This window comes from Urocitellus parryii, chromosome 1 (genome assembly GCF_045843805.1).
Source record: "Urocitellus parryii isolate mUroPar1 chromosome 1, mUroPar1.hap1, whole genome shotgun sequence".
Lineage (NCBI taxonomy): Eukaryota > Metazoa > Chordata > Mammalia > Rodentia > Sciuridae > Urocitellus > Urocitellus parryii.
Genome location: NC_135531.1, coordinates 134937873 through 134998820, shown reverse-complemented (window position 1 = coordinate 134998820; position 60948 = coordinate 134937873). Strand labels below are relative to the sequence as shown.

At 44.7% G+C, this 60948-nt stretch overlaps 1 protein-coding gene and 1 pseudogene across 1 annotated transcript; both read right to left on the bottom strand.

Annotated features, from left to right (window-relative positions):
- Nucleotides 1-654: 654 nt before the first annotated feature.
- Cdkn2aipnl (CDKN2A interacting protein N-terminal like) lies at nt 655-13846 on the bottom strand. The gene is made up of 3 exons (XM_026413107.2): nt 13577-13846; nt 11650-11749; nt 655-6913 (listed from the first exon to the last, which is right to left on the bottom strand). The coding sequence occupies exons 1-3, from the start codon at nt 13813-13815 to the stop codon at nt 6902-6904; spliced, it is 351 nt and encodes a 116-aa protein (XP_026268892.1). The 5' UTR covers nt 13816-13846; the 3' UTR covers nt 655-6901.
- A 45589-nt stretch (nt 13847-59435) lies between these two features.
- Nucleotides 59436-60525, bottom strand: LOC113199912 (glyceraldehyde-3-phosphate dehydrogenase-like; annotated as a pseudogene).
- Between the last annotated feature and the right edge of the window lie 423 nt (nt 60526-60948).

The following is a 60948-nucleotide window of genomic DNA, read 5'->3' as shown; positions in this document are numbered from 1 at the left end:
TGTACTGGGCAATGAATAGGGAGGACCCTAGGGACTAGCCCATGTCACCAACTTTAACCACATGCTTGAAATATCACCTCCAAAGAAAAGCTAAATTATAAGCCTTGCTATGTTGCAGTGGCCTTTGGGTATAGGACTGTTCCCACGTGAAAACAAAGCTGTGATTTCAGGTAGAGACTTACTGGGACATAAAATAGATGGGTGCCTTTAGAATAGGGACAATGCCAGGGATGGGTACAAAGGATCTTCTGCCAGCCAGCAAGAAAAGGGGCAGCACTGAGGCCTGACAGTTGCACCTGGCTTTGATTAGCACTTAAATCACTGGCTTTTTGACAGGGGCTGGTGGTTCTATACAGTGCAGCTTAAGGCCACAATGAGCATGAGGAATCAGATTTTAAGAGAATCCATAATATTACTGGTGGTGCACACCATAATCCCAGCAGAAGGATCACAAGTTTGAAGCCAGCCTGAGCTATTTAGGGAGACTATATCAAAATAAAAAGGGCAGGGATTATAGCCAAGTGCTACAGCACCTGCCTAGAATGCAGGAGACCCTGAGTTCTATCCCCAGTATCTTAAGGGGAAAAAAAAAAAAACAAAGGAACATTGGGAACTGCTTTCCTCATAGCCCATCTGCATGCACAGGCCTGGACTGGAGGCCTAAAGGATAGCAAAGGATCTTCAGGGTCCAAGCTCTGAGCCTTCTAGGGACACTTCTTACATAGCAGATGTGCTTTTTGTTACAAAAATAGGAACAATCATGAAAGATAATTTGGTAAACACAAAATGGTAGAAGGAGACATGAGTCATCTTACAACCTGAGATGTCGCAAACAGCTGGTTTAAGGCGAAACTATTATAGCCAGGATGATGAGTCATAGTTGGTTTTACTGAAAAAAAAAATAGAAGAGCTCCTGTCACACAGCCATCATTGGAACATGGGCCATCTTTGCAGTGAAAGGAACATACCCACAGGTGGCACAGGCCCCAGATCCATAAGTATAGGGATCCTAAGATACATAATGTCTGGGAGTGGAATCTGCAGTGGCCACTTACAAGCTTTGGCAAGATTTGCCATCTGGTGACCCTTTTCCTCCGGTGGTTTTGCTTCTGTCCCCTCCCCAGAGCAGGTTGGTATTTATTACTACATTGCTAATGGCCTACTCCCATTCATCAACTAGCCATGGTCACTTAGTATCTAATGGGTGTCAAGTTGCATGTTTTGCCCTGCTCAACAATTGAAACTGAAAAGATCCACCTTTTGCATCTCTGGAGACAGAACTTGGTTGAGTAGGAGATTGTAGGCACTTGGGTTTTCTTTTGTGTAAATCTAAGTTAGGAAATTTTCCTATCCTCACAGCGGGCCTCAGAGAGAACCCAGGGCAGGAATGAGGCAGTCAGAGCCCATAAAGTGCCAAGCATTTTTTAGTTTTTCCACTGAAGTTTCCAAATAAAACTGGAGGCTCCCCACTTTACAGATTACTATACTGAAATAAAGTAACTCAACAGGAAGAATGTATCTCCCAGCACACACCTACTGTGGATAGGTCAGCATTCTTAGAACATGGTCAAAGGGAAAGGAAAACAACAGCTTTAGGAGGATGAGATTTTTTGATGCCAGCTTCCATAGGGATGCAAGAGCTTTAGTCACCAGGCCCACACAGCTCAAGGTTGATGCCTTTACTGCCAATTGTCCCTTCATTAAACCAGGGGAGGGCCAAGAAGAGCAGGCCCCTAAGTGACATTTGCCAGGGAAAATGAGGTTGGAGTGCCATATTTAAGAATAATTTTTTGACTGACTAGCCTACAAGGCTGGGAAAGTAGAATGGAGGCTGGGACCAGCTGGGCTGTATTCTGAAGAGGCATACATGTCTAACACTGTCAAAGGAAAAAGCTGTGATTCACATGCCAAGTCTAGGTAAAAAATCAGCTCAAATTTATTAGGAGCCAATAGTCTAATTTTTATTTTCAGTTCCTTGATTTCCAAGAGCCTCTGTGTTTAAATGATAATCTCGTTTTGTTTGCAGTACTGGGGATTTAACCTGGTGGTGCTTCACTGGGTAGGAGATTGTAGACACTTGGGTTTTCTTTTGTGTAAATCTAAGTTAGGACATTTTCCTATCCTCACAGTGTGGCCTCAGAGAGAACCCAGGGCAGGAATGAGGGTTGGTAATAGCTACATCCTGAGCCCTTTTTTAAATTTTGTGATGGTCTCACTAAGTTATCCAGAAGGGGCTTGAATTTGCTATCTCCTTCCTAAACCTCCTGAGTTGCTAGGATTACAGGTATGTGCCATAGCTTCTGGCTCAGGTAATGGTCTTTTTTACTCCACCTCTTCAATGGCTCAGGCCCACCTCCATTCCTGACAAGCACATGGGAAAGACTTTGCCCTACTGCTGACACTCAGAGAAAACCTCCCAAACAAAAGTGTAAGAGTCAGTCAGCATGCCACCACACAGCTCCAGGAGTCCTAACTTTCAGAAAGAGCACAGTGAACCTCAAGGAAAAAACAGTGTTGCCTGACTTACTTTTCATTTTATTTATACACATGCAAAATTACGGCAGACTTTTTTTCTTAGCAGTGCACTCAGTAATTGTTAAAGCAATTTTGTTGACTAAATGTCTGTTTTAAGTTCTAAAACTCTTACCTCTGAAGATCTGTACTTATTCTTTCTCCTACAGAACCGAAAGTTATTGCTAAACTAGTCAAGAATAAGAGCCAGGTGAGGTGACTACAACCCCAGCAATTCAAGTTTTGCAAATTCAAGACTAGCCTAGGTGACTTAGCAAGATCCTGTTGCAATTTTTTTTTAAGATGGGGAGGGGAGCTGGGGGTGTACTTCAGTGGTAAGAGTGCCTCTGGGTTCAATCCCCAGTACCTGGGGCGGGCGGGGGAGATGAATGAGAGCCATGATTAGTTAGACATCATAGGTCACAGAGGCCTCAGACATCCAGAAATTGACAGTCTCCTTCCAGACACATTCTGCTGGGCAAGACTCTTTATTGATTGATTGACTGATTTAGGTACTGGAGATCCTAAAATACTTAATCTCTTGTTTTGTTTTGTTTGCAGTACTGGGGATTTAACCCAGTGGTGCTTCATCACCAGTGGCACTTAATCACTGAGCTATTACCAACCCTTTTATTTTTAATTTTGAGACAGAGTCTTGCTAAATTGCTGAGGCTGGTCTCAAACTTGGAATTCTCCTGTCTTACCCTCGTAAGAGACTGGGATTAGAGACATGCACCATTGCACCCAGTTAGCAGAAACCGTTTTGAACTGGAGAAGTGAGTAACACAAGTCACCTGACAGAGTGATAGAAAATTCAAGACGGGACAGTATGCATTTACTACAGATACCAAAGCATCAGAGCACAGGCAATGATTCTTCCCAGTGCCCACAGATAGGTAAGCCGCTGTTCCAAGTGGATCTTGGAAAAGTTCAGAGAGAATCCTTACCGCTGATAAGGTAAAAGAATGATTGGGTGACTCTAAGGAATATTTCTGAAAGCAATTTTGTAGATATAACTTGAATAACATGAGAGAGCATCACTGTTAGCTGAACATCTCAACTGTATAAGTTAGTTCTTCTTTTCATAAAGTCTGAGACGTGTCTTTAACAGAAAACATCCTCTTTTAGTCATTACTTGAAGGTTTATACTTTACTGTGTCCCTTCATATCATTTTACGTATTCTCATCCCAACTCTTGGGCAGAACTGTATATGTAAAGGTCAGAATCTTGCAGCTTGCATGTGGTATGAGCTCCTGTTTCAAAGCCAATCATGGGCCATTTTACCTACACAAGGAATGCTACAACATAAAAATTTAAATTTCTTTGCTATTTTCTTTTCCAGAAATACATGAAGAATGAAAATTTAAAATATTCACTTTATACATGAGGTTACTACCAATTGTAAAAGTAAGATGAGACCAGGCACAGGGGCATACACCTGTAATCCCAGCACCTGGGGGTGCTGACACAGGAGGATTGCAAGTTCAAGGCCAGCCTCAGCAACTCAAGGCCCTAAGAAACTTAGTGAGACCCTGTCTCAAAATAAAAAAGTAAATTTAAAAAAGGGATGGGGATGTGGCTTAGTGGTAAAGCACCTCTGGGTTCAATCCCCAGTACCAAAATAAGTAAATAAATAAAAAGTAAGATGAGAGGTCAGGCTCAGTGGCTCACACCTCCAGCAACTGGAAACTGAAGCAGAAGGACCATATGTTGGAGGCCAGCTTCAGCAACTTAGCAAGACCCTATGTCAAAATAAAGGAGGCTGGGCGGGGGTGTTGTGGCTCAGTGGTAGAGCATTTGCCTCACTCGTATGAGGCTCTGGGTTCGATCCTTAGCACCACATAAAAATAAATAAATAAAAATATTGTGTCCATCTACAACTAAAAAAAAAATTTTTTTTTAATTTTAAGGGCTGGGATTGTGGCTCAGCAGTAGAGTGCTCACCTCCCACATGTGAGACCCTGGGTTCGATCCTCAGCACCACATAAAAATAAATAAGAGAAATAAAAATATTGTGTCCAACTACAATTAAAAAATAAATATTTTTTTAAAATTTTAAATAAAATAAAAAGGGCTAGGGATATAGCTCAGGGTTCATAGTCCCTGGGGTTCAGTCTCCGGTACTACAAATAAATAAATAAATAGGTAGATTTATAGATAAATAATACACTGTAGTTAACTAGAGTGTAGAATTCTTTAAAAATAAACTGAGGGCTGGGGATGTGGCTCAAGTGGTAGCGCGCTCGCCTGGCATGTGTGCGGCCCGGGTTCGATCCTCAGCACCACATACAAACGAAAATGTTGTGTCTGCCAAAAACTTAATAAATAAATAAATATTTAAAAAATAAATAAATAAAAATAAACTGAAAGATAGGGTTGGCTGGGGGTATAACTCAGTGGTAGGGTACTTGCCTCATATGACCCAGGCCTCTGGGTTCAATTTCCAACACCAAAAACTAAATAAACAATCAAACTAAACGAGATTGGGGAAAATCAACTTTTTATGCAAGGAAAGGCTATTTCATTGGAACTTACATATAGAAAATAAAATCCAAGGGCTGGAATGTAGCTTAATTGGTAGAGTACTTATTGCTTTGGGTTCAATCTCCAGCACAAAAAAAAAAAAAAAAGAAAGAAAAATCCATGAGAAATCTATGGGAATTTCATTTTAAAAGTGAATAATCACACAGATGTTTTCCCATTCTGTAATGTAATTTTTTAAATCTCACACAAAGTTGTACAAATAATCAGAATGGAAAAAATCTAGGCTGCATTTGAGGGGAAAAAAGACCAAGTCAAGGAGCACTGTGCTTGGCCTTCAAACTTACTCTCCTGATCCTTGTCATGCTTCTCTGTAGTAGGTATTTCTGTGATCTCCATTATTCAAGCAAGTTTAAGTAAGGAAAGAAGTAGCTTGTCCAAAGTTACAGATCAGAGAGCCTGACTTAACTCAGTCCATCTCATGATCATTAGGGAGACTAGAACTGGGAGCTGCATAGAGATGTGGCCCATACAAGGGAAGATGCTTGGCCTTCATCCAAAAGTATAACTTCTCTGCCCACAGACACCAGCTCTACTTTATTTATTTACCAGCTCTACCTGTTTTCACCAATTAAGTTAAGGCAGGTTTCATAACTATTGCCAGTGCCTATCAATGATGAGTGACTCTTTCTGTGTTAGACTTGCATTGCTACCCTTAAATGAAGCCTCAATCCCACTATGATTTGAGGTACATATGTAATAGTGGGAACTAAATGAAAGGAACAGGAAGAGGGTTCAAAACAGGTACATTAATTAAAGGGAGAATATTAATACCAAAATTTCAAAGCAGAGCAGATTTATACTGTATTTCTTGAGAGACTGTGCAAGACAGTTCCTCAAGTCTAGAAGACCCAAGTTTTACCCAGCAGCCTGGGAGACCTGGACAATCTACAAATCATCTGGCTGGCTGGACAAAGCCAAAGAATCTCCTATGAGTGAATTTTACTTGTTTTTTGAGTTTTTTTGTTTTTGTTTTTTGTCTGCAGTGCTGGGAATGAAACCTAAGGCCCCAAGAATGCTAGATAAGCACTCTACCACTGAGCTACACCCCTGGCCCTCAATGAATTTTAAAATAAGGCCAGATACTATTTTTTTTTTTGTACTAGGTATTGAACTCACAGGTGCTTTACCACTGAGCTAAATCCCTGGCCCTTTATATTTTGAGGGTCCCACTAAGTTGCTTAGGGCCTTGCTAAGTCGCTGAAGCTGGCCTCGAATTTGTCATGTTCCTGCGTCAGCCTCCCCAGCCACTAGGATTATAGGTGCACACCACCGCAGTGGGCAGCCAGATACTTTATTGTAAACTGCCTCTTCCCATGAGCTAGCTAGCTCATGAGTACCTTAGCCCACAATGTGATTCTCATTTCCTACACAAAGATAGGTATATAATGACAGTGAAGAATAGAATGGTATAAATAAGGAATTTCATGTAGAAATAAGGAAATAAAAGATCTGATTTGCCTTAGTCAGAAAAAAAGGCAAAAAAAAAAAAAAAAAAAACCCAACCAGAATCACACTTACAGGTATACTGTTGAAAATCCAAACTATAAAATTCATTACCTGCCACTATTACAACATTTACAAAAAAAGGACATCTTGAACAAAGGCTTATATGATGTTGACGAAATCATCTTGGAGTGCATGATTTATAAATACATAAATATCCATGCATACTTTTACAGTGGTAGCTACTGGAAGAATAATGACTTCTATAAGCCAATCTAGACATTCCTTTTTCATTCCAACTGCCTCTACCAGGAGTCTAGAGCTGCTGTGGTCACTGTCACATTCATTCCAGCCTCCTCTCTAAGCCTGTGGCCCATGATGAAAATGTGATACATCTTCTCCTTAGCTTTGATGCTGAGAGGGAAAAAAAGAAAAGGTTATATAGCCATGCAGTCCAGTGAATCGAATTCATCTTCATAAATTAAAATATAGCAGTGATATAATATTTATGTACTATCCAGATGGTAAGTCTACTCAGAAATTATTAATATTTTACTACATACAGAAATTTTAGCAAAACATTGACCACATCATCCATTTCGAAGCCAGAATCTAATTTTCTTGTCTTGTCTCTTGCAATCTATAAATGTTCACAATTTAAAGCGGTAACGGAAATACTTGAAATGCACCTTCATGCTCTCCAGTGAAGGGTTCTAAAAGCAGAATCACACAAACACTTTTTGGTCTAAATTAAAAGTAGATTCAGGTAGTAATTCACAACATCTCACACTGAGTCAGGGTATTTAGGAGATGTGAAGGTTATATATTTCTGGAGTTCACACTATTACAAACTGTAAAAGCATGTCTTCAAATAGTGGTGAACTGAAGCAGATATATTCTTTCTGGGGACTCTCTAGCACCTTTGGTAAATTTAAACTTGGCTTTAGACAAATTTTAAGCAGGGTGTGTGTGAAGAAATCACTTTGGCTGTCACCTTGTATTTGAGTGGATTTCCTTAACATTTAGCAATGAATCAATCTGAGAGTCTTTTGAGTAATCAGAGATTTCAAGGTATGACCTATTTCTTAGCTAAGCCAGTCTTTTTAAGCGATGATAAAATGAAATTCCTCAACAAAAGCAAAATATAAGAAATCTTTCTCCTTTTGGAAGAATTCAGTTATCACCTAAAAAAACAGTCTAAAGAAGAATAGTCCTCTCAGTTATCTCTCAGATTTCCAACAGGACAGACCCCCAACTACAACAGTACATCAGTTGCCACTGATATAGGTTGCTAAAAGTACAGTGTTTTGATACTAGGGATTGAACCCAGAGCTTTACCGCTGAGCTACATCCCCATCCCTTTTTATTTTCTATTTTAAGACAGTTGCCCAGACTAGCCTCAAACTTGTGATCCTCCTGCCTCAGCCTCTGGAGTTGCTGGTATTACAGGCATGCACCACCATGCCCAGCCACAGTACAGTCTTTTCCACAAGGTACTAGCAATTGATTCAACCATCCTGGGCACTAGATGAAAATATTGGCTTCTTTTGACTTCTAACAGATTAAAAGTAGCTTCACTGAGCATATTTTTTATCTTGAGATGTAAGATCTCCTCTGTATTAATGAGTCTGACAGATTGAATTTGTTTTAGATATTCAGCAATACTTGTCAATACTTAGAACATGGCTACTCTCACCAAAGCATTACCTCAGAGCTTACCAAGACTGGGCATAATGCATAAAAAAAGTGCCTCTTGAAATGTAGGCACACTGGTTTTTCTAACTTTTTTTCCACATTTCATCTATGGTCCCTTTTCATACTGCAGTTTTTCCTCTTGGGAATATACAAATATTCTCAGGAAAAATTGACCAAATAATTAAGTTTGACAACTTGTTTGAGCCAGTAAGGACAGCTTCCTAGTCAATCACTCCTTTCTCCGTTATTAAGACACTATCTTGGAAATATTAACTCTGACAGTCATGGCAATGCCACTCTTCCCTTAGTCAGCTGCTCCTCTTTGTTAATTATCACTTTTTAACAGGTGAGCTGGGCAACCACACATGCTTCAAGCAGGTGCTTCTGGATAGTGGTTGGATAATCAAGATTGTTTGCTCAATATATTTGTGTTTGAAACCCTCTTTCACAAGAGAAAATCATACACTGCAACTGTTTATCAAATCCCACCTGTCAAAGACCAATACTCATTTCTCATATTAAAAAAAAAAAAAAAGGTTGAACAGACCACAGAAATGTACTTGCCTCAAAATTGCAGAATAGCCAAAAAGTATTTTTAAAATCTTACTGAGGGCTTAAGTCTCTAAGTCATCATCACTGTCTGGCCTTGAGATACCAACAATGCCAGGCGATCACTTCCACTTGCTAGCTAGCTTTAAAACCCAACTGATCTCTAATTTTAGAGCTAAGAATCAATTCTGGGCAGTACAACAATGGACATTTTCAGGTGTATGGCTTAACATCAGGGTTTTTTCCCCGACTCAGGGCTGGCACTATTGCCTAATGTTTCACAGCTTCTTCTATAACATGCAGAAACTGCAGATAAGGGGCAAAACTGCTGTGTAGGCCCTGTGGCTCTTTCCAGTGTGTTTGCAGAGCGGTCTTCAGTGGAGGGGATAGTCATGGCACACAGGTGGATGGCCTGTTCTCAGGATGGGCTCATCTAGACGGGCTTTTGTTTTGTTAGTGGTGCTGAGACTGGAACTCAGAGCCTCATGAATGCTGGACAAGTGCTCTGCCACTGAGTCACATCCCCAGCCCCCTAGAAGAGTCTTAACTGCAAAACTCAAAGTACCCTCTAAGAATCTCACTTTTCAGGAGCAATGAATTTCATTTTCAGTATGACCAGAAGTCTAAAATTAAACTTGGTTACAAAGAAAACATTAGTTTCATATAAAGGAAGTTAAAACACACCTAATCCGTAAAAGTATAGAATTATGGCCCCCATGCAGGCTTTTTCCAGGTAGCACTGCTTTTAGGAATGATAAGCCCAAGCCTGAGGATTCTGCTCTGGAGACTCGATTTATGTAAAGATAATATCAAAAAAGCATCCCAGGGCTGGGGGTGTGGCTCAGGCCGTAGCACGCTCGCCTGGCATGCGTGTGAGGCACTGGGTTCGTTTCTCAGCACTGCGCATAAATAAATAAAATAAAGGTCTATCAACAACTAAAAAAAATTTTTTTAAATCTTTTTTAAAAAAAGCATCCCAGGGCATGGGCTCTACACATTTTTAAAGGGAAAGACCCCTTTACAGTTTAGACATATCCTGCCAGGCATGGTGGCACACACATGTAATCCCAATGGCTCAGGAGGCTGAGGCAGGAGGATCTAGAGTTCAAAGCCAGCCTCAGCAATTGTGTGAGGCCCTAAGCAACTCAGCGAGACCCTATCTCTAAATGAAATACACAAAAGGGCTGGGGAATGCCCCTGGTTTCAATCCCAGGTACCAAAAACAACCCCACAGTTTAGACAGATCCTTCCCAATGTATACACACTTCTATGGATAATGTTGAGGACATGAAAATCTCTTTAGTCTCTTTCTGGGATCTACAGCCCAAATATCATGGAGTGTTCTAATGTCTAATAGCCCAGCAGGACTGGAAAGAGTATAGCTACTGTTCAGAAAACCAAGACAGAGAAGTAAAATGGCTAACTAACGTAAGAAAAGCAGATCTGAAGGACAGCCAAAAACACCTTAGGAACAAAAACAAGGAAAGACTGCCACAAGCAGTTAGAAAATGATGGATCACCCCTGCCTCATGGGGTACAGTCTGACAGCCAGCAACCATCTAGCTCCTTCCTGGCTGGCCCCCCTCACCACTCTGGAACACCTAAGGATTTTTTAAAGTATTATATGAAAGGCTCCAAAAAGTCCAAAACTACCAATTCACATGGCTCCCTGCTATATATTAGCAGCTGATTTTAAAAATAAAATAGCATCTCAAAAACCAACCTGAATCTTCTGACCCCAGGTTTAGATTAAAAAACTAATAAAAGAATGTTTTATTTTAAGGAAAACAAACCAGAAATCAAGTTTGGGAATAAAATGCCTTTCTAGGCAGCTGAGGATTCAACTATTCAAAAGAGGACCTCTTTATGTGCCCTGACCCCTAAAACATGCCAATTGGGGTGAAACAAGAGCTTACCTATGGCTGAAGATACAACTAAAAAGGGGCCAGAAGCTTTTTATTGCTTTGGTTAATTTTGGGAGTATTTTCTGAGTGCCTGTTGCAGTTATAAGGACTAAAACATCAGGCATCATCAATATCACAATCTGCTGGGGCAAATGCCCCAAGGAACTTTAGAAGATAAGGGAGCAATTAGTTTTGCTATATGAGGAGACTGGGAAAAATGTGAAAAATGCATGTTTTGAGGGTTATTCTGGAAAAGTAGCTGGGAAACCCCACCCCATCTCCTCCACAGCCCTATCCTCTCCATAGCTGCAGCTCCAGGGTACAGATACAAGACCCTAAGCAAGAGCTCACCTGTCCAATCCCAGAGCCTCAGGTTAAACCAACCCGGCAGACTAGGGAGCAGCTATGGGATCTGGACATTACTCTAGCCACATTCCTTATCAAGTCAGAGAGGCCAAACACCTGAAGGTCCAGCCCTCACCTGAAGGGGCACTGATGCACTAATTTGTTACCAACAAGATTTTTTAACAATTGGGAAATTTTTGCACTAGTCTAGCCAACAGTTTCCTTAAAATCAAGAAAAAAACTTAAAATGGAGTATACGTAGACAAACCAAAGAGGTTGAGTTTAGGTATTATTCCACCAACAATGCATAACTTATTAAGGTGGGTTGTTAGCTAGTTATAAAAATGTTTATACCAATTGCAGGGAAATAAAACTGAAAAGGCATAGAACTGTGGAATAATAAACAAGGTATTCAAAAACCAGTATACCCCAGGGCTTGGGTTATAGCTCAGAGGTAGAGTGCTTGCCTTGCATGTGTGAGGCACTAGGTTTGAGCCTCAGCACCACATGAAAAAATAAATTAATTAAATTAAGGTATTAAGTCCATCTACAAGAAAAAAAATAACATAAAAACCAGTATACCCCAATATGTGTCATCAAAGCAGGGACCATTAAATCTACACTTTTTCATCAAATGCACTTGGATATCCTGTTTACCTTTTTCATTAATTCACTTCTGGTAGTAAACTGTGGCAGGTCTTCCACTTCAATACCATCAGCCATTTCCATCACCTTGTCTAGAAGGTCTTTATTGTAACTGCACAATAAAAAGTAGTACGGTAAAAACCTTGGAAGAATTACTAGTCACTGTGGGTTAATAAGAAATTGCAAGTTACTAGACTATAAACTTAAATCTAGAAGTATTAAATTTTTCTTTTTTTAAAGAGCCAGAGTCTTACTGCTGGGCATGGTAACACACACCTGTAATCCCAGAAACTCAGGAGGCTGAGGCAGGAGGATCACAAGTTCAAGGCCAGCCTCAGCAACTTAGTGAGACCCTGTCTCAAAATAAAAATAAAAAAAGGTTAGGAATGTACTCAGTGGTAAAGTATCCCTAGGTTCAAACCCCAGTACGAGAGAGAGACAGAGAGAGAGAGAGAGAGAGAGAGAGAGAGAGAGAGAGAGAGAGAGAGAGAGAGACAGGCAGGCATAGGGTCTTGCTGTTATCCAGGCTGGCCTAGAACTCCTGTGCTCAAGTGATCCTCCTACCTCAGCCTCCTTAATAGTTGGGACTATAAGTACAGGCCATTGTGCTGGGTTCTTCTGTGGACTAATTTGATACTGTCAGGGAAACCTATATATATGTTCAGCACAAGGTTAGAAAATAGTTCTTCCTCTTTTGGGGTACAGAATTAGGCTTTGGAAATGCCAATAAGAGCAGATGTTTCAAGATTTTCAAAAACAGAGGCACCATATGTCTGGCAGTACATATTCATGAATATGGTATGAGGGCAAAAAAAATATTTTTTATTTTAAACATCTAGAATGTTGTCTAATGAAAACAGCATCACTTGTTCATTTGCTCAATTCTCTGACATCTGTCTAATCTTGAACCTATTAACCAAGAATACCCAGGGGTACATAGAAGGCAGAAAGGAGAGAAGTGTATGTCTGGGATGGGTTAATCTGGTATATCCTATTCTAATAAATCCCAATATCTGGGGTTGGGGGTGTAACTCAGTGCTAGAGCATGTGCTTAGCATGCAAGAGGCCCTGCATTCAACCTCCAGCACCAAAACCAAAACCAAAGCAAATCCAAGTGGGTTGACCTGGAGGGGTCATGTGACCAGAGTCAAGCAAGATACAGAAACCACCACCAAACCAAGTCATTCTTTTCTAACTTCAAGAAACTGTAAGAGGGTAGAAGGGATCCTCAAGATCTCTGCCTTCTTCATAATGGGGTCAAAAAAGGGTCAATCAGGCATTTCAAAAGCAGGACCTTGCTCTCTTGATGCAGTTGCCAAGAAGCAGTGGACTTTGGAACCTTCACAAAAAGATAAGTTCAAAAAAGTTCATTAAAGGGAAGGCAAAAAAGTAAACCTAGCTCCTGCTCAGGATCAAATAGTCTGGGGTTTGGGGAGACAAAGTCCTGGGACACAGATCCTACCATCGTGGTATAAAATCTACCAATCCTGCCAGAAGCTGCATGCCCTACAAAAATCACTTCCTCTCCCTCAGCCTCTTCATCTGATGGCGGGGGAGTCTTTTTCAGTCTATGCACTTTTGCCTTGTGAGTGAAAGGAGCAAATGGACTTAAAACGCACTCTGAAAAGGTAGTGATCTGAGCTAGTAATTAGTAATACTGATAAGAGCAATGTGGCAACTCTCGAGCCCACCGTGTACTAAGCTGTTCGTCTTTTAATTCCTGTAGCCATCATAACCACCCATTTACCAGATGAGGAAACTGAGGCTCAGAAAAAAATTAAGCATCTTTCCAAGGGGCTGCAAGGTGGAAAGGAGCCGGTGGAACAGCCAGTGCGATGGGAGGTTGGGGACGGGTTGAGTCTGGGACAGAGGTTTTGGGTCAGAGGGCTGAGGGTCGGCAGGCAGGGGGCAGGGTCAGCCGGCCGGCAGGGGTCCGCACCTGCAGCCCAGGAAAAGATGGTTGGCCCAGACCATGGAGAGGGACAGCAGCTGGTCCAGGCGGCCGCCGCCGTCGGGCGGGTCGCGGTAATCAGGCAGGTGGCGCAAGATGAATTCCATGCGGGCCTTCCATTGCTTCTCGCTCTCAGAGTAGGAGCGGAACTGCTCGGCGAAGTCGGCCGCTTGCCGCACCCCGGAAACCAGCTCCTCCACCGCTGCAGCCGCCTCGCCACCCACCATGGCTCGCGCTGCAGCCGAGGGCCGGATCCTCCCGCCGCTTTCCCGACGCACACCGCGCCACCGCCCGGCTGCTAGAGGGGCCCCGGCGGCACGCGACTGCTCTGGAGGACCGGCCTGGAGCGCCCTCGCCGGGCCCGGCGGCGTACCCCGGCTCTGCTCGCCGCGCCCGAGGCTTCCCTCACACCTCCGCAGCCTGCCGCGGCTGCCGAGTGGGTGTACTCTGGACTGCAAGGGCGGCTCGGGATCGACCCCACGGAGAACCGATGGGAAAACTGAGGTCCGCCAGTGGAGTCCAGGCACCCCCACCTCCAGTGGGCAGCTGGATGCCAAATAGAACTGTGCTGTGTCCTTTTTGCCCTGCGAGGTCTCCAGGCACCGCCCTATCCTGAGCGACAGCAGAGGCCTGTGCCACAGAGGGATGCCCTAATTTCTGGGGATCTATACATGTAGCTGCCTGGGGTCTCTCTTTGATTTATTCCCAGGGGTCTTAACACCCCACTCAGGTTGAGGCCTGAAGTAAGTAATCCATCCAATGAATACTTGCCAGACACTTTGCTAGGTGCTGAGGATAAACTAGAGCAAACTCAAAGCCCTGCTCTGGCAGCACATGCCTGTAATCCCAGCGGCTGGGGAGGCTGAGGCAGGAGGATCACAAGTTCAAAGCCAGCCTCAGCATTTGAACGAGGCCCTAAGCAACTTAGTGAAACCCCTTTAAGAAAGTAGATACGCATTCAAGGGATAATACAGGCCATCTCAAGAGTAAAATATATTTTGGGGAGATTCTCAACTCTTGGGGGGGGGGGGCAGTATTTAGGATTGAACCCAGGGACACTCTGCCACTGAACTACATTCCCAGACCTTGTTATTTTATTTTTGAGACAGACTCTCACTAAATTGTCCAGGCTGGATATGTAGGAATGATATCAGACTGGTGATCTCAAGACGGGTTCTGGTGGTTTGGTCAATCTCTTAGGCTAATATGGTCTTCATTATCTGATCAATAGATAGCACTTGAAAGTCTCCTGAATTACATGTTCCTCAAACTATGTTATCTCTCTTTGCTTAATCTCTTTAGGGTGATAATTAACAGTGTACAGGTAGATTTACAGATTTCCCAGGAATTTGGGAGTAACAGGCCTGGAAGGGAAGCGGATTTAGGGAATGATAGAACTTCTGAATTCAAATCTTTTCCTTGTCCTTCCTACCTACCTGTTTCTTATTTCTTCTACCTCATGAGGACTAGCACCAGGCTCAGCAACATCTGACTACATTAATAGGAAGGCATGCTACTCATACTCCAGCAAGAAGAGGTGTGAACAGAGTATGAAACCAAACACAGATGCAGCTTCTTCCCTGCAGTCTAGATTAGGTGCCCAGAGCTACAGTTCCTAAAATGCAGATCACACTTCCTTATAGTCTTATTAATATGGCAGATTCCCAAGCATGCTCAGAATCAAGGCTCCAGACAATTCACACCAAATGTGAAAAGCATTCAATAAACAGAAACAGTGGCAAATACCTAGAGTTCAGGGCCATCCTGGGCATCATATTGAGATCCCATCTCTAAAGAGAGAGAAAGAGAAAGGAAAGAAGGAAGGAAGGAAGAAAGAAAGACAAACAGTGTTGTCGAGGATTCTCTGAGTCAAATTCTTGGTCACCTGATTATACAGTGCAGAGGATGGACCAGAAACAGGAATCCAGACTTTGTGAACTGCAGCTATAGCTATACAGTCAACCCAACCTATAGGATGGGAAAATACTGAGGGTCATGCAGCAACTAATTTATTTAGCATAGTCTTTGGCAATCAATGATGCGGCATATGTATATACATACACATATATGCAAGCAAATTTAGACATGTGTTTTAAGAATGAGAAGCACATTAATAGGCCAGGCACAGTGGCACATGCCTGTAATCCCAGCAACTCAGGAACTGGGGCAGGAGGATCACAGGTTCAAGGCCAGCCTCAGAGATTTAGCAAGGTCTTAAGCAACTTAGTGAGACCCTGTCTAAAAATTTAAAATAAAATGAAAAGGGCTGGAATGTGACTCAGTGGTTAAGTGCCCTGGTACAAAAAAAAAAAAAAAAAAAAGTGCACTAACAGGTATTCATTTTTTGTAATGTGAAATTGTTAACATTTTACATCCAAATATGAAGTAGTTTTAAAACTTTAGTATTAAACTGGGTATGTGGTGGCACACTCCTGTAATCTCAGTGGCTCAGGAGCCTGAGGCAGGAGGATCCCCAATTCAAAGTCAGCCTGAGCAACTTAGCAAGGCCCTGTCTCTAATTAAAATATTTTTTTAAAAAGTGCCAGGGATGTGGCTCAGTGGTAAAATGCCCCTGGGTTTAATCCCTGGTACCAAAAAAACCCAAAAAACTTTAGTGTTAACATTTCACAAAAGACCAGTTACTAAGCAGTTTATTGTTTCTAACTTGTTTTTATGATTCAAACTTTTTTTTCTTTTTTGGTACCCGGTATTGAACCCAGGTGTGCTTTACCACTGAGCTACATCCCAGCCCCTTTTTGTTTTTTATTTTGGGACAGGATCTTGCTAAGTTGAAGAGGTTGGCTTTGAACTTGTGATCCTCCTGCGTTAGCCTCCACAGTTGCTGGTATTACAGGTGTGCACCAGTTGGACTGGCTATGACTGAGACTTTCTTAAAGTACTTACTAAGAAAGACAAAGTCAGTTTCACCACCTCTTTTTTTTTTCTTTTCCAATCATTTAAAAAGCTTAAAATTAGCTTAAAATTCTGGCAAAAACAGATTACAGGCTACCTCTGACTCTAGGTCAGTCTGCCAACCTTGCTATGGCTTAGGGTAAGTCTTAAAATCAGGTTGTAAAAGTCTCACAACTGTGTTCTCTTATGAAATTGTTAAAACAATAGTTTTGACTATTTTAGTCTGTTTTTTGTTTGTTTGTTTGGTTGGTTGGTTGGTTGATTGGGTATTTTTTAGTACCGGGGATTGAACTCAGGGGACCTAACCACTGAGCCACATCCCTAGCCTATTTTGTATTTTATTTAGAAACAGGGTCTCACTGAGTTGCTTAGGGCCTCGATTTTTTAAAAATATCTTTTTAGGTGTTGATAGACCTTTATCCTATTTATTGATATGTAGTGCTGAGAATTGAACCCAGTGCCTCACACATGCCAGGCAAGTGCGCCACCACTGAGCCATAGCCCCAGCCCCTTAGTGCCTTGATTTTGCTGAGGCTGGCTTTGAATCCTCCTGTCTCAGACTCACCAGCCACTGGGATTACAAGCATGCACCATCACGTCTGGCTAGTCTGTTGCTTTTTCAATATAAATTTTAGTATCAGTTTGTTAATTTGGGGGAAGACAGGTGGCTGATATGTTAATTGGTATTGTATTGAACTTATAGATTAATTTGAGGAGAATTAACATCAATTAAATCTTCTAATCCATAAACATGGTATGGTATATCTCTCCATTTATTTATGCCTTCTTTTTTAAAATTTTTAGTTGTAGATAGACATAATATCTTTAGTTATTTATATGGTACTGAGAATCGAAGAACCAAAGCGCTCTACCACTGAGTCATAACCCCAGCCCATATTTATGCCTTCTTATTGTTGTAATGTACTTTTAAATCCAATGAAATACCCAGGCCCAATGGTGGATGCCCATAATCCCAGCGACCTCCGAGGCTGAGGCAGGATGATTACAAATTTGAGGTCAGCCTCAGTAACTTAAATCCAGGAAAACATTAGATTTACACCTATATTTACCATTTTAGGTGTTCATCGTTCCTTATCTAGCTCTTACCTTCCATCTGATTTCATTTTCCTTACACCTGAAAATTTTACATTAGAATTTGTTTTAGTACAGGTCTGCTGGTTCTGAACTCTCTCTTTCCATTTGTCTGTCTAAAAATATCTTTATTTTGCCTTCTGTATTAGTTATATGGCTATATAACAAATGACTACAACATTTAGAGACTTAAAAAGATAATCAGAAATTCAGGAGTGGCTTATCTGGATGGTTCTGGCTCAATATCTGATGAGGTTTCAGTCTACTTGTTATCTGGTACTGCGGTTATGTGAATTTTTGCCTGGGGCTGGAAGATCACCTCCAAGATGGCACACTCACATAGTTATTTGTAGCAGGTCTTAGTTTTCCACTGCATGAATCTCTACACAGGGTTGATGAGGGTCCTCACATGGCAGGGTCTTCAGAGAAACTGAACCAAGAAAGAGGAAGACAAAGCCAATTTTTTTTTTTTTTTTTTTTTTTTTTGTACCAGGGATTGAACTCAAGGGCACTTAGCCACTGAGCCACATCCCCAGCCCTTTATTGTATTTTAGAGACTCACTGAGTTGCTTGGGGCTTCACTAAATTTCTGAGGCTGGCTTTGAACTCATGATCCTCCCTGCCTCAGCCTCCTGAGCTACTGGGATTACAGTTATGTGCTACCATGCCCAGCCCCAAAATATTTTATTGCTTTGGATTCACAGGTCACATACCATCACTTTTTTTAAAAAAATTTATTTATTTATTTATTTATTTAGGGTGCTGGGGATTGAACCTAGAATTACTTTACCATTGAAGCACATCCCCAGTTCTTTTTACTTTTTGAAACTAGTTCTCACTAAGTTGCTTAGGGCCTCACTAAATTGCAGAGGCTGGCCTCAAACTTGTAATCCTTCTGCTTCAGACTCCCAGGTCACTGGACATACCATCACTTTGATTATTCTATTCATTAGAAGTGAGGCACTAACCAGGTATACACCTGTAATCCCTGCAACTAGGGAGGCTGAGGAAGGAAGATCACAAGATCAAGGTCAGCCTCAGCAATTTAGTGAGGTTCTCTCTCTCAAAAAAAAAAAAGTAAAAAAAGGGCTAGGGGGGTGGGATGTAGCTCAGTGGTTCAAAAAAGTACTTGATTGTATCAAATACAATTTCATTATTTACAAAGATAATCATGTTATTTTCTATTTAGAACTATTAATATTATGACATATTGGCAGGTTTTAGAATATACAGTCAAATTTCCATTCCTAAATGAAACTACTCCATTTAGGCACAATGTAGTATTCTTTCTGTGTAGTCTTAGATTTTGCTTGCTAAAATTTTATTTAAATTTTTGCATTGATGTTTATGAATTAGATTGGCTTTTTTTTTTTTCCTTTTTCCCAGTACTAGGAATTGAGCCCAGAGCAGCTCTACCACTGAGTTGCATCCCCAGGTCTTTTTTTTTTTTTTTTTTTTTTGAGTCAAAGTTTCATTAATTTACCCAGACCAGCCTTGAATTTGTAATCTTCCTACCTCAGTCTCCCAAGGAGCTGGGATTATTTTTTTAATATTGTTTTTAGTTGTTGACGGACCTTTATTTACTTATATGTGGTGCTGAGGATCAAACCCAGTGCACGCACTCTACCACTGAGCTACAACCCCAGCCCTTCTTTATTTTTTTAATGCTGATTATATTCTGGTATTGATGACTTCTGGGTATTCTACCTAAAATACGGTACTTTGGCATTCTGATCTCTCGCCCTAACCTCTGTTATTTGTTGTAGTTTTGTTTCTACAGTTAAATTCATGCAGTGCTCAAGGAAAATCCTTTTACCCTGATTTCCTCAGGGTTGTTCAGAGGTTGGTCCATGGTTCTAATAGTTTCCTCAGAAAGGGCTTATGAGAATATTTCTATATTTCTTATAGTTTTTTTTAATGTTTGTCTATGGGCCTTATACTTGAGGATCAGTTGGCTGGATAGAATTTTCTTCTATTAAGTGTATTCTGGGTGTTGCTCACTGTCTATGGTAGTGACTGTTTTCCTGAAGAAGTGGTGGAGTGTCAAGTATAGCTCTCTGGGTTGACAGATGGAAAAATTCACACATGGTCCTTCTGAGGAGCCACCTCTTCTCCAGATTTCAGAGCTCTGTCCATCTCTGTTTTCTAGGTTTCATCATAGCCCTTATTTTGAAGAGAATGTGTCCACTTTCACAAGTTTTACTTTTCCCAGTGCTTTCCAAGACTCATCATTGAAATCTATTGATTTCTCTCCAAGAAATCATTCTTCTGTTTTTATTTATTTATTTGTTTGTTTTGGTTTTGGATTTGGTTTTGGTTTCTATGCTGGGGTCAAACCTAGGGCCTCATACATGCTAGGCAAGTGTTCTACCACTGAGCTTTACACCCTTAGCCCCTAGAAATCTTGATTTGTTCAATGTAAGCCTTGTTCTCCTAGCTCTCTTTGGAAGTGGTATCCTGCCCTTTTGAAAAGGAATAATTCCTGGAGATTTCTGAGCTCTCTGAAGCTGTATGGGCTCTCCTGACTCAAGGGTCCTCACTGGGTTTCTTGTTCTATGGCAGATTTTTTTTTTTTTTTTTTTTTTTTTTTTTGCGGGGTGGGGGTGTGATGGATCCCAGGGTCTTACACAAACCTGGCCAGTCCTGTACCACTGAGCTACACATCCTTAGCCTGGCAGCAATTAATAACACTTGGGACATTGCAGTTTTCTTCTGGTTTTACTGAATGCATTAGTTTGCAAGTTTATTGTCATTACATGTAGGAATGTTCATAACTACATTTCTGCCGTGTTCCTTCTAAAATGGAACATTTTCTTGTTTTAAAAATTGTAATAAAAATATTTAATCACTACCACTGTGATTTATCCTTTTAACTAGACATCTATGGACATCTAGGGTCCCCCCACCTTCTGATAAATTCCTAGAAGTGGAATTCCTGATTCAAAAGAACATGTATACTCTGAAAGGTTTTACTATGCTTTGCCAAATTACCCTCCAGAAAGTTTATACCTAAGTTTCCATACCTACCAGCTGCAGGCTTAACCTTTAAATCTGGTGAATAGTTATTGCAATCACTACACACACATTCTTGAATTTCCAGACTCTCTTAAGCAGCCCGTCTTCTCTTTGTACAGCCCCCTGCTGTGTGGCTGATGCTCTGTAGAAACCTCTGGCCCAGAGGCCCTGGCACTGAAACACGGGGCTGGAAATACAGCTAGTCCTTATTTACCCTCTGGCCACTTTCAGCTCTTCTGATTTTCATCCATGCCAAGCAGGGCCAATCCAACTGGAGCAATCCCCCCTGGAAATATCTCAGCCAGGCCTCCTACTGGGTGGTGGGAACAAGAACCATAGGCTCCAAGGTTTCCTTTTTCTTTCCACCAGAAAGCTCAGCAAGTAACTTAAATTCATGTGTCAAAGAGGATGAGGAGCTATTTTTCCTCCATACATATGTGAAAAAAAACAATTCTAAAATAACCAAATGAACTGGAGAAGTGGTTTTACTCTTGCCCATCCTATCTCAAAAACTGGATATGAAGGTACATTAAAAATATTAAGTGAGTTGAGTTCTCGAAACTGGTTTTCTGATCTCTCTGGAAGAAGGTAAGCTTCCCAGTCTTGGATCTAGAACTATTACAGAAGTATCTACATTCTGAATATAGTTGTCCCTTAGTATCCACAGTTCTGGGACCCTCAAGAACCTTACATAAAACAGTGTAGTATTTGCATATAACCTATGTACATTCTCCCAAATATTTGTATTTATTTATTTGGTACTAGGAATTGAACCCAGAGGTGGGTTCAATTCAACAACCCTAGCCCCTTTTAATTTTTTACTTTGAGACAGCTGTCACTAAATTGCCCAGGTTGTCCTCAAACTTGCCATCTTACTGCCTCTAAATCATCTTTAAATCCTCTCTAGATTACTTATAACACCTAACACAACGTTAATGCTATGTAAATAGTGTTATAATGTATTGTTTTAGGAATAATGATAAGAAAGGAGATGTTGTTCTTTCTTCGGAATATTTTCAACTTGTAGTTGGTTATCAGCAGGTAAGAACTTGTAGGAATGGAGGGACCACATAGTATTCCCCGGTTGGGTTTCTCTACAATCTCCCTCTCCAACACATAGCTTTCACAAGGACAAATAATATGCAAAACTTTTTTTAGTCTACTTATGATAATTGCCTCAAATTAACATCACAAGGCAAGGGAAATTATATTCCCCAAAGGCATCCTACCACCGGAAGTTATGCTGCTCCTCACAGCACAGGTAGTGAGGATTACTTCTGCTATGTGTTAGTTAAGGCATTATTTATATTCATATAAGATGGAATTTTTGGTACCAATGGATGAATGTTGAAGCCTCTTGTAAATGTAACCGTTTTTCTATTGAATTATACAAGTATTTTCTCTGCCAGAAATCTTGAGTGGTGTTCTTATAACAGCGGTTTGGTGTCTGCTTTTACTTTCTGTACTTACTCCTTTGCTGTTCTGCATGCCCCAGGCCATTCCATGAGATCCTGAGTCTGAGTGCCTAATTTGAAGCACAGCACTGATGAACAGAAGTATTCACAGAAAGGAGGTGGGGAAACTACAGACCCGATTACAGGCAGAGCAAAGGATCTGGTTACAGAAGCTCCATAATATCTTTAGAGCTTTGGAAGACTGTTTTGTAGATGGCTAATTCTTCATCACCTCCCCCCTTTTCTTTTTAGTACCAGAAATTAAATCCAGGGGCACTTTACCAATGAGCTACATCCCCAGCCCTTTTATTATTATTATTATTATTTAATATATTTATTATTATTATTATTATTTTGAGACAAGTTCTCGCTATGTTATTGAGGCTGGCCTGAAATCTGCACTCCTCCTGCCTCAGCCTCCTAAGTCCCTGGGATAACAGAGGTGTACCACCACATTCAGCTCTTTTAGGGACTTTTCTTTGGTCTCTGGTATTCTGAAATTTCATGATAATTAACTCAGGTGTAGATCTTACTGTCTCTCCCTGAGAATTTTTATGAGTTCTTTCCCTCCCACCTACCCCCACCCCCACACATGCATACACCTGTCTCTCCTGTCTGAGGTGTTCCTTATTTGTCTGGAGATCCTGGCTCTCTGATCATATTAAAGGATTATGTCCTAAAGAGATGACTGGATGGTCAGCATGCTTAGACAAGGCTTGTCTAATGCTGGACTTCCCTGCACAGTGTGTATCTTTCATTCAGGGTCCCAATAGCCTCAGCGGTGAGGATTGTACCTGGCTGCTGGCTTTCTACAAGCAGGGTGAGGGAAAAAGGGACTTTTTAGTATCTAGTTTCCATTTATTCCCATTTATTTTCAATTATGTTCCTCATACCCAACCAGAAGAGTGTCTGATGTGCAGATCCAAAGTCCCTAGGGAGAGAACTCCAGGTGTCCTGCAGGAGCAGGCAGGTGTAATCAGCCCACAGCCCACTTCACCTGACCTCCCCAGGATCCTGCCATTTACAGCCTGGTCCTCCCTTCCCCAGCAGCTTGGCCTGCTCCTTCCCAGGAACCTTGCTGCAGGCACGGGCCTCCGCTTCCTCCACACTGCCGAGTGACTCACCATTTCTTTCCTCCCTTCCCACCTTCCAAAAATGTGTTGACATCCTTCATCTGTTCCTATCTCTTCCCCTGGTCTCCGAGACCTTGTTGTTTATACCCATTTTTACTCCTTTCTAGTTGTTTTTAGTAGGGCTTTGGGAAGGAGTAGACAGATTCAAGACAGAATCTTCTGCCATGTTTAACCGGAAGTTTGTGAACCAGAAGTTCACTCAGAAGCACTTTCAGATGACAATTTCCAGGTTGTGCTGTGAAATAACTCTTGCTTTTTGTCAAAATAGTCACTTTTTATTTTACTTTGGATAGATGTTTATGGGAAATAGAACAAAGTCCAAATGATTTGTTTTTAGTTTTTTGTGGTGCTGGGGATTGAACCTAGGGCCTTGTGCATGCAAGGCAAGCATTCTACCAACTGAGCTATGTCCCCAGCCCTGTTAGCACCTTTGAATTCACCATGACCCACCTCTTCTGCTCTTGGGTGCTGGCTGCTTCCAACAATGGTGTTTTGTCTGCCCAAGGAGCTCCTTTCATCTGAAGACCACTCAAAACCCCTTCATGTAAAACAGAACACATGGCTCTCGAATTATGAGGGATGTCCAACAGCCATTCCTCATTGCTCTTCCAGGAAGGCTCAACGTCTCGGGGAGGATAACTGCCATTTAAGTGTGTTCCACTGAGCCCCACTGCCATCTGAAGTCCAGTCAAGCCAAGGAGGGAAAGCCAGGTCAGGAACCTATTATAGGGAAAAGTGACTCTGCTGTGGGGAGGGGGACAGGAGCCAGCTGGCAGAATTGATAAACCTCATGAACAGGGTCTTGAATGCCACTCTAAAGCCTTCAGATTTTCCTGCAGGGAGTAGGGAGTTACCTAAGGATTTTGAGCAGGAGAGTGGCAGGAGATAAACTGTGCTTTAAAAACATTAAGCTAGCCAGTCATGATGGTTCATAGCTGTAATCTCAGCAAATTGGGTTTGAGGCAGGAGAAGTACAAGTTCAAGGCGAGCCTCAACAACTTAGTGAGAACCTGTCTTGACATAAAAAAATTAAAAGGGCTGGGGATGTAGTTCAATGATAAAGCTCCCTTGGGTTTAATTCCCAGTACAAAAAAAAAAATGTTATATACATATATCAGTCATGCATCAGAGAGCTCAGAGAGAGAAGCTGGATCTAGGCTGCCCTAGGATGCCCAGGTCAGTTAGACAAGGGGGTTCTTGGTGGTTTTTGGTTTTGGTCGAACTGGGGACTGAACCCAGGGCCTTCCACGGGTTAGGCAAGTGCTCTATTTCTGAGCTCCCTCTGTTCTTTGTTGACTTAAGGGTTTCTTAATCATGGCTAGACAGATCACTGGGCAAGTTTTTAGAAATTGAGACCCTGGCCTCTACCCTTTGAGATCTTGTTTCAGGTGATTTGAGAAGGGACAAGAAATCTTCTCCAAAACATCCCATCTTAAACATGGGACTGTGACTCTGGAGAGGCAAATGAGGAAGAAGATTGGATAAGGCTGCCTTGAGGGGAGTCCCGCCTGACTCTGCCTTTTGTAGGGCCTGAGGAGAAAATTATGAGGAACACCATCAAGGGGGGCCAGAAGAGCTTCCTGGAGACTGGTACTTTCCCTGCAGGAAAAGGTGGAAGAAAATCAAATTAGGAAGAAGATGGTGACATGGGACATTCAGGGTGCCAAAAGAGCCAGAGACTTGGAAGATGAAGAATCTGTGAGCATCTGGCTTCTACTTACATTCCTGGAGTGTGTGGAGCTGGGAAACTAAGACTATAGTTCAGATCCCTGGTCCTATACGTGTGGGGACACACACATGGACGCACACACAGTCCTTTTCTAAGAGAGGCAGAAAGGGTGAGGGTTCTGAGACAGGACTCTGCAATTGCCCTGCACTGAAATCCTGTCTGTGTGACTCTGGACAAGGCATCTGCATCTGTGAGTAGATGCAGGTAGAAAGCGCAGGCTGTTGTGTTGATTTGATGAGATGCAGCATGTGGAAGCTGGGCACAGTGCCTGACACACAGGGAGTGCCCAGTATGAGAGCGCTAGGAGGCATTTTGAGAAGTGCCATTTCACTGCTGAAGCCATTGAGCCCTAAGTATTTCATTCAGTGTCAGGAGATGAGTCCACAGGAAGGCTTGAACCCTTTCATTTGTTGCTACCCATTCCGTGTGGCTTTCTCTGGTATGTGTTGGGTGACTCCTTTGCCTTTGATTTCTAGGACTTGTAGAGAAATGACAGTCCCTTGCTGCTGCATTTAATTGGAGAGGAGCACAGAGACCCGAGATTATAATTATGACGTCTTAAATGTCAAGCTCTTCAAAAGTCTGCCATTGCCCTCACTGTCACCCTGTAAAGCTCTGGGAACCAAAACCCTGCAGCCCCCCCAAAGCATGCCCTGGGTCTCTCAGCCAGGTTTCACCTGGGAAATCTGAGTGACAGTGATGTGCAGGCAGCTGGAAGACACACAGTAAACCGAGGAGCCTGTGATGAGCTCAGAAGAGGTGAGTTGATGATCTGCTATTTATAGCCCCACTAAGAGGCTCTGGCCGCCAGCTCCATGTGAGGCTAGTGGAAATGATGCCTTCGCCGAGCTGAGAGCACAAAATGAAATTGGTGATTCATGGGCAGCCGCCACTTGAAATACAAACGCTCCTGCGTCCCCAGCCCCACCAGCCTTTCAGGCTCGTGTGGAGGTGTGTTGAGCAAAGTTGTTAGCCTGCTTCATCCCTCGCCTGTAGCTGCATGAATTTTGGCAGAACATGAGGACAGGCAGGTTCTGTCCTCAAGGGGCTGACAAGGGGCCAGCAAAGGGCAGTAGCACTCCTGCAAGAGATCTGACAACCTCAATGCATCCATTCCAGAGGCTGGGGATAAAGTCAAACCTAAGAGACAAGCTCTGGGGACAGTGGGGGATAAGGGGCAGAGAAAGGACAGTTCCCACTCCTGCCTTCTGTCTCCAAGGGTGATGTTAGCCACACAGCAGTTTCCCAATGACGCTTATTCCTGCTGAACATGCAAAAATGTACAATGAGGAAATCCTTGCAGCTTTTTTGTTTCCTAATTCCACAGCCCAGCACCTGTCACCCAAAATAGCTGTTGTTTATTTTCCTTGGTAAGTAACATCTTGGCTCCCAGGCCAAAGCCTTCTTGGAGGCCCTAACGTCTCACCCTAGGTGGAAATGTGGGACAAACCAGGACAACAAGACACAAACTAACTAAGCCAGAAGCCAGATCATCTGTCTTTACATTTGCCAGCCACATGGCTTCAGGCAAATTGCTGTCTGGGACTCAGTTTCCTCAGTTGTTAAATGGGCATAATAACAGAATCCACTCACTGGATTGTGGTGAAACTTAAATGACATATTTGAGGCACAAGTGTTCTGCCCATTGGAAGGGCAATCATGGAAGCTGCTGCCCCTGCGGAGGTGGTTCTACTACTAGATTTTGGCCCCTATACTGACACTCTTTGGCTCATAGTCTGTAGCACAGAGGCTTCTCATGGAAGACCCTCTACCAATTACCAACACATAATGTCTCAGGCTGCCCAGCATGATAACCTTCATTCCTGGGCAGCCTGGCCCTTTGTTTGACCTGCCTGCCTCTGCCTTTGCCTAGGAACCAAGTATCTGTCCCTCAAGGCTGGGCCTTGCCTGGGGTTGACCACCCTGACTCTTCTGTTCTCCTAAGTCCTGGGGGTAGGGTAGCCTCCACTTCCAATGGAGGACTTCACCCAAGGGTCCCGAGTACTAACCAGAGGTCTGTAGGCAGTAAACTGCCCACCACAGGAGGGCCTGATTTTGACTGGCAGAGGGGCCCAACTTACCTACTAACTGGGCAGACAGCACGAACTGCTGATTCATGGGCACGCATGAGGCCTGAGTTGTTTGTGTATTCTCTCATCTCCAGCTGTCGGCCAAAACATAATTGTAGTTGTCACTTTGGCAGTGAGATGCTGTGATGTGTCCTAATACAACTAACTGCCTCTGCTCCACAGCAGTGAGCTTTTGGGAGGTGGGGGAGGATCTGCAGCTGCTCACAGGAAGAGAACCATTCTGGAAAGTGGTCTGTGTGATGTTCATTCAGGTGCAGTCCCAGGGGCTGTGTGATCACCAGGGTAAGGTCCTGCGTTAGAAGGAACATAGGTTTGGCCTGCATCTGCATCTGTGGAAATGCATTTTGGATGGCATCAGTTAATAAGAAAGAGACAGCCATTGAAATGAGGTATTTTGGGCAACTATAAAGATTTGGAAAACAGCCTGCAGACCATGTATGAGGTGGACTCCTGGTGTGTGGGGTGAAGGGATAGGTACACAGCAGTGTATAGATGGTACCACAGACATAGCAAGGACCAGGTTGAGAAACAAGGAAACTGAAGGCCAGATCATGCAGTGTGGATTGCATCCTGGACACAGTGGGGAGCCCCTGAAGGCCTTCAGGGAGAGAGTGAAATGGAAGGTCTGGGCTCAAACATCCCTGAGGAATGGTACGAGAGTAAGGCTCTGCCTTCCCATGACAGTTGATAAGAGGTGACTTGCAGCTTGATAAGATGTTCTTGTCCCCCTAGGGTACCAGTCTCATGATTTGGAAGGTGACTGAGGCTCTGTGCTTGGTGAGCCAAGGTCAGTCCTTGTCAGACCAGCTGAGAGTGATGATGAGCCAGGGGATCCCCCAGGCCAATGTCTTCCCTCTTTTCTGACCTCCTTGGTCAGGAGTTCATGAATGAAACACCTGTGTGCAGATGTGCCAAATGCAGAGGCTTACACATACTCAGGCCAGAAGTGGAGGAGGCTGTTGGGGCTGAGACATAGATAGACCCCCAGCCATCTCTCTCTATCTGCTCCCCACTAAGAAAACAACAGAGACAAACATTCAAGTTTGCTTGATGGAGGAATTCCTAGAAGGAAGTTTCTACCCTTGTATAGTGAAGTAAATGCTGTTTTATAGGTATTTAGTGGAAATCAAAGAATATGAAGTGTTGGGAGCCATTACCAATAATGATCCACCCATGAACACGGAAGCCAGAGCATATCTGGACTGTCATGTAAGTCAGGAGGAAGATACAATTCAGTTGACAAAAATTTTGTGTAGTTCCTCGGAAGTGCACTGTTGTGCAAGAAATGGTTTGGCAGTGATTCTCCTGTTTCAGTTGCAAGCCATTGAGGACAGATGCCTCTCAAGTTGCCAGGGGAGGAGGGGCAGGTGAAACGGATGTTCCTGTTCTGGCAGGATCTTCCATGGAGTGTTCCCGGAGTTGGGCTGCCAGGGGGCAGGTGCAGGAAGTCCTGTCACCTGAACACTTCCAGATGCAAGATGAGTGTGGTTGGTGCCTGGAATCCTTTGCCTGTGGTAAAGTGTGAACCTCTTCCCTGAGGGCAGCAGCATGTCACAACGATGTCATAACCACCCTGGCTGCTCACAGCTGCTTTGTAGCAATATGCCAAGATGTAGTTTTGACTGTTTGTTTTACTGTTTCCTTTGAAATTTACAAAATTTTGTCATAATATGCATTGGGTTTTTTTAAATTATAAAATAAAACATATAGTCATAAAAGTCCAAACAATTGAACAGACAATTTAACAAATGATTAAAGCTGGGCACTGTGGCTCATGCCTGTAATCCCAGCAACTTGGGAGGATCACAAGTTCAAGGCCAGTCTCAGCAACTGAGACCCTGTCTCAACATAAAAAATCAGGGGATGTAGTTTAGTGGTACTGGATTCAATCCCCAGTACCAAAAAAAAAAAAAAAAAAAAAAGTGGGGGGAGGGAGAAAAGAAGAACAATCATAAAGTAAATGCTATTTTTATAAAAAGTATTTTAAAAATGATCCATAAATGATACACAAACCTTTGCCTGGGTAATGTCCACTGAAACTGAACAATTTTAAATACAGTTAAAAAATTAAAATGGTACAAAAAGATCTAAAAAAGACAAATAAGTGCCTCCTCCTTCCATTTTTTTTCCCACAGATGACTTCTTGTACATCTTTCTATACTTTTTCTCTCTACAGCTGTAATGTTTCTAAAATAAGAATGTGCTCATTCAGGCTTTGTCCATATTTATTGATATATACATATATATATATATATATATATATTTTTTTTTCATGGTACCAAGGATTGAACCCAGGGATTTGTACATGTCAGTCAAGTTCTCTACCACTGAGCAACATCACCAGACCTTTTTTTTTAAGTTGAAATAGTGTCTTACTAAATTGCCAGACTGGCCTCTAACCTCTGATCCTCCTGCCTCAGCTTCCTGGGTAACTGGGATTATAGGTGTGGGCTACCACACCCAGCTTACCGAAAATTTTAGAAGAGTATGTCATCCTGACTCTCTTATAATATAAAATTAGTATGTGTCAAAGATGAGATTTAAGTTATTAGTTCATGAGGGAACTACTAAAATACTGCAATCGATTTAAAGGAGAATTCAAATGATCACACGTGATTGTCAGATAAGGAATGCTGAAATAATTTTAGAAATGACCCAGCTGGGGAGGCTGAGTCAGGAAGATCACAAGTTCAAAGCCAACCTCAGCAACATTGGGAGGCCCTAAGCAACTCAGAAAGACCCTCTCTCTAAATAAAATATATAAAAGGGAGGCCAAGGATGTGGCTCAGTGCCCCTGGGTTCAATCCCCAGGACCCCCCCCCCCCCCCGCCACCAAAAAAAAAAAAAAAAAAAACTTAATACAGAACTGGTCAGTGTAATAAGGATAGTCAGTTGCATTCCACCAGACACAATTTCACAATTTGCCTTTTTTTTTTTCCCATAGTGCTGGGAATGGAACCCCTGGCCTAGTGCATGCCTAGACAAGTGCTCCACCACTGAGCTACATCGACACCCCAAGTTTTTTACAGTTTAATTTTTATCTTTAGAGAGTCAAGAAATAGTCTAGTTAAAGACAACAAAAGGCAGAGAGAACCTGTGTAGGTAAGTTATTCAGACACCCACTACATTTCAACATCTTTCAGAGTTTTTCCCTATACTTGTAATTGGATCCTTACCCACAAGTGCCTCCTAGGATTTTCCCTCTGCACAATCCCTGCTGTTTTGTTTGTACCAGCTGACCCGGCCCCTCCTCCCCTGTTTTGGTGATGAGCCAGGCTTGAAAGCCTAACCCAGGAGAAACAACTCATCGCATAGGCAGAACCAAACCACATGCAGGTTCCTCTGCTTTGCCATTCTGCCTGCTTTCATGGCAGTGGGCCCTGAAGTTGTGAGTCAGGCTGACTCAGGGCTGGTGGTCATGATGAGCCTTGTAAAAGATGGTGAAGGCTTTTGTGAAAAGAGGAATAGATTAGGAATGCAAAGAGAAAAGACTGTGGTCCAGTAAGAAAGACAAAATGCCTGACCAATGAGCCATCAATTCCTGGGATGATTTCCTGCATTTAGAGTCCAGTCAGCTGGGGTGGGTGTCAGTTGCAATAATTGCCTACTAAGGAAAATAGCTGACAGACAAGATGACCTAAGGATCTGGGGTACATGTCTCAAACCTCCCCAGTCATGGGCACTTTCCTGTAGAGTCCAGCTCACCATCCAGGGTCTGTGTTAGCACCATGGGGCCTTATGTCACCCGAGAGGGCAGGAGGAACCGTGGTCTATGGTAGAGCAGAAATAATCAGAGACCTGACTTGCACTGCACCCTTGGACAACCATTCTTTTTGGACAGGTTTTCTTACCTAAATATGGGGGACAAAAAGAGAGAAATGGAAAATGGGGAGTCATTGGTACTTCCTGGCTTTTGTCCTGGGGTCCTGGTGGAGGGGTGGGGGCAGCAGTCCAGCAAGAGCCATGGATGTGAATCTCCTGCCCAAGTCAGCCAGAAGCTCTCAGCTCACAGCTCTGGCAGGGCAAGCAGCTTGGCCCTCCATGCAAAGTGCTTTGGGAAAGGTTTTGTGCAAATAGCCAGTCATGATTAATTGATAGGGAGGCTCTCAGGTGGAGGATCAGATTACACACACACACACACACACACACACAAATTTTGGCTCTCTCATTCAGCATAAGGCAAGACAAAATCAAGTTTTCTATCCCTTTAACAGGTACCTTCTCACCCTCTTCATTTGTTCAGTGAGCACTCATTGAGCACCTACTATATGACAAACCTTGTTCCAAGCACTGAGGTACTGAGATAAGGGCTCTTGCCCTTATGGAGCTGAAAGCAGACAAAAAAGAGCTTAACCAAGGAGAGGTCTAAGCAGAGACATGGAAAAACAAAGGCTATTCTAGGGCCTCATCCATGCCCCCCAAAGTGGGGTCCAGGGCAGATGCAGAGGAAAGTCCAGTGTTTCTGGAATGAGGGGCTGGTTCAAGGGGACAATGGGGCCAGTTAGTGGGTCTTGGAACTCAGAGGATAGTCTAAGCTTCATTTGCAAATTAGAAGGTTTAAGAATATGAGTAGAGTTGGACTAGTGGTGCATGCCTGTAATCCCAATGGCTAGGGAGATTGAGGCAGAAGGATCAAGAGCTCAAAGCCAGCCTCAGCAATGTAACAAGGCCCTAAGCAACTCAGTGAGATCCTGTCTTTAAATAAAAAAGGGCTAGGGATGTGGCTCAATGGTAAAGTGCTCCTGGATTCAATCCCTGGTATCAAAAGAAAAAAAAAGGCTGAGGATGATGCTCAGTGGTAGAGCCCCTTGGGTTTAGTTCTCAGTACAGCAAAAAAAAAAACAGACAAGCAAATGTCTTAGCTAGAATTTAACCTGAGAAACAAGACAACAAAGAACTCCAGGCTCTCTCCAGGTTTTCATTTGGGAAGATGTTTTGGTCAGGGTGTCACCATAGGAGAAAGAAACCACAAGAGGAAGTTTGCTGAGTGATGATCCCTTCTGTTTGGAAGAGCTCAGATATTCAATTGCAAGTACCAGGCAGGCAGGTGGGGACACAGATCTGAAACCTGGGGAGACACTTATGCTAGGAGACTGCAGAAAGGCGGCTGGAGTGTATGTACACATGAGCTTATTTATAAAAGTGCAGGGGGTGGGGAGCAGAGGGAAAGTGCAGGGGCATCATGCCTCCTGGCCCTAAAATTCTCCTTGCTGAGAGTGAGGATTAGAGGAAGGTGCTGAGCAACGATGGCATGTTGGGAACACTTGTTATGGGAAGTAGGAGAGAAGCCTAGCAACAGAGGGGCCTTGCTGCCTTCAAAGGACATGAGTCTAAATTGGCACAAATCGGTCCACCCAGGTTTGTCCCTGGGACGTGGAAGCCAGGGAAGTTCCAGATTAGGCTCTGAAGAAAGTGAGGGTATGCTACAGAGAAGGTTAATCATTAACAACAACAACAACAAAAGTTCCCTATCTTAGATCTCAGCCAGATAAGGTGGCACATGCCTGTAATTCCAGCAACTCAAGAGACTGAGGCAGGAAGATCACAAGTTGGAGGTCAGCCTCAGCAATTTAGTGAGACCCTGCTCAAAATAAAATTTTTAAAAGGGCTAGAGATGTAGCTCAGTGGTAGAATGCTTGCCTAGCATGTGTGAGACCCTGGGTTCATTCCCCAGGACTGCAAAATAAAAAAAGAATTTAACAAAGAAGCACCCCTGTTTCCCATAGAATAGAGTTAAGCCTGGAAAGGGGCTTCCCAGCAGAGAGAGCATTCCCCACACATCTGTTACTTCTAAGAAGAGTCAAGGGACTAGTTCTTGCCAGTGGGCTGTTGACCAGGATAAAATGTATTGATATCGATTCTGGCCCAAGAGTCACAAAGGAGATGTGCCATCTCCACCTTTCCTTTTCCCATCTTCCTATTTGATGCCCTTTTTTTTTTTTTTTAATGGATGGAATGTTTATGTCCCCCTCCTATGTTTATGTCCCCCCTCCTCCAAATTCATATGTTGAGATCTCATCCCCCATGTGATAGTATTTGGAGGTGAGACCTTTGGGAGATAATTAGGTTCTGGGGGTGGAGGCTTCATGATGAGGTTAGTTTCCTTACAAGACAAAACCAGAGAACTAACTTGTTCTCGTCCCACCATGTGAGGATGCAGAAGTCAGAAGTCTGCAACCCAGACTCGGAGCCTCACGGCAGCCTGAGCGTGTTGGTGTTTTGATCTCAGATGTCTGGCCCCATTGTCACAAGAAATAAATTTCTGTCGTTGATAAGCCAATTTGTTGGAGCAGCCTGAACTAAGACAGCTTTGGAAACCAAGTTAGAAATGGCAGGGCCACGAGGAAGATCTGGAATCCCTAGAGAACAGACATCACGGATCAGGAACACTCATTTGGAAGTTTTGTAAACAAGAAATCAACTACATTGTCGAGCCAAAATACAGTCTGGGATTTGTTTGTTATAACATCTCACATTACCTTGACTGATGTAGGATTAGAGACAATGGGTGGCTTTCCAGATGGTTCAAACAAGGCTGGGGAACAATGGAAACTTCTAAAGAGAGAAGCTCTTTGTTAACATTCAAGAGCAGGAGTTGGGGGAGGACTAGAAAAATCTGGAAAGTGGACGGCAGGGCCTTTAGTGCAATGCAGGAGGGTAAGATTTCAGATCTTACCCTCCTGCATTGCAAGAGCCAGGTGGGAGAGGTTGAAGAACACTAAGCAGATCTGGGAATACTGAGGCTGGAGATTAGGAATTGTGTTAGCCTATTACTCCAAACAGATGCTGGAGTCTGATGAAGCAGGAATAGGCTAGAGAGGAAGCCTCAGAGGAACTGGCCATGATTACTGCAACCAGGGCACTTGGAAGGATTGAGTGAAAGCATGGACTAGCAGGATTACCATCTCCTAGTCCTGCCAGCTGCCATGGCTGAATAGTGCTGAACAAGGCATCTCACCACTGAGGAGGATTTGTTCCATAAACCACTTGTGCTGCGTACCTGAATGCTGGTCCATGGAAGGGTCACCTGCAAATGCTAAAGTGGGCTAACTCCAACTTGAACCAGGCAGACCCGCAGCACGGTGCTCTCTCCAGCTAGGAAAGCCACTTGGCAGTCTCTGATGCACTTTATTCACAGATCTGTCTGGGCCTTGTGGGCATCCCAATCTGTGCCAGATAAAGACACCTAAGTAATAGGTGAGACCCTGCAGGAGCAGTAGTTTCTGTCTCCGTGGCCTGTAGTCCTCATTATAAAATTCCTTTTACAGGCATTTTTTTTTTTTTTTTTTTTTTTTTTTTTGCGATACACTGCCCATCATCTTAGGAAGATTTAGCTTCAAGAGGCCATTGGCAGGAGGTTGGCTGAGAGGGCCTCTAAGGCCTTTCCAGCTGGTGACTCTTGGAGGAGTTTCTGAGCGAATGGAAGAGAAATAAGAATAGGAGCGACAGAAAACGCAAAATAATAGTTGTGAAAATAAGAGAAATGTATTTCTCTCTGTTAAAACAACATAATAAATGACAGAGGACAGGTAAAGAGCACTTGCCTAGCATGAGTAAACCCTGGGTTCAATCCCCAAAACCACCAAAAATAAAAAAAAAATAAAAACAAAACAACAAAAGAATTCTGAAGAAGGTGTCCAGGGCTGCTGTTAGCCCACATAGTTTCAAAGGTCAAGTTTCCTTCTATGTAGTTGCTCTACTCCGTTGTTTTTGTTTTGTTTTATTTTGTTGTTTTGTTTTTGGTACAAGGGATGAAACCCAGGAGTGCTTAACCACTGAGCCACACGCCTAATTTTTGTCTTTGTTTTTGTTTTTTTGAGATAGATTAATTGCTGAGACTTGACTCAAACATGCAATCCTCCTGCCTCAACCTCCAAAATTGCACCACCAGACCTGGTCTTCTCCATTGTTTCTGACAAATTACTTCAAAACTCAGTGGCTTGGGCTTGGGGTGTGACTCAGTGGTAGCATGCCAGCCCAGCATGCATGAGGCTCTGGGTTCATTCCCAGCTCTGCAGGGAAAAAAAAAATCAGTGGCTGAGTGCAATGGCACATGCCTATAATCCCAGAAACTGGGGAGGCTGAGGCAGGAGATTCACAAGTTTAAGGCCAGCCTGGGTAACTTAGTGAGAACCTATCTCAAAATAAAAAATAAAAAGGGCTGGGGATGTGACTCAGTGATAGAGTGCCACTGAATTCAATTCCCCAGTTTTGAAACAAAAAACAAAAACACCCTCAAAACAACAGTGGCTTAAAACAAGGATAAACATTTATTCTTTCAAACTTCCTAAGGATCAGCATTAGGCAGTGGCTTAGCTAGTAGCTCTGGCATAACTCTCTCATGAGGTCAGTGTCAGGATTTCAGATGGACCCGTGGAACCTTGATCAACTGAAGGCTTGACTGGGGTGCAACATGGCTGGCAAGATGGCTCTGGTTGTTGGCAGGATGCCTTGGTTCTGCACCACCTATAATCCTCCATAAGGCTGACCGAGTGGACCTCAAACATGGTCACTGACTTCTGCTAGCCAACGGCAAGTAATTCAAAAATTGAGAGTCACTAGGGGTTATCTCAGAGACTGGCAACCACATGTGCCACCTCAAAGTGAGGCTTCATCTTCATATTCCAAGATAGCTGCCCCAATTCCACTTATCACATTGCAGTCAATAAATTCTAGTTGTGTGAGGAAGGAAGGACGAAAGCAGGGTGTGCCTCTTCCCTTTAAGGATGTTGTCCAAGATCTGGATACACCATGCTACTTCTATCTCACTGGACAGAACGTAGTCACATAGCTGCAGTAGAGGCTGGCAAATTTAGTATTATTCTGGTTGGCTATGTGCTAAGCTAGACCAGATACTGGGGGCAGTTGGCAGTCTCTGCCACATCAGCAATGTTTCTGTGTATAAAGAATACCAGTACCTTGAGTTACTGACCTGGTTAAAGACCTGTGACCCATCTTGACTAGAAAATAAGTGTGTTATGTGTGTTATGGGATGGAGGAGGAATACAGATTAGTACTTCACCCTGTAATTAGTGAATCTCGGTGTAAAGAGAAAATAGTCCTTAGAGGAGCTCAAGAGACAAAGTAACATAAAAAACAAATCCAGACCTAGAAGCCTAACCAAGGATGGTCCTAAAAATGCAGAAGATCCAGAAAATGCAAGATTACCAGAGGAGGCATAGTGAGGGCAGCCTCATTCTATATGCAGAACTGCAGGTTTAAATAAATTCCAAGCAGCCTGATTTATGGATCCAAATGCAGAAGCACAGATGGGCAACTCTACCAGCTGTGTTTTTAAAAGATCATATGATTCCTGATCAATGAACCGAAGAGACCAAATGCAGAAGTGTTTAGAGCTGAGCAGCAGATTTGCCCAGAGACCTCTTAGAGACTGGAGCCAGGGCTGGAGCAGCCAGCTGAGCGCTGACTCAAGCCTGAGGAGGGGGAGGGGTAGGTGGTGTTCAGGCCTGGCTGAGCTGAAAATAAGCCATCCATTGGTGAGAGACCTCTAGGTCCTTAAGAAGAAAAGCTGCCTTGACAGAAGAAAGACAAGGCTCTAACTTGGCCAAGTGACCAATGACAGCGAGCACTATGATCCTAGAGGAATGCAAAGTCTAGAGCCAGAAGCCTGGGGCTCAAGCATCCAAGAGGACAGTGATACCCAAGAGGTACCGCTAAGGTCCTTCTGTCAGGCACTGCCCCCTCTTTTTGGCCACCGCCAGCCTGAATAGGGGAATGTGGTCTGGAGTTAAGGATGGAAGTGGGGGATCTAAGGACTCAGTGATACTTCACTGCATGGAGGGTGGGTGGCTGGGAGTGTCCCACAATCCCCCCTCATGGTCTGGGTGGCAGCCTAAGCCGGAAGAGGTCCTGGGTCCTGTGTCACTATTGGGTCATCTCCAGATGGGGTAGTCAGGACACCCTGGGCAGGCCACATGCTTGCTCACTCACTCAGGCCACCACCCATGCTCCTTCTTTCACAGGGGATTGTCAAACATCACTGAATTGCTGTTGCACAAGGGTGAAGTTCCAGAGCACTGAGTTGACCACCAAAGCTCCCAGCCTTCCCACTCTGTCTTGGCCTGAATCCCAAGTTCACTAACAAAGCCTTCGAGGACCTCTGCAGATTCATAGTTGAAAGGCCCTTTCAAGAGATCAGGCACGGCTGAGGCCAGACTTACACAGAGGGGGAGATCCACAGGGGGCTAAGGGTGGACAGGGAGCCAATAGTGTGTTTGGGGGGGTGGGGGAACAGCCTGAATCAATGCGGGCAACCTGGGACTGTGCGTCCTGGCTCTGTTGCACCAATGCTTACTGAGCACCTGCTCATCAGGAAAGATACCAGCTATACCCTGGGGACACAGAACAGAGGAAGGCTCGTATGACATCATCCCAGACACATAAGTAAAGTAAAACAGCAGAGGGTGCACTATGCAGGGATGGGTTAAGCACAAGTTTCAGAAATGATGCAAGAGCGTGCTCCTAGAGTTGAGAGGGAAAGCACCGCAGGGGAGTTGACAAGTGCAACCACGAGCAGGAGTCCTCAGCCAACAGTGGGCCCTGCATCTCAGGCTGAGTGGGAAGCAGGGCTTGGATCCCAAGCTGAGAAATGGCCTAGGGTAGAGGCAAGGGAATTTTTGAGCCTGAAGTGTTCACCGTGCTCCAAAGTTTCTGGGCTCCCCCAGGGTGCAGTGTGGCTTGATCTCCTTCCATGCAGCAACACAGTGGAGTCGGGAGGGGAGAAGATTCACCCTCTCTGCAGCATTTGCTGCGTTGCCTTCCATCTTTGGGTCTTTGGTACCTGACCATGATGTCAAAGGTGCCATAAATTAGTGGGGAAAAAGTAGGATTTCTTCAGCCTTGGAGGTCCCCCCACTGACTGTGGATGAACTCTTAGGCCTGCCTGTCCCCAGCCAGTTCTGATGGGGCAGGAGACGGGGCCAAAGCTATAGCCCATAAAGCATTCCAGCCCTCCACTCCCTGCTGTCAGACCCAGTTCCCCAAGGCTTCTGGATTCTTCAGAACCCACGGAAACCCCCAGTACCACCAAAGCACCCATCTTCAGCTGGTCCTACAACATGAAGAAAGAGATCTGGCTTATATTGCGCACTCTAGTCACTCTTCTGTGATATGCAAGCTTGCTTTACCTCCAGGAGGCAGGAAAAAGTGAGATGCAAATAAATCTCTAGGCAAACCCCCACCAAACAGCTGCTCTGGAGTTGTTCTATGAAGGCAGAAGGAATCACAAGCTCCTAGAGGTCCAGCAGGCACCACCTTCTCTCTGAAGCAAGGTGAGCAAGTGAGACTAAACCAATTCACATTGGAATGGCTCTGTATGTCCAGAGCTGGGCACAGAGCTGTCAGCATTCAGAGAAGAGAACCTGTGAGGCAGCAGGAGGGCGCGCCTTGCCCTTGTTATCCAGGACCTGGCCAGCGCAGCTCATACATTCACCCTTTCCCCCAGTTGTTCTTCTCACTGGGCTATGCAGATAACCTCCTGGCATCCCTGTTCCTCTCTCACCTCTGCCAGCTCTGATCCCAAGGCCTAGCTCAGGTTCAGAAAGCATTTAATTACAAGCTCCACGCTCTGCATTCAAGGCTTTATGCACTATAGTACTAAGCCACCTATCATCAGGCCTTCCACATACTCCTCTTCCAACCAAGTGTGTGCCCATCTTTTTATACTTTACCTACAAAGATCTCCCATCTTCATTTAGGGGCCTGGATCTTGCATTTTCCTGGTCCAAATTCCCCCTTGTTACTACTCTAGACAGCTGACCAGGCCCAGACCCAGCTTCAATGTTGTCTCACCTATCAAGTTTTCCTAGTCATACTCTGCCCTCTGAACCCATGGCCTAAGGGAGGCAGCATTTTATTAGATTTTCATCTTTAATTATAGGAGTGATACATGCTTGTAAAAACATTCCCACATTACAGAAGCGTACATAGTAAAACAAGAGTATGTCATTCCAACCCTGCTTCCCCTAGAAGTAATCCAGTTAACAATTAGACATGTGCATGGCTATCCATTTTATCCAGCCTGAGAGGGGATCTTGGGACATTCTCTAATTACTTGATATGGTGGGCATGAGCAGAGTTGGTGGAAGGCTCTGGAGAGTGGTGACATAGGTTCAACTTTGAAAGAAATTCCCCAAAATGAGTCTATGGGACCCCTTGATTTTTTTTTTTTTACAAGACAGTTCAAAGAACAGCGCCCCAGGGAGATATTCCTAGGTCATGTGGGAATATACATTCTATTCACTCAAGTGCCAGAAACGAAAGTTCAAAAAGCAACCAGATCTCTGTAGAATCCCCCTGGTTTAGAACAACTAGCAACTAACTGAGCTGAGCCAAAGCCTGAACAATATGGTCACTTGGTCAGATGGAAAGAAGTAGGGCATGGACCGTGGTCTTCCCTTTTCCAACTGGGCCTTTGCCTGATCACCCTGAGCCCTGTGTCCTGGCTGGTCTGTCTATAGTCCCTCTACCACCAAACAAAAGAGGTGCCAGTATTCCTTGCTGGCAGAGGTGATTCTCCTTAGTGTGGCCCAAGGTAAGGGTAGTCTGGGGGATAAATGGGCCCTGATCTCCTTACAATAGGATCTGGCAAAGAACTAAGGGTGTACTGACAACTCTTTCTCAAGGGGCTCCAGCCATGTTTCTAAGGAGCTTGAGAGGCAGACCACATCTCTCCTCCACACCACAATCCAAATAAATATTTAAGTGGGGAGAAGAGACTAGAGTATACCAAGTTGGGAACACCTAGCCCCAACTTAGGGATGTCAGAAAAGATTCTCTCCAGGTGTTAGCATCTCAGCCAACCCTTGAAAGGTAAGCACGATGTGGCAAAGGTAGGAATGGGATTCTTGCGGAGGGAATGTGATGGGCAAAGACCTGAGAGTAAGAGGAGTATGACTTTAGAGGAACTGAAAATTCATTATTGCTGAGCCTAGTGTGGGGAGAAGTACAGGAGGGTAGCTACAGAGGCCAACTGCCTGGGTGTGCACATGTTTTCTGACAAAATGTCAGGCTTTGTCTTGATGGCCAAGGGGAGTCAGGAAGGATTTTTGTTTTGTTTTTATTATTATTGTTTTTTTTTTTTTTACAGTAGAATGAATAAGGAAGGGTTTTAAGCAGAAGGTGGAATTTCAGACAGATGACTCTGGTTGCCACATAGGGAATGAGCTGGAGGAGATAAGTTTAGAGGAAGTGAATGCTTGTGGGCGAGCAGTAACAGTGACCTGAACTAGGGTGGACCCAGTGGAACACAGAGGAAGGATTCAACACAGAATGGGGGAGGGGTAGAAGGAAGAAGGGGATCGTGGCTTGGTTGTTAAGGATGCAGATCCCAGATCTATGGCTTCATTAAGCAAACAACTGTTAACTGGATTGGACTTAGGATGTGGGGAGGTAAGGGTCCTCATCTTAGGTGAAGAATCAAAGGAAAGTACTAAGCCCCAACCTGGCCATCTAGTCTGCCTCTATTAGTGAACACCTGAGTTCCCAAATATTAATTTGGGTGTATCTTGTTTGGGATGCTATTTGACTCCCTAATCCTGGAGCAGATGCCCTAGATACAGAGCTGGTGACTTCCAGCCAACCCAATATTTGCTTGACCCAATATTTCCCAAATCAATCATCAATTCTCAGAAAACTTGCATTTTGAATACAGAACAGAGATAGCTCATGACAAACCTCATTTCCCCTCCCTCCATACACACCCCTGAACCTAGACTCTGGGCTGGAAGTTTCCCTGTTTGGTAGTGAAACTTGTCTCTACTCATCATTTAATCTTTGGTCTTCCCCATCCCCAGAACTGGGGATTGAACTTAGGGACACTCTACCACTGACCTACACCCTCAGCTTAATTTTTTATATTGCAGAGGTTGACTTTGAATTTTGGATCCTCCTGCCTTAGTCTCCTTGAGTCACTGGAATTGTAGGTGTGTACCACACAACACCCAGTATTATATGTTCTTTACAAAATTCTAATATTCTGCACTCTTTGGTTTGCTTTGAGTTCTTCTGGGAAACTCAGGATACCCTGAGTTGGATGATCCAGTAGAGACTGGGGTGCTGTCTGAGGTCATAAATCTTGGGGGCATTGGGCTGTGGTGGTGGTGGTGGGAGAAATATAGGAATCCAAAGCCTCAGTTTTAGATCCAGCTCCCAGGCGACTATTGACATGGCCTGTCCTCTCTACGCCTCTACCTCCCCAGGCCTCCAGACCTTTGCACATGCTGTTCTCTTTGTCTGGAATACTCTTTCTCTTCTTTACCTTTTGGCTCCTGTTTATCCTTCACATCTGTGCTTTTTCACAGAAAAAGATTTCTTGATCCAGGTCAGGTTCCATAATGAAATATCCCCACACTACTTCCATTACCTCCTCCCCTTCATTAGGGCTGTTTGCTTGTTCACTACCATCTGCCTCCCCCAACAGATTGTGCCTACCATGAGGAAGGGGTTCTGCCTGTCTTACTCACTGCCATATCCCAGTTCCTGCCAAGGGGCCCTGTCCCAGGGGTAGACCCTGAATGAATGAATGAAAGAATGAATGAACAGATGGACAGATTGTACTTGGCAAAGCAAAAGGCACAATCAGATATGATCCTTCCCATCATTCATACAATTTTCTAGGGCTGTGTGCTTCATTCTGAAATCAGACGAATGTTTTCTATTTGTTCCTTTACTTCTGTGTATAAAATGGCTCAAGTCTGCCTGATAAAGCTTGGGATGCTCTAAAAACAACTTGGATAAAGGCTTCCCTTGGCTCAAGGATCTCATTTTTTTTTAACATTTTATTTCTTAGTTCTCGGCGGACACAACATCTTTGTTGGTATGTGGTGCTGAGGATCGAACCCGGGCCACACGCATGCCAGGCGAGCACACTACCGCTTGAGCCACATCCCCAGCCCCAAGGATCTCATTTTCTTCCTTCCTTCCTTCCTTCCTTCCTTCTTTCTTTCCTTCCTTTCTTTCTTTCATTTGTTCTTTTTAGATTGACGGGACAGTAGAGTGTATTTTGACATATTATACATACATGGAGTATAACTCAAGGATCTTATTTTCTGACACCAGTTACAGATATGTGAACTTCAGGCCTCACTGAGGGAACTGGAGACAAACAGCAGTTTCCCTGTCAGTTAAGTTTCCAGAAGCCCTAGCCAGGCCTCCTAAAATTAGGGGAATAAAGACCCTTCTTTGTCCCTGTGGCCAGGCAGAGAGGAAGGGTGAATATCACAGCTCAGAACTGGAAATTGTGCCCCTGGAGGGGCCCAAGGAGCTCTTTACTAATCTGTTCATCTGTCTGTCTTCAGTGATAAGCTGAGTGAAGTTTTTCTGAGGCCAAGTCAGAGGTCTGGCTTAGGGCCCAGTGAGTCATCTCCCCAGGGTATAAATTGTTCAAGAAGGCTACCTACCTGTGTCCACATTTGCTTTCACTGCTACAGGTAGACCTACCACATCCACTGACATCTGGTTCTGCTTATGAGAGGCCCCAGGATGAGAGGATTGTCTTTATAATCACCTCTTCCTTTTCTCTCTAGTCTGACTTTCTTGCCCTCCCTCCCTTCCTTTTTTTTTTTTTTTGTGTGTGTGTGTGTGTGCTGGGGATTTTTTTTTTTTTTTAAAGAGAGAGTGAGGGGGGGGGAGAGAGAGAGAGAGAGAGAGAGAGAGAGAGAGAGAGAGAGAGAGAGAATTTTTTTAATATTTCTTTTTTAGTTCTCGGTGGACACAACATCTTTGTTGGTATGTGGTGCTGAGGATCGAACCCGGGCCGCATGCATGCCAGGCGAGCGCGCTACTGCTTGAGCCACATCCCCAGCCCTGTGCTGGGGATTTTAAACCAGGGCCTTACACATGCTAGGTTACTGCCGTACCACTGAGCTACCCTCCCAGTGTGCGCCTCCTAGTCTTGAGGAAGTAAACATGTTCTTCCTGCAAGGGCCAGCCAGCCGACTGGAGGTATGACCTGTCCGGGGTTGGGTAAGGCAGAGTGCCCAGCCACATCAAAAACAGTGTCCATGCTATTAAAAGCCAGGATAGGGAACCCGTGTTCCAACAAATCAGCAAGAGCTGAAAAACCTGAATGAGGAAAATGAAGAAGCTTTTTAGTGCCTTAAAAAATACACATGGAAAAACTCCTGCCCGTGGGCACCGCTCTCTGATGGAGGAAGCCGGGGAACATCCAGTACTTTCAGTATTCTAACAAAGGGTGATCCCTTGCCTCACCCCTGGATGTGCCAAGTCTGTGCCTTCCCCTTCTGCTCAGATCACCATGCATCCTTATTTTACTGCTGGTGCCTGGTCACCTTGGAATAATCTTAGCTAGTCCATTCCTTCCTTTAAAATCACATGAGTCAATACTATCACTATTAAATCACTATCAAGATCCCAACAGCATTTTTCAGAAATAGAAAAATCCAACCTAAAATTCATATAATACCACAAGGGACTCCGAATAGCCAAAACAATCTTGAAAGTGCTGGAAACCTCTAGTAATCAAAACAAGTGGTGCTGGCATGAACACAGACATTCAGAACAATGGAATAGACTAGAGAACATGAAAATGAATCTTCATATGTGGTCAAATGATAGTTTTTTCTTTATTGGGAATCCGGGGTCACTCTACAACTGAGCTATATCCCCAGCCCTTTTCATTTTTTAATTTGAGACAGGTTATCACTAAATTGCCAAGTCTGGCTTTGAACATGAGATCTGCCTACCTCTACCTCTCAAGATGCTAAGATTACAGGTGTGTACTATCACACCTAGCTGGTCAAATGATTTTTGACAAGGGTGCTAAGATCATCCAGTGAAGAAAGAACTATCTTTTCAACAGATGGTGTTGGAAACACTGAAAATGAACAAGCAAACAGAATGAAATTGGACCCTTAATTTTTACATCATGTACAAAAGTTAACACTAAATGATCAAAGACCCAAATGTAAGAACTGAAATTATAAAACTCTTACAAGAAAAAATAAGAAAAAAGCTCCATGATGCTGGATTTGACAACAATTTTTTTAGATATGATACCAAAAGCACAGGCAACAAAAGAAAAAAATAAATAAATTTGGCTTTGCCAAAACAAAAATTTTGGTGCATCAAAGGATACCATCCAAAGAGTAAAAAGGCAGCCCATGAAGAATGAGAATAAATATTTGCAAATCTGATAAGGGATTAATAGTAGAACATATAAAGAACTCCTACAACTCCACACAATTTTTGAAAATTTGAATTTCAAAAACAGGCAAAGGACTTGAATAAACATTTCTCCAAAGAAAATATACAGATGGCCAGGAAACACATGGAAATATATTCAATATTACCCATCTGAAGATAAATGCAAATCAGAACCACAATGAGATACATTAGAACAGTTATTAGAGGAGAGAGAGAGAGAGAGAGAGAGAGAGAGAGAGAGAGAGAGAGAAGAAAAGCAGCATTGACAAGGACATAGAGAAGTTGGAACCTTTGTGCATTGCTGTTAGGAATGTAAAATGGTACAGCCACTACAGAAAACATGGTGGTTCTACAAAAGAATTAAATGTAGAATTATCTTCTGGTCCAGCAATTCCACTTCTGGCTATGTATCTAAAATATTTGAAAGCAAGAACTGAAATAGATATTTGTATATGCATGTTCATAGCAACATTATCAATAACTAAAAGGTGGAAACCACTCAAATATCCATCATTAGATGAATGGATAAATAAAATATAGTAAATGTATACAATGGAATATTACTCAGCATTAAAAGGGAATGAAATTCTGACACATGTGTAACATGGATGAATCTTGAGGATATTATGCTAAGTGATGTAAGCCAGACACAAAAGGATAAATACTGTGATCTCACTTACACAAGGTACCAATAGTGTTCGATTTCATATAGACAGAAAGTAGAATAGTGACTACCACTGATGGAAGGAAGGAAGGATTGGGGAGTTACTGTTTACTGAGTATAGTTTTTGTTTGTTTTGCTTTTTGCATTTTTTTTTTTTTTAGTACTGGGGATTGTAGCCAGGGGCACTTAACCACTGAGCCACATCCCCAGGCCTTTGTATATTTTATTTAGAGATGGGGGTCTCTCTGAGTTGCTTAGGGCCTTGAGTAGTTGAGGGTGGCTTTGAACTTTGATCCTCCTACCTCAGCCTCCCGAGCTATTGGGATTAGAGGTGTGTGCTTACTCAGGGCTCTGAGAGAGTAAGGTTGGCTGGGGGCAGCCAGCAGAGACAGAGGAAGGGGCCTGCCAACAGTTCTAGGATTGTTCATCCCTCATCCCTACACCAGTGGCCTCGTTCCTATTCTCTAACTCCTGCCCATCCTTCAAAGCCCAGCTCTGATCATTGCCCACTTCCTCCAGGATGGAACCTCCAGCCCACACTGCTCCCCCTCGGAGCACATCTGGGATGCCCACTCTCTCCTGCTCCGACAATCCTACTCCTTTCTCCTGGGCTCCTTTCTTGGGGGGGACCAAAGCCTCCCTAGGATTGGGTCAGCTTCTGCTATGTCAGGTTCACAACCCAGTTGTGCCATCATGGTGGCAATAGATTGCTGAGAGAGAAAATAAAGTACCTGGAGACAGTGCACAAGGTAGAAAACTTTATGGAGAAATGCTTATGGGGAAGGTCCAGTGGCAGTTGGCTGAACAAATAGCACCTCTGTCCCTCACTGTGTACCTCCTCTCCCTCACAGCATTTTGTCCAGTGGTGGCCCGCTGGGAGAGCGACACGTATCCTTTCCACGGTGCCCTCAGTTCTGCCCCAGTCGTCACTGAGAGGGGTTTTATGTCAGGCTACGGGAGCAGTGACAGCATCAGCATGAGCTTGCCTAGTTTGCTTGTATGACCAGCATCCCAGGGAACAACTGTCCTGGTGCACATGCAAGAAAGTAGCTTCCTACAGATAACCTGCCCCAGATCCTAGTAAGCAGAAGAGAAAACCAGTGTCTTTCAAGATAATACATATTTGGACATTCTGGTCCAGGCTTGCTCTCATGGTTCCCTTAACTTGGCTAGATTTCTAGGAATGGAAAGGGGGCATTGAGGGACATAGTGTTTTACAGTCCCCCTTTTTTTTTTTTTTTTAATTTTTAATATTTATTTATTTTTTAGTTCTCGGCGGACACAACATCTTTGTTTGTATGTGGTGCTGAGGATCGAACCCGGGTCGCACGCATGCCAGGCGAGCGCGCTACCGCTTTAGCCACATCCCCAGCCCTACAGTCCCCCTTTTATTTAAGGATGATATGCTTTCGTCTCCAGCTGGAGGAGGCCCACGGTCGATGCTCAGTCTCCTTGTCTGTAGGGCGGGGCTACTGATATCTTGAGGTTGTTGGGAGCATCCAATGAGACAATAAATGGAAAGCTCTCAAGCAGTATGAAGACTAGGAAGTGAGTGCTCAGTGTATTCTTATCATTACTGCTGGGATTAATCTTCCTATTGGCCTGGAATGTTTCTCCCAGTATCATCTAATCTACCCTCATCCCATGAGCCCTAGCTCCACTCCTACCCCCATCACAAAGCATTTATGACCATTTCAGATCCACTGATCCCTTATGGAGCATTTTGGAATTTAAGAAAATCTGACCTGATAGGGTTCCCATGAAGATTAAATAACTTAAGTCATGTAAAATACCTAGAAGTGCTGGATGCCAGTGGTGCACACCTGTAATCCCAGTGACTCAGGAGGTCGAGGCAGGAGGATTGCAGGTTCAAGGCCAGTGTCATCAATTTAGCAAGGCCCTAAGCATCTTAGTGACACTCTGTTTCAAAAATAAAAAATAAAGGGCTGAGATTGTGGCTCAGGGGTAGAGTGCTTGCCTCTCACAGGTGAGGAAATGGGTTCGATCCTCAGCACCACATAAAAAATAAACAAAATATAGATATTGTATCCATCTATAATTAAATTTTTTTTAAAAAAATGGCTCAGTGGTAAAGTGCCCCTGTATTCAATCTTCAGGCCAAGACAAAATTTTAAAATAAAATGCCTAGAAGAGTTGGAGGAACATAAAATAGGAGTTAGCAGTAATGATGGAGATGATGCCAAAAATGGTGACAATGGGCTGGGGATGTGGCTCAGCGGTAGCGCGCCGCCTGGCATGCGTGTGGCCCGGGTTCGATCCTCAGCACCACATACAAACGAAGATGTTGTGTCTGCCGATAACTAAAAAATAAAATATTAAAATTCTCTCTCAAAAAAAATGGTGACAATGAGGACAGGCTGTAGTCATTTCACTTGTTTGATCTGTGTACATTTTGTAATTGTTGTTGTTTGTTTGTTTGTTTTGCTGTTTTCTTGTTTGTTTTTTGCAGTGCTAGAGATAGAATCCCTGGTCTTGCACATGTTAGGCAAGTGCTCTATCACTGAGTTATACCACCAGTACTTATGTTTGGTTGTGACTGTCAGTCTAATGGGAAGACTTAAGAATAAAGTGATATGATAATAAGAGGTGACAGGTGCTGGAGGATGGATTCATCAGGGATTTTCAGAGCCTTGGAAGGAGATAATGTATCTGGACAGTTTTCCCCATCTTAAAAGACAAGTGACAGTCAAGAGGCCAGGTGGATGGAAAAGTGACAGTATAGAAGCTAGGAGCATAGAGATGAGGTCTCTGTGGTTGAGTGTAGTGGTCAAGATGGCAGGAGCTGGGTAGGGTTAGAGCCAGACCAAGGCCATTCTGTAGGGTTTTCAGCAGGGAGAGACCACCTGACTTACATTTTGAGAAGCTTACTCTGTCCATCGGAGTGAAGAAGAGATAACAAGGAGCATGATTATGAGCAGGTACATAATGAAGAGATGCTGCAGATTCTGGAAGAGAGATGGTGGTGGCTGGGCTGGGAGTGGCAGTAGAAGTGGAAAGCTATGCTGTGGTTTGCCATGCCCTTCCACCATGCTGTTCTACCTGACTTCAGGCCCAGAGAAATGGAGTTGGCTGCCTGGGAACTGAGACCTCTGAAACCATAAGCCCCAAATAAACTTTCCTCCTTTAAGTTGTTCTTGTTGGGTATTTTGATCACAGCAATGAAAAGCTGACTAACACAGGCTATGAGATTCTGGAGGTGTTGGGAGAAACAGAGGCCAAGCAAGGGCTGCTACTGGAATTGGCCATGGGGCGGGAGGGACTTGGTACACAGGGGACTTGGGAGAATGGATTAACGGTAATTCCATTCCCTGAGATTGTACCAGTGGAAGAACAGGTTGAAAGAACAAGACTGGCCCCTAGCTGCTTAAAATTCAATATTCTTCCCCCATCTTTTCCAGTTACATGTTCACAGCCATTACATTCAGAAAGTTCTTTGAGTCTAACCTTGGTCTTCCAGCTGTCATTTGAGTTTAGGCCAATCCACATGGCCTTTGTTGACTCTGCCCATTGCTGAGAGACCATGGGAGTGAGGGATGGGCTGAGGGCCAAGGGTTTGCATGGTAGGCATGCCTCCTGCATGACTGCTATCGGGCTAGCCAACCTCTGGTGCCCATCAGACTCTGACCCAGTAAGGCTGTGCCAGGGTGTGTGGGCAGGAGGACCTGGTACAGGAGCTTCTTGCTCTAAGCACTTCAGGTCCACACATGCCCTACCATCCTACCTCTGGAGCCTGCTCCCAGATCAGAAGCATCCCCTAGGGCCCCCAAGATAGGCTCTTCCTAGTGATTCTTTCAGAGGTAGGAGGTAAAGAAAAAAAAAAATTCTGATCTTGATGCCAGACATAAACCCTAAGAAATTACTCACCAGAGGGCAAAGCTTCAGAAACCCATGCAAGGGGCCCAGGCCCTGGGGGCTATCAGAATCAACAGAGGGCTTCCAAGCTAGGCCTAAACTTAACAAAACTAAGGGGTGACCCATGAGCTGAGTGCCTCTTCTCTCCTGGAACTGCCCCTCTAGTTGGCTAATTTGGGAACCACAGAGCTCCCAGACCTACCCAAGATTGACCTGCCATATATATGTGGTACTGTCAGCAGCTTTCTGACCCCAATCCACAACTTACCCTTCTGGAAAGTGTCAGTCAGTGCTATATTGGCCCCTAACCTAGAAGACTGCTCCCCAGCACCCCTCAGGAAAGTATCCCAGGTTGGCTTTTCATGAGCTCTCTGTCCCCAGGAGCTAGGATCTGATGACCAGCCTACTCAGGTTACCTTCTCCATTTACTTCAAAAAGACAGAAGTCCCTGTCCTCCTCCCCGTCACCATACTCAGCTTTCTCGGGCCTGGCTCAACATCATGTGTAGTATGGTTAGGTGCCATCCAGGGAATAAAGAAAAGAGCACTGCAAAATGGAATTAGGTGACCCTGGGTTCCAGCTGCTGGCACTGAGGGAGGCTGGGCAGGTGTCCAAGCGGAAGTGGCATTTTTGTGAATCACGAAATCTGAAGGTGCAGAGTGGGTTCACAGGGGTAGTCACTGCCCCTCCCTCCTGAACAGGAATGTGTCTTGAGAGACTTCTAGAGGAACAGCCTTGTGACAGGGAGCTCTCTCCCTGGGCTGACCCCACGCCCACTCCCCCACCCCAGATCTTGTCCTGCACTTCTGCTACTTGTCCTCCTGCATCCTCACCGCTGGCCTAGCTCTGCCCCTGTAGTCACACAGAAATGTCTCTGTCCCCTACCCCACAGCCCTGTGGGTTCCACCAGACCTCTCCCTTCTGGCTGGACTCCTGAAGCTGCTCCTGAAGGCTGAATGAAGGGGAGGGGCTTCACAGAGTGTCCAGTGCCACTTCAGGCACTGGGGCACTGGCCTGGCCATATGCAGAAAGGGTGGCCATTGAGACAGGTTATGGAGGCAAGGCCTGCTGGGGACCAGCAAGGGCACTAAGAAAAAGGTAGGTTAGAACATCCAGCCACAGTGTTCTCTCCAGCAGCTACCTCTGTCCCAGCATGGGAGTTCAACATGGCTCCAAGGGGCTCCCCAAATCACACAGTCCTCTTCATCTCCATTCTTAGCTACTGGCATGACCAGCAGACACCCCAAGATGAGCCAGCTGGTGAGTCGGGCAAAGTTGGCTCTGCTCTGTCCCTCCCTTCCATCCTTCTGCCCCATGTCCTGGGCACAAAGTAGGGACAAAATGCCCATTCCACTTGCCATCCTACTTTGTGGTAAACATGTTATTCACCAGGACTCTCCTATCCAAGGGAATTTGTCCCATGATCCCCCTGGGCTGCTCCTCTCACCTCCCTGTCCAGACAATGACTCTAGTCAGGGGCAGCCCTCTGCTCCCAGGGACCCTCTCGAGGCTTCCCAGGGATCTAGTCATTTGCTTCTTTATCCTTGGTACTGTGCTGTAAGAGGAAACCCAAGTTCCCTGAGCACTGAGGATCAGGCAGTTAGGGAAGGGTGGGGAAGGGCCCAGTGTAGAGGGAAGAAGTTCATGGAAGGGTATAAAGGTAGCTTTGTTCACCACTCTTCTCTGCTCAGGTGATGCTCTCACTTGGCATCATAAAAGCAATCTCTGGGAAGAAAGAGGCTTTAGGCATTTGGACAGATATGGTCAGGGATGGAAGGATTGATAGAAGAAACCCCGAGAGAACAGCATTGACCTTCAGGAAGAAACTCCCATGAGTCCATCAGCTGTTGTAACACTGGACAATGGGCAGGCTCCTTTGGGACTGAGGAACCCCCATTCTTCCCAGGGAACCTGATCTCTACTGAGCCGTGCAGGGGTCAGGCTAGCAAGGGCCTGAGACAGCCTCCCATGCAGTGTTAGAAGAGCCCCCAGGGACTTGAACACCTGCATCTCAGTGTCACTTTGGCCACTCGCAAAGGCTTTGCTAAAGCCTCTCTGAGCCTCTGTTTCCACTCCAGGGGCTTAAAAGAAGTCTATTTCATCCCCAAATCTCTCTCTTCTCTGCCTGTCATTCATTCCAAAAGCTTTCCCTCCCCTCTGCAAGTGCAGCTGCCCCTGCAAATGTTCTTGAAAGGTAGCTGAGGGCACAGCGGGCTTCTCATCTTTCAGGGAGAGATACATTTATCTGATTCCACAGCGCCCTCCAGACCTTGAGCTGACCCTGCCCCATAAATGGAGACCTCCCGGAAGCACCCTTGCCTGCTGCTCCCTCTGCTGTGCCCAGATGGTTCCAAGCCACTGGACCAGAGCCTAGGCAAAGATTTCAACACAAATGTTCCTTTGCTAATGAGAGGCTGAGCTGTCACTGGCCCAAGCAGGAGCACTGACACCCAGCCATGCCATCCTCTATTCTATCCGACACCTGTTTACAGAGCTCTAACCGGGTGCCAGGCGTGGTGATAGACGGGGAGGCAGGCAGTGGGCAGAGAGGAGGGTTAGCCATGCTACCACCCCAGCATCCTCGCTGACATGGCCTCAAGGATCTAACTCCAGCAAAATCCTCAAGGAAGGGAACTGACCCTGGAAGCAGGGCAAGGAGTGCAGGGAGAATTCAGCTGGGTCTCTGGGCCTTAATGAGGTAGCAGTGCCACTACATGTGGTCAGGCAGGCTGACCACAGAGCAAAATCCTACCACATTCAAGGGAAAATAGATGCTGGATTTCCTATCGGGCTCAAGAGCAGGGAGCTGGCAATAAATCAAGAACTGAAAAGCGATGTTAGTGCTTCAAACTAAATTTTCCAGGCCCAGAAAACAATTGTGCATTAAAATCCATTGGAGAAAAAAAAATCTATTAAAACTTCAGGAGAAATGCTTTGCTATAAATTAGGTTTTTCTGCCAACCAGGATAATTCAATAATTTCCCCTTGACATTCTCGAGATTGCCCTTCGGGGGGGAATTACGATGCTTTGAAGTTGGGAGCTATTTGTTTCCAAAGAAAGATGAAGGGTTGACTAGGAGCTGAGGTGAGAGGGCTGGGATGGGGCTGTTCTAACTCAGGGAGGAAGACTCCCTCTGGTGAATCAGTACCCTGAATTGAGGGGCTCTGTGATAGCTGGAGGATTATAATTTGGGGCAGTGAACAGGAGATGTGAAGGACCACATTATGACTGTACTAGAGTATCTGGGGGACTTAGGAAAGGCCTTGGGGTCTTCTAGTATCATCCTGATAATTAAGGCAGCTTCAGTCTTACAGCTTCCCTGAAAAACTGTCTAGAACATTCCCCAACACTAAAGAACCAAACCTGGTCTCTGGTAACAGCTCCTGAGACAACTTCTTAGTTTGGGGGTTTAGGCAGCCATCTTCCCTCCCGGTTTCCTTTGCTGTGTGACCCTTCCCCCTCACCCTATGAGCTGTCAACTCTGCTCTCTCTGAACAAGGTCCACATAGCCATAATGCCAGACTGTCTTAGGTTGGCCAAAGCCACTCTGGCTGGTCAAGGCAGCTGAAAGGAGGGAGCAAGGAGGGTGCCAGGCAGGGCAGGGATCTTGGAGGACTGGGCACAACTGGCCTGGCCACTGAGTACTAGCCTCCAAGACAACTGTGGGGGAAGAGGATAGGGCATGGGCAAGGGGCCTGAACCAGGATCTGGGCAGGACAGGGCTCCAGAATCTGCCTGTCTGGGTCTGAATGCTGCTCTTCTATTGGCAAGTCATTCAACCTTTCCAAATCTTGGTTTTTGGCATCTGTAGAGTAGGGGTAGTGACAGTGCCTGTCTTATTAACAGAATTAAATGTGACAATGTATGAGAACACCTGGTGCCATGACTTGCACACAAAAACAGTACTTAGCTGAGCACCACAGTGATGGTGGTGGTGCAGCTCAGTGATACAGCACTTGCCTAGCATGCATGAAGCCCTCAGTTCAATCCCCAGTATCATTACAATTAAAAAGCAGTAACCTGACCCTCTTCTGGAGACAGGGTCTTGCTATGTTGCCCAGGCTGACTTCGAACATGTGATTCTCCTGCCTCAGCCTCCCACATAGCTGGGATCACAGCACATGCCACCATGCCTGGCACTTAGAATCTTCAGGACACAGGCCTCCTGACCCCAGACCACAGTGCATCTCCTGCATTCCCTGCTCAGGTCCCCCTCTCTCTCCCTCCTTTTCCACCCCAACTTGCCTGTTCTTGAAGTCTTGCCTCCTCCAGACAGAACTATGAAGGATGATGTCTACTGTAGTGCTGGGCTGCCTGCTAGCCACCATGGCTCCCTCATGTTTGGTCACCATGGTCAGCATTGTTGCTACCAACATCCTCCACAGAAAGGAGGCTGACATTTGAATTCTCTCATTTTGTAGAGACCCTGGGAGGTGAAGTAGCTTTGCTCAAGTTCACACATTTGGGAAAGAGATTGGAGCCACCACTGGGGCCCAGGTCTGACCAACGCAAACACAGAGCAGAGTCTCAATTCAAGATTTTCTCCTCCCTCCCTCCATCCTTCTCATGAATCAGAGCTTCCCAGAGCGCCCCACCCACTGGTCAGTAAGCCTGAGTGACAAACTGAGGCAGGGACACGTGGGAGTGTCCTTCTTCCCGATGTTCTCTGAGTCTCCAGGGGGAAGATCACAGAGCTCAGCAGAAAGAGGTCAAAGGGGAAGGAAGTGGAAGAGCCTGAGAAAGTTTCCATCTAAGCAGTGGTTGGAACCAGCCTTCTCTTGGACACCCTCTGACCTATAGGATAGAGGAGCTCAGGGTTGTGAGGTCATCTCACCCCACCCTCTCTTTGAATCATTTCTCTACAGATGCTTCCACTCCACATGACAAGAGCTCCTTCCTTCACAGGGTGGCCCCTAGTGCAGGCTGCTCTTTGCCCCTTGACTCCCTTTGGGGTTCAGACTGCCTTTCTGTGGCACTGTCCTGGCCTCAACCCACATGGGCAGGGGCCTGCTGGTGGGAGTAGGGTGTCGGGGGCTAATCTGTAAGCAATTCAGCGGCTTTCTGGAGACTACATCTCCCCAGGGAGCAAGGCTGGGTGCTGGAGTGGCAGTAATCCCCTGGGGTTGAGGCCAGCCCTGCATCTAGGAATTTCCTTCATGGGAGGTCATGGGGAAACTCAGGCTGGGGAACTTTTTCACCACTGGAAACCAGGCTGGGAATTCAGCAGATGCTTAATTAATATCACTTAACTTGTTTGAAAATAATAGATATCGGTACTGAGTTAGCCCCCCGATGTCCAGGTTCCTAGTCTCACTTTGGGAAGGCATCACCTAGGAACCTTCCAGCACCTGGCAGAGTGGGACATGGGGAGTGAGAAGGCGCAGGAGAGGTCTGAAAGCTTGGAAGCTGTAATCCCTACCACTCAGTAGCTGAGTGATGCTGAGTGAATCACTTGGCCTCTCTGAGCCTCAGTTTCCTTGTCTCTAAGTGGAGGAAATAATGGCTCTCTGCTTCAGAGGCTTGTTGGAGTAACTTACCGACAAGATACCTGTCAAGTGAGCACAGGGCACAGAGTGAGCGTTTGGAAAATGCCAGCCTTTGTTACTATTTGAAGCAGGTGGGGAAATCCATGGGAAATCCGGATGCCTCTGGGAAGTTGGGGGTGGTGGGCAGCCCTTCCCGGATCCAGGGGGCGGGGCATCGCTGGCTCCGCCCCCTCCCACTCCTCCAGGCCTGCGAGGCTTGCTTTCCGCCAGCTGGATCTGAGTCACCATGGCCCCGCCGGCCGTTGACCTTATCTCAGGACGTTGTTACTACTAAAAATCCTCGACCCTGGCCCTGCTCGCCAGGCGACATCCAACTTGCGCCAAGTCCCTCCATCAGTTCTGGAAATGCTCCCTAGGGTCCACGGACTGCAGGTCCCGAGGAAGCAGGGAGCCTCCTCCTGTCTGTAGGGAGGAATTCCAGGAAGCCCCTGGCCTAGAAACCCCTCAGGGCCTGTGGGCACCGTGCCTATCTGTCCACTACTAGCGCCGTTTTCCTCGGGGGTAAGCACTGTGTCTGCAGATTTCTCTAGAAAAGCACATTCCCACAGGGTGAGTGTCACCCGAGGATCTGAAGAGGAAACCAGAAGATTGGTCTCAGGAGCCAAGAGGGGAAGGCGACCTGAGGGGCCGCTGGGACTCGCAGGGCAGTCGCCTGGGCTCCCTTGGCCCCGCCTGCCCCCTCCCAGTCCCCAGGACTCTAGGGGAAGTGGTGGGTGGGGGATGGGGAGCCCAGCTGACAGATTCTGTAAACAGAGCGGATTTGGGCCTCGGCCAAGGACTGGGTGTCCTGGCCCAGCCTGGGTGTGAGGCCCATCCGCGGCTCTCCAGGACACCCCGCCCTGCCGGGCTGCCCCAGGGGTGCCCGGCCCACAGACAGCTCCAGCCAGGATGTGTCTGAGTTTGGGGAAGTGGCCAGTTCCCTCCTGGGGAATGTGTCTGGAACCAGGTGTGGGGAAGGTGTGTGGGGCGGGGTGGGGGAGTGGGGTGGTGGGGTGCTTCTTTTCAAGAACCTCAATGGTTGTTCATTCATTAAATGCCAAGCTCTGGAGGTCGGCCTCAGGGTAAGGCTGTGCAGGGTTGTCGCCCAACCCCCATCCCCACCTTCAATCCTGTCCCCTGTTGTTCTGCTGCCTGAGGCAGAGTCCTTTTGGGGGGTAGGGAAGCTGAGAAAAGGGGCTCAGGTTCTGAGAGTCCTTCAAGGGCCAGTCCTGCCCCTTGGCTTATTGCCAAGTGTGATATCCCATGCTTGTGGCCTCACAAGGGCAGCTTAGAGGACAAGGAATGCCCTGGAGAGGAAGTAGGGAAGCATAGGCATCTCAGGATACCCCAGCAAGAGTAGCTGTGGGTTTGAGATGGGGAGAGGGGACCCTGGTGTTTATGGAGAGATACTGGCACCCAGTGGGTGGAGGCACCTGTGGGTTATGCCTCTGGTAAGATATGGAGAGGAGTCCTGGGGTGGGAGGAGAGAGCTTGGCAAGGGCAGAGTGCTAGACACTCTGGACTTCATTGAAGGGGATAGCACTTCCCAAGATGTGCTCCAGGATATTGGATGGGATGAGCAAAAATGTCCAGGAAACTCCTTTCAAAAAAGCAAAACACCACTTATAGCAGGCTTTCTCAGATCCTTTATTTCAATGCTAATTAATGAACATCCTTGCTCTCCAAAAGAAGGACAATATGCAGAAAGCTTCATCTCATGGGGCCTGTGCTGTTCCAAAATCTCCAGGGCCCAAGGATTCACAAGTATTTCTTACTTGATGACTCTGGCCACGATAGAATGAGTGGGCATATGTAGGCATCAAGAAAAACACAGCTGGGGCTGGGGTTGTGACTCAGTGGTAGAGCGCTCGTCTAGCATGCATGAGGCATGAGGATCGAGCCTCAGCATCACACAAAAATAAAATAAAGGTATTGTGTCCACCTACCACTAAAAAGTGTGTGTGTGTATGTATGTGTGCGTATGTGTATGTATGTGTGTGTGTGTGTATATATATATGCATATATATATATATATATGATTTATATATATATCACAGCTTTCCTAGAAAGCCAGATTCAATGAGCTGCCTGCCACAAGCCTGGGCAGAGGATGATAGACGTAAAATGTTAAATCTACGTAAAAGAATGTTAAATTTATGAGTTTGGCAGACTTTACAAAAAAGTTTCCAGGTCCAAGATCCCAGGCAATCTTCTCTTCTCCAACTTGTGTTCCCAGTTCAGCATCAGAAAATCTAGGGTTCCTGATCATGGCTGAGGAATTTCATGGTCTATGCAGAGTACATACCAGAGTTTGTAGATAGTGGCAGGGATCACGGCTGGAGGCTGGATTCAGTGTAGTTCCTCTCTAGGACATATTCTGAGCTAAGCCCCAGATGCTGCACAACCAACTCCCCTAAAAGCACAGGAACAAAGTTGATCTCCAAAAGTGGGTTTTCTCAACACCAATTTGGTTAGGTAGAAGCACCCGAGCTGTGGTACTGCGGAATCCCTTTGCCAAATGTGACCAACACCAGTAAGACTTGTACCTCCTCTGGAAGGCAGAGGGTGACTAGAAGAATGGCAGAGGAAAGAGAATGTAGACATGGTAACTTCTTGGTAACTGCAGCATTCCTGGGGTCTACCTGAAATCTCTGGAGCATCAAGTAAAGGGCTGCAGAATCCCTGCTTGAGCAGGTGGGGAGAAAGGGTCAAGGGTATATAGGCTGGAACCATGGCTGATCCCCTTGTCCTTACCAGCTGGAGAAGCAGTGTGTATGTGCCTACATCCTTCCCATATCTGCAAGTTTTAGAATGTGGAAACTGTAAACTACAATATGGCGATGCCATCTTGTACGTAGTGTGAAGGCAGGCTGAGAATGGAGTGGTCAGTGGGAGCCGACATCTCTAGGGCTCCAAGAGGAAGCAGGGTGTGGTAAGCCTTTCCAGGTGGAAGAATTTTAGTGGTAGGAGAGGACTGGTCTGGCTGGTCTAGCCAGCATCACAAGAGAAGGCTACAGAGGCCTACAGAATCAGCTTTGTCAGTTTTTTTGAGATTCTGGACCTCAGTCTGTGGACTGTGATGATATCTTAGGGGGTCCTGCAGAATATACACCCCCGAGCCCTATCGTCCATCAAGCCTCATCTGCTATCATGACTAGCTGAGCCTCTTGAGATTTTTCTGTTTTCTTTTTTTTTTTTTTTTTTTTTTTTGTACCAGGGATTGAACTCAGGGACACTCTACCACTGAGTCACATCTCCAGCCCTTTTTGTATTTCATTCAGAGACAGGGTCTCACTGAGTTGCTTAGTGCCCCACCTTTGCTGAATCTGGCTTCAAACTCATGATCTGACTTGAGCCACCAAGCCACCGGGATTACAGGCGTGGGCCACTGCACCTGGCTGACTTCTTTTCTTGCTTGCTCTGACCACTTCCTACTAGCCCAAATGACTTTAGCTGAGATCACAAGAAACTTGGCTTCCAGATCTATTTAATAGTTTTTCCAAATAACAACTTGATTGAGGTAATTCACATATGATTCACCTATTTAAAATGTACCGTGCAATTTTTTGTGTGTATATTCAGAGTTGTGTAACCATCATGTCATCACCCTCCTTCTCAAGAAACTATACCCATTAGCAATTCCTCAGCTTTGCCCCCTCAGGCCTCACCTCCAACACTAGGTAATCACTAATCTACTTTCTATAGTTTTTTTTTTTTTCTTTTTTAATACTTTTATTTATTTATTTATTTTTCATGTGGTGCTGCTGAGGATGGAACCCAGTGCCTCATGTGTGCTAGGCAAGTGCTCTACCACTGAGCCACCACCCAGCCCTATTTTCTGTCGTTTTTGATTTTCCTACTGTGAATATTCCATTTAAATGGAATCAGAGCTGGGTATGTGGCTCAGTGATAGAGCCTAACATGCAGGAGGCCTTGAGTTCATTGGATCTCCAGCACTAACAACAACAACAAAAACATATATATATAATATATATATATCTTCTTGTCACTGTGTGACTTTCATTTTGTTTTCAAGATTCTTCCATGATGTAGCTTGTATCAAAATTTCATTCCTTATTATTAAGACCAAATAATATTTAATATGCCACTGTATACATATACCATATTTTGTTTATTCATTCATCAGTTCATAGACATTGGATTGTTCCTACTTTGGGGGCATTGTTAATAATGAGGTTATGTACACAATTTTTTTTGTGTGTGTGGACATTATGTTTTCATTTCTCTTGAAATCCCTTGGAGGGTTGGGGATGTGGCTCAGTGGTAGAGCACTCGCCTAGCATGCATGAGGCACTGGGTTTGAACCTTAGCACCACATAAAACTAAAATAATAAAATAAAGATATTGTGCCCACCTATAACTAAAAAAAAAAGAAATATTAAAAAAAAGAAATCCCTTGGAGTGGAATTGCTGGGTCATGTGGTAACTCTATGTTTAACCTTCTGAGGTTAACCTCTGTTAGTTGTTTTTCCAAAGCATCATTTTATATTCCTACCACCAATGTATGAGGGTTCCAATTTCTCTACATCCTTGCCAACACTTGTTAATATCTGAATATAGCATTGTAATAGTATGAAGTGGAATCTGATTTTGGTTTCTTTGCATTTCCCTGACAGATAATAACATTGAATAGCTTTTCGTGTACTTATTAGCCATTTTTATATCTTTTTTGGAGAAATGTCTGTTCAGATCATTTGCCTATTTTTAAATTGGGTTATTTTTCTTTTATATATATATACATTTTCAGTTGTCGAAGGACTTTTATTTATTCATATGTGGAGCTGGGAATGGAACCCAGTGCCTCACACAGGCAGGGCAAACACTACCACTGAGCTACAGCCCCTGCCCCTTGGTTATTTTTCTTTTCATTATTAGGTTATAAGAGTTCTTTTTTTTTTTTTTTCTGGTTGCAGTGAACTTTATTGCTGGTATGTGACAGTAGGTATGTGACAATTCTGGGTCCTTTGGATTTCCATATGAATTTTAGGATCAGCCTGTCAGCTCCTTCCCCTTCTTCAGGGGACCTGGGGTAGAAATTGGGAGGAGGGGAGATTCTCAGCATGTTGAGGGACTGAGTTAGGGGCAGGGACTCCCCAGCAGCTGAGCGCCTCTCTCTTCCTGTGTTCTTGCTGGGGCAGGTGGTGTAGAGGCTCTTACTCCTTGGAGGCCCTGTGGACTATAAGGTCCACCACCCTGTTGCTGTAGCCAAATTCATTGTCATACCAGGAAACGAGCTCAACAAAGTGGTCTTTGAGGGCAATGCCGGCCCCAACATCAAAAGTGGAAGAGTATCACTATTAAATTCACAGGAGACGACCTGGTCATCCGTGTAGCTCAGGATGCCCTTGAGGGGGCCCTCTGATGCCTGCTTCACCACAAGAGACAGAGATGATGACCCTTTTGACACCACCCTTCAAATGAGCCCTGGCTTTCTCCATGGTAATGAAGATACCAGTGGACTCCACAACATATTCAATGTCATCGTATGTGGCAGCTTCCTCCAGGCAACAGGTCAGATCCACAACTGACACGTTGGGAGTGGGCACACAGAAAGCCTTGCCAGTGGGCTTCCCATTCAGTTCAGGGATGACCTTGCCCACAGCCTTGGCAGCACCAGCGGATGCAGGGATGATATTCTGGGTGGCCCAATGGCCATCATGCCACAGTTTCCCAGAGGGGCCATCCACAGTCTTCTGAGTAGCAGTGATGACATGGACTGTGGTCATGAGTCCTTCCACAATGCCAAAGTTGTCATGCATGACCTTGGCCAGGGGAGCTAAGCAGTTGGTAGTACAGGAAACATCGCTGACAATCTTGAGGGAGTTGTGATACTTCTCATGGTTCACGGTTATCATAAACATGGGGGCATCAACAGAAGGGACAGAGATGATGACCCTTTTGACACCACCCTTCAAATGAGCCCTGGCTTTCTCCATGGCAATGAAGATACCAGTGGACTCCACAACATATTCAGCACCAGCGTCATCCCAATTGGATGTTGGCAGAATCTCGCTCCTAGCGGATGGAGATGGACTTTCCATTGATGGCAAGCTTCCCGTTCTCAGCCTTGACTGTACCATGGAATTTACCATGGGTAGAATCATACTGGAACACGTAGACCATGTAGTTGAGGTCAATGAAGGGGTCATTGATAGCAACAATGTCTACTTTGCCAGAGTTGAAAGCAGCCCTGGTGACGAGGCACCCAATACGGCCAAATCTATTCACTATGACCTTCACCATTGTGTCTCAGAGATGTGGCTGGCACTGCACTAGATAGGAAGATGTGATTGCCTGTCAAATGGGGAGGAGTGGAGAGCCTATAAGAGTTCTTTATATATAAATGTCCTGTGACATATATAATTTGTAATTTCCTGGGTTGTCTTATACTTTCTTTTTTAATTTTAATTTTTAAATTATAGATGGACAAAATACCTTTATTTTGTTTATTTTTATGTGGTGCTGAGGTTCGAACCCAGTACCTCACATATGTGAGGCAAGCGCTCTGCCACTGAGCCACAACCCCAGCCCTGTCTTATACTTTCTTAATGATGCCCTCTGCTGCACAAAAATTTTAATTTGGATGAAGTGTTCAATTTATCTGTTTTTCCTTTAGTCGCTTGTGTTTTTGATTTCCTAGCAAAGAAACCATTGCCTAATCCAAGT

What these genes read in the sequence shown, in the direction of transcription:
- Cdkn2aipnl (XM_026413107.2), bottom strand. Translation starts at nt 13,815, where the DNA reads ATGGTGGGTGGCGAGGCGGCTGCAGCGGTGGAGGAGCTGGTTTCCGGG. An exon ending in CATCTTTTCCTGGGCTGCAG is followed by an intron (nt 11,750 to 13,576) that starts GTGCGGACCCCT and finishes TTTATTGTGCAG; the next exon opens with TTACAATAAAGACCTTCTAG.